This window comes from Hyla sarda, chromosome 1, assembly GCF_029499605.1.
Source record: "Hyla sarda isolate aHylSar1 chromosome 1, aHylSar1.hap1, whole genome shotgun sequence".
NCBI classification, from domain to species: Eukaryota; Metazoa; Chordata; class Amphibia; order Anura; family Hylidae; genus Hyla; species Hyla sarda.
Genome location: NC_079189.1, coordinates 567688053 through 567759119, shown reverse-complemented (window position 1 = coordinate 567759119; position 71067 = coordinate 567688053). Strand labels below are relative to the sequence as shown.

At 44.4% G+C, this 71067-nt stretch overlaps 1 long non-coding RNA gene across 1 annotated transcript; it reads right to left on the bottom strand.

Moving 5' to 3' along the window:
• Positions 1 to 27931: 27931 nt before the first annotated feature.
• On the bottom strand, positions 27932 to 43597 carry LOC130293869 (uncharacterized). Its single transcript, XR_008848321.1, has 3 exons — positions 43578 to 43597; positions 32443 to 32503; positions 27932 to 28344 (listed from the first exon to the last, which is right to left on the bottom strand). It is a non-coding gene; the product is annotated as an uncharacterized LOC130293869 (long non-coding RNA).
• Positions 43598 to 71067: the final 27470 nt, after the last annotated feature.

Sequence of the window (71067 nt, the reverse complement as noted above, 5' to 3'; positions counted from 1 at the left end):
TGACAACTTTTAGTTAAATTTGGATGTGTAGATGATTTTTTTTTTCACTAAAATGCTAGTTTTTCAACAAATTTCACATTTCTACAAGGGGTGATAGGAGAAAATGCCCACCAAAATTTTGGAAATACCCCATGTGTGGATGTCAAGTGCTCTACTGACACACTAAATTGCTCAGAAGAGAAGGAGCGACAATGAGCTTTTGGTGAGAGAATTTGGTTGGAAAAGAAGTCGGGGGCCATGTGCATTTACAAAGCCCACCGCGGTGCCAGAAAAGTGGACCCCCCAAATATAATCCCATTCTGGAAACTACACCCCTCACAGAATTTAATAAGGGGTGCAGTGAGGATTTTCACCCCACCGGCATTTGACAGATCTTTGGAACAGTGGGCTGTGCAAATGAAAAATTACAGGACGGAGCATGTTTCAAGATTCAGATACATCTGTTTCAAGATCCCGAGCTACAAGTTGGGTCCTCACTTCCTGGGTTTATTTGAGATGTTGCAAAAAATGTACCCGATCTCCTATAAGCTTCCTCTACCTTCCTCTTTACGTATTCCTAATTCCTTTCATGTGTCTCTCATCAAACCTTTTGTGATCAACTGCTTCTTTCAAACGAATTTTGTTCCCACGCCTGTCTCTGGTTCCGTGGATGTCTACGAAGTCAAGGAAATTTTGGCCACTAAAACCGGAGAGGGAGACGTTTCTTTTTGGTCGACTCGAGGGGATTTGGTCCAGAGGAGAGATCTTGGGAGCCGGAGGAGAATTTGCTGGACAGTGATTTACTCCGGAATTTTTTGAGTCCCAAAAAGATAGGGAGACCAAAGGAAGGGGTACTACTGTCACACCTAGCGCTCCGACCAGACACACTGGTCGTGAGCGCTCCCCTCCTCTGTCCTCCTCTGCCAGCAGGGCTGGGATTTGCATTGCTGGACGTGTCCACATGCGAATCTCAGCCCGTCACTCACTCACTGCTCCCTGCTGTCCCTCAGGTTCTCTTGTAGCACCAGAGCGCGTGCCCCTGCCTCCTAGGGCGCGCGCGCCGGAGCTCTAAGATATAAAGGGCCAGTGCGCCCGTAATTATCTTCATAACCTGCACCTATGCTATAAGTATCAGCACCTCCCTCTTACCTCTGCCGGATGTTTATTTGTCATTGTGCCCTAGAGAAAGTTATCTAGTGTCTTGCCTTGCTGTGTTCCTGACCCCTTTGTTCCATGACCCAACCTTGCTCCTTTGCCGCCTGCCTATTGACCTCCTGCTACGTTCCTGACTCCGCACCTGTGCCACCAGCCCCGACCTTCTGCCATCCAGACCACGACTTGCTGTATCCCTCCTGTGCTTCGTACCTCTCCAGCCACCTGTGTGGTCGACCTGGGTGCTGCCTGCCGCAGCAAGACCATCCTGTTTTGTGGCGGACTCTGGTGAAAACCAGTGGCACCTTAGACTCTGCTCCCTGGCACGGCCCATGTCATCTACCACACAGGTCCAGCGGATCCTTTACTACCCTGTGTGCTGCAGCCTACTGCCGTGAGTCTTACAGTGGGATTTGAACATCTTATATGAAAATGCCCACAAGTGAAGGCCCTCTGAGATGCAATTGTTGAAAAAAATTAAAGATCGTATAAATGGAAACCTGGAGGTTAATTTAATTATGGTCTTTTTGGGTCGTGCAACTTTTTCGGTTCTATGTGTTGCATATGTCTTTTATAAATGAATGCAACTTTTCATATATATATATATATATATATATATATATATATATGAAATGTAACAATTGTGATGTATTTATGTATAAAAAAAATAAAAATTACGTACTTCAGTAGAAAACATAATTTTTTTCCAAAATCAACTGGTGCCAGAAAGTTGAACAGATTTATAAATGACTGCTATTTAATAATTTTCTTCTTTCAGCTGCTGTATGCTTCAAAGGAAGTTGTGTAGTACTTTCCAGTCTGACCACAATGCTCTCTGCTGAGATGAGGTTAGCTATGGGGATTTGCCCATGTTTTAGACATATCCTGATGAGGCTGCAGCAAAGAGCACTGGGGTCAGTCTGGAAAGAACTACACAACTTTCTCTGTTGTACACAGCAGCTGATAATTACAGTAAGGATTAAGATTTTTAAATAGAAGTTATTCACAAATCTGTAGAACTTTCTGGCACCAGTTGATATGAAAAAAAAAAAAAATTCCCCCTCCAGAGGACCCCTTTAATAATTTTAGTAAAAATAAATACATGCATTGTTGTTCTAACAATCTAACAAGCCTAATCTAGGTTGAGCAATGGATCAAGTCTATGGTCCTCTGATGTCCTGGAGATATCATCTAATGCGGATAACCCGGTAAATATTTTGTGGAAAAAAGAATGCCTAAAGTGTCCTTATTGAACCTAGAGTTTTATAAGATCACTTCCACAGGGAATGCATTCTTCAATTTCAGAGTGCTAAAAATAAAGGCAACTTTGGAGATGGGTTTTCTTTTAGCCGCAAAAGGTCAGCCCTGTGAGAATTATAAGCTGAATGTTCTGTGGATTTTTTTTTTTGTATTATTTTTTTTATTTCCTTCCTAATATACATTGATCATATCTGCTAACTTAGGCATTGCTAATGACCCAACTTATTTCCCTTAAAAAAAATTAAAATATATTTTTTATTAAATATTATGATCGATTATTTATTTATTTATTTACTATCTGAGTACCTGGCGTTGCCCGGTTTCTCCTTCCTAATTCTTGTTGGGGAGGAAAATCAACAAAGGAGGAAGCTTTTGACTTCATATCCCATCCTTATATATTGTTGTTGTCAGGATCCGGGCTGGTAGCAGGTAGCGGAGGCTGGTGGGGGATCCGCTGTGCCAGAGAGGTGATGACCAGGGGAACGGAGTCTAAGGAGTTACTGGTTTTAACCAGAGCCCGCCGCAAAGCGGGATAGACTTGCTGTGGCAGGTAACCCCCAGGTCGTTCCTCCTAGTAGCAACTCAACCTCTCTGGCTGCTGAGATGAGGCAAGGTACAAGAGGATGAGGCAAAGGCATAGTCGGACAAAGCAAATGGTCAGGGCAGGCAGCAACGGTTCACAGGCGCTAGTCAGTAGCAACGGGTCGGCAACAGGCAGGGAACACAGGAACAAAGAACACTTTCTCTCTGGCACAAGGCAACAAAGATCCGGCAGGAGGCTGTGGGAGGAGATGGTATTCATAGGCAGTGCACAGGTGAGGCCTAATTAAGTCCAAGCAGCACTGCCTCTCACAAACCTTAACCCTTAATCAACCACATTGGACCAGGCACCAATCACCGGTGAGACGCCGGAGCGCTGCCTGGGGACACATACCGTACGCGCTCCGGTCCAGGAGCAGGGACCGGAGCGCTAGGCGTTACAGTACCCCCCCTTTGGTCTCCCCCTCTTCTTGGTACCTTGGAACATGAGGATGAGGCTGCGGTCCAAGATGTTCTCCTCCGGCTCCCAAGATCTCTCCTCAGGACCACAGCCCTCCCAGTCGACCAAAAAAAACCTGACCACTTTGGTCGCCAAAATCTCCTTGATGGAGAAAATGTCAGAGGTGCCAGATACTGGGGTAGGGATGACATCCTTGGGGGAGAAGCGATTAAAGACCGCCGGCTTGAGAAGGGAGACATGGAAGCTGTTTGGTATCCTCAGGGAGAAGGGAAGATGGAGCTGGTAACAAACCGGATTAATCCTCTTCTTGATCTTGAAAGGTCCCAAAAAGCGAGGTCCCAATTTATAGCTAGGGACTCTGAAGTGAATATACTTAGAGGAGAGCCACACTTTGTTCGGGGGGGCGAAAACTGGTGGAGCCCGACGTCTCTTATCCGCCTGGGTCTTCAAGCGGGAGGAGGCCTGTAGAAGAGAAAGACGTGACTCGCGCCAGATGGTGGCAAAGTCCTGGACAAGCTCATCTACCGCAGGCACTCCGGAAGAGGAAGACAAAGGCAAGGGTGGCAAGGGGTGACGCCCGTAGACCACATAGAAAGGAGATTTATTGGAAGCAGATGATTCCTTATGATTATACGAGAATTCCGCCCATAGAAGAAGGTCAACCCAGTTGTCATGACGAGAGGAGACAAAGTGACGGAGATAGTCTCCCAGGATTTGGTTCACACGTTCCACTTGTCTGTTGTCCAATTTGATTCTTAGTTGTCCGCAGAGGGCTCTCCAGAATTTGGAAACAAATTGTACCCCTCTATGGGACACAATATGAGAAGGGAGGCCATGCAAGCGGAAGATATGGCGCAAGAATTGCTTAGCCGACAGGGGTGCAGAAGGAAGAGACTGTAATGGAACAAAATGTGCCATTTTAGAGAAGCGGTCCACAACCACCCAGATTACGGTCTTGCCGTGGGATGGAGGCAGGTCAGTAATAAAATCCATGGCGATATGGGAACACGGAGACTCTGGAACTGGGAGAGGTTGAAGCAACCCTGCAGGCTTTTGGCGTGGGGTCTTGTCTCAAGCACAGACTGAGCAAGCCTGGACGAAGTCATCCACATCTTTCTCCAAGGAAGGCCACCAGTATCTTCTGGAGATCAGCTGAGAAGTTTTACGGACTCCTGGATGGCCAGCAACCAAGGAAGAATGTCCCCATTTAAGCACTTTCAAACGGAGACGGGGGGAGACATAAGTCTTCCCGGGAGGAAGACTACGCAGATCCGCAGGAGCCACGGTAACCATGCGTTCTGGTGGAATGATGTGCTGTGGAGTGACTTCAACCCCAGCGGCATCAGAGGAACGGGAAAGAGCATCTGCACGGACGTTCTTGCTTGCAGGTCTGAAATGAATCAAGTAGTTAAAACGGGCAAAGAATAATGACCGACGGGCTTGGCGTGGATTAAGTCTCTGTGCAGTTTGGAGGTAAGAAAGATTCTTGTGGTAGGTGTAAATGATCACCGGGTGAGCAGACCCTTCTAGAAGATGCCTCCACTCCTCTAGAGACAGTTTTATGGCCAGAAGTTCCCTGTCGCAGAAGGAATAATTTCTCCCCGCCGGGGAGAAAGTCTTGGAAAAGAAGCCACAGGAAGCAAATTTACCCTTCGGGGTCTTTTGAGTGAGCGCGGCTCCAGCACCCACAGAGGATGAGTCTACCTCCTGGGAGAAGGGCTTAGATGGATCGGGCCTGGTAAGGAGCGGAGCAGAGGCAAAGGCTGACTTGAGAGAGCGAAAGGACTCTTCGGCCTGAGGAGGCCAGGACTTAGGATTAGCCCCCTTTTTAGTCAAAGCCACGATGGGTGCCACAAGAGTAGAGTAGTGAGGGATAAATTGTCTATAGTAATTGGCGAAACCCAAGAACCTCTGTATGGCCCGTAGACCGGTAGGACGAGGCCAGTCCAGAACTGCTGAGAGTTTAGCAGGATCGATTTGAAGACCTTTAGCGGAAATTATGTACCCCAGGAAGGGCTGACTGGTTTGATCAAATACACACCTCTCAAATTTGGCATAAAGGCGATTTTCCCTCAGACGAGAAAGCACTTGGTGGACATGCGCATGGTGTTGTCCCAGATTGGGGGAGAATATAAGGATATCATCCAAATAAACCACCACACATGTGTAGAGCAGGTCTCTGAAAATGTCATTGACGAACTCCTAAAAGACGGCAGGTGCATTGCAGAGTCCGAAGGGCATTAGTAGGTACTCAAAATGCCCATCACGGGTATTGAAGGCAGTCTTCCACTAGTCACCCTCTCGAATCCGGATAAGATTATAGGCCCCTCTCAAATCCAGTTTAGTGAAAAACTTGGCGCCATGTAGGCGATCGAAGAGTTCTGAAATCAGGGGAAGAGGGTAATGGTTTTTAATGGTGATGCTGTTGAGTCCACGATAGTCGATGCACGGACGCAGAGTACCATCTTTTTTAGAAACAAAGAAGAAACCTGCACCGACACGTGAGGAAGACTTTCTGATGAACCATCTCTGCAAATTCTCCAAATTCGGACATGGCGCGAGTCTCTGGAGGAGACAGAGGGTAGATCCTTCCCCGAGGTGGTGTGGTACCAGGCAGCAAGTCAATTGGGCAATCATACGGCCTGTGTGGAGGCAAGACCTCGGGTTGTTTCTTACAAAATACATCCGCAAAGTCGACATATGGTTCAGGTAGACCTGGAGGAGGAGAAACAACTTGAGTAGACTTGGCAAGGACCGGCTTGAGGCATCTGCCGAAACAAGAAGAACCCCAACTTCGAACCTCTCCAGAGGTCCAATCCAGAATGGGATAATGGAGCTGGAGCCAGGGTAGTCCTAAAAGTAGTTCAGAGGTGCAGTGGGGAAGTACGAAGAACTCCAACTTCTCAGAATGAAGAAGCCCAATGTCCATCTGGAGGGGCTCAGTACGGAATTGCACGGTACCATCAAGACTGGTCCACCTGCATGGCTTCCTCAGCGGGAGGCCCAGTAGACAGTTGCAGTGGACGCTGGAAGACAGGAGCCAAACAAGGATTGTGCTTGGAGTGAGCACTTCCTCCTTCTTGTAGCAGTTCCTCACGTCTCTCGGTGAAACGCATATCAATCCTGGTGGCCAAGTGGATAAGGTCACTCAGGGTAGAAGGCATTTCCTGTGCGGCAAGAACATCTTTTATGTCACTGGACAGACCTTTCTTGAACGGGGCACAGAGTGCTTAATTATTCCAGGACAATTCCGAGGCCAGAGTACGAAAACGGATGGCGTATTCGCCCACAGAAGAATTTCCCTGATTCAGGGTCAACAAGGCAGTCTCTGTTGAGGCAACCCGGGCTGGTTCCTCAAAAACACTTCGGAATTCTTGGCAGATGGACTGGACAGTAGTAGTGGCTGGATCGTTGCGGTCCCAAAGCGGTGTGGCCCAAGCCAGGGCCTTCCCGGTAAGCAGACTGACTAAAAATGTCACCTTGGCACGTTCAGTAGGAAACTGGTCGGCCATCATCTCCAAGTGAAGAGAACACTGTGACAGGAACCCACGGCACTGCTTGGAGTCTCCATCAAATTTGTCCGGCATGGACAGGCGGTATCTGGAGCTGGAAATGGCAGCAGGCTGAATGGGTGGCATAGGAGCAGGCGGTGGAGATGGTTGCTGCTGAGCTGTCAGAAGTTGCTGCATCATGGCGGACATCTGGTTCAGCAGTTGACCTTGCTGTGCGATCTGCTGAGATAGCTGGGCCACAATGGTGGTAAGGTCAGCGACACTTGGCAAAGGCACCTCAGCGGGATCCATGGCCGGATCTTACTGTCAGGATCCGGGCTGGTAGCAGGTAGCAGAGGCTGGTGGTGGATCCGCTGTGCCAGAGAGGTGATGACGTGGGCCGTACCAGGGGAACGGAGTCTAAGGAGTTACTGGTTTTCACCAGAGCCCGCCGCAAAGTTAATTTAACCATCATATATTTTTATTTGACATATAAGTAACATGTGACCAGGTATTATTGAAATATCTCCAGCCGTATGGGAACATACATTTCCCATATATTTGCATGAGACTTTAAACAAAAACCCAGACCCTCACAAATGGGGATAGATAAGAGTTAAATTAACTATTCTATATTTGACATATAAGTAACATGTGACCAAGTATTATCGAAATATCTCCAGCCGTTTTGAAGTAATGCAGTAACATATATTTCCCATGGACTTGTATGGGACTTTAAACAAAAAACCCGTCCCTGGCAAATGGGGGTGAGTAAGGGTTAAATTACCTATACTATGTTTGTTGTTGACATATAAGTAACATGTGACCTAGTTTCATGTTAATTTTTTTAGCCGTTAGGACGTGATGCTGGAACATACACACACACACATTGAAGGAGATTTATTAAGCTCTGCAGTAGATTTTTTTTGCGTAAAAAAGTTGCACGTATTTGCGCACGTGCAACTTTTCTATGCAACTTTTAGATTTCTTGCTTATCCCAAATCACATTTCTAACATCTGCTCATGTAGTAAAACATTTTTGGACTTTGCAGTGGTCATGTATTTATCAAATGCGATAATCGCTATCTATGAAGAAAAAAAGTTGCATCTCCGTTTAAAAGTCGCATATGTATTCCAGGTCTAAGCTGGCTTACAGAAAGTGCAAACGTCTGCAGGAAATTAAATTAGCACCCACTTTAATTAACACTCCCTGCTGCGCTACCAAAATATATTGCCCCCCCCCTTGATCCACCACTGCCTACATGCTGTTAAGACCCCCCCCATCCAAACCTTGGATTTGCCACTGCCTACATGCTCCCCTGGATCCGCCACTGCCTACACGCTGAAAATACCCCCCCCCTGGATCTGCCACAGCCTACGTGCTGATAAGACCCCCCCCCCCCCCCGGGATCCGCCACTGCCTACACGCATTGATAAGAACCCCCCACCCTGGATCCACCACTGCCTACATGCTGATAAGACACCCTCCCCCCTCGCCGCAGCATCTCAGGGTGGGTAACGTACCAAGCCTTTTTTTTTTTTTTGGGGGGGGGGGCTTCACTATTGTTTATGTGCCCACCAACATAAAAAAAATGTGGGCTCAAAATAAAACAAAAATGTCTCCAGAGTACGGATATTCATGGTGCGGCATAGTATGTTTTTAATATTTTTTTAATTTCTGAGGGGATGGATGGATTAATGCCAGGCAGGCCTGTCAAGGTGTCCCCTGATGCGGTATGCGGCACCCCCCTCCCTGTCACTCTCTAGCAACACTACTGGTAATAGAGGGTTAATAAAGAATTTCGGCCATTATCATAAGGGAACATTTTTCTTCTTTAAAAAATGCTTTTGTAAGCGGGTTTCCCGGGTCTTGCTTACGTGTGATTTATTTATCAAGGTCATGTGACTATTTGATAAATAGGTCGCATGTAAGCAAAAGTGAGTAAGTTTAAAAAAAATTATCATATAAAAGCCATACATATTTTCCCCCATTGAAATATATATATATATATATATATATATATATATATATATATATATATATATTAAACAATATGATGAAGGAGCACCGTAACAGGGCTTCAAGCCTATAAAGTGTTAATGCGGGTGCTCAGCCAGCTCCAACCTCGACCACAGGTATGAGAACAACAGGAATCCAATAGGAAGCAAACAGCGGCACTCCAGCAGTTTCAAGAAGAAGAAAAAAATCCTTTATTCACCCATATGGTGCTACGTTTCGACTCACTCAATGGAGTCTTTATCAAGCATGCTTGACAAAGACTCCATTGAGTGAGTCGAAACGTAGCACCATATGGGTGAATAAAGGATTTTTTTCTTCTTCTTGAAACTGCTGGAGTACCGCTGTTTGCTTCCTATTGGATTCATATATATATATATATATATATATATATATATATATATATATGTATGTATTAGCTGAGTACCTGGCATTGCCCGTTTTTTCCTTCCTAATTATTGTTGGGGAGGAAAATCTACAAAGGAGGAAGCTTTTGATTTCATATCCCATCCCCATATCCAGTCCTCATATCTCAACCTCATATCCCGAACTCCTTTTCTGACCTCCTATCCTGTCCTCCTATCTCGTCCTCCTACCCAACTTCCTACCCCAAGCTCCTATCCCAACCTCCTATCCAGTCCTACTATCTCGACCTCATAGCCCGACCCCATATTCCGACCTCATATCCTGTCCCCATATCTCGTCCTCATATCCCGTTCCCATATCTCAACCTCATATCCCGTCCTCATACCCCGTCCCCATATTCCGTCCCCATATCCCATCCCCATATCCTGTCCTCAGGTCCCATCCTCATATCCTGTCATTTCCATGCATTTCCCATGATTTGCATGGGACCTTAACCTGTTGGGGACGAAGGGCGTACCTGTACACCCTTCGTTCACTCCCTTTCTATAACGCGGGGCCTCTAACAATGGCTGGGACCCGTCTAAAGTGAAAGTAAACTAATGACGGTTAGCTCAGGGGGATTTTTGGGATCGCTGCGGGGAAATCGCGGCATCCCAAACAGCTGTAGGACACAAGAAGGGTCCCCTACCTGCTTCCTGGTGTCCAATCGAGGAATGACTGATCAGTGCCTGAGATCCACGCATAATCATTGATCAATAGTTTCCTATGAGAAAAGTAAAAGATCAGTGTGTGCAGTGTTATAGCTCCCTATGAGAGCTATGACATTGCAGAAAAAAAGTGAAGAAAAAAAAAGTTAATAAAGATCATTTAACCCCTTCCCTAATAAAAGTTTGAATCAGCCCCTTTTCCCATTTAAAAACAAAAACAGTGTAAATAAAAATAAACATATGTGATATCGTTGCGTGCAGTAATGTCCGAATTAAAAAATATATATCGTTAATTAAATCGCACGGCCATTGGCGCATGCGGAAAAAAAAATCCAAATTCCAAAATAGCGAATTTTTGGTCACTTTTTATATCATAAAAAAATGAATAAAAAGTTATCAAAAAGTCTGATCAATACAAAATGGAACCACTAAAAACTTCAGATCACGGCGCAAAAAAATTAGCCCTCATACCGCTTCAGACACGGAAAAATAAAAAGTTATAGGGGTCAGAAGATGATAATTTTAAACGTATACATTTTACTGCATGTAGTTAGGATTTTTTCCAGAAATACGACAAAATCAAACCTATATAAGCAGCTGATTATTTTAATCGTATGGGCCTACAGAATAAAGAAAAGGTCTAATTTTTACTGAAAAATGTACTGCGTAGAAAAGGAAGCCCCCAAAATTTACAAAATGGCGTTTTTTCTTCAATTTTGGCGCACGATGCACATGTGCAAAATCTGACGCTGGTGCGTATTTGGGAGATCAGAGAGGCTGAGAAGGAGGAACAGTACTTAATGAAATACAAGGGTGGCACATGTGCGAGATCTGAGTGGCAGAGAAGGAGATAAGGTAATAGGACACAAGGGCAGGCCAGACGGGTGAAAGAGGCATGTACCGCTCTGATAGTCTTGGAGATAGGGAGGGCTGGGCAGACAGGGAGAGCTGACCAATCCAAGCAGGCTTTGTATACAACAACAAGCCAATCACTGGTAAGGTACCATACATTGCGGTAGAGGGGTAGTCTTATACGGCGAGTATATCCCAAACTATATTTTAACTGTAAAAGTTGGGTGTCATCTTATATGCCCAGTCATCTTATACGCCCAATCGTCTTATACGCCAGAAAATATATATAGATTATAACTGCCAGGCATGCTGGAAGATGTCAGTTTGTCTGATAGTACTTCCATTTGCTCTCTCCTGTCTGATAGCACTCCTCTGTGCACTCTCCTGTCTGATATCACTCCTCTGTGCTTTCTCTTGCCTGATAGCACTCCTCTGTGCTCTCTCATGCCTGATAGCACTCCTCTGTGCTCTCTCCTGTCTGATAGGACTCCTCTGTGCTCTCTCCTGTCTCATAGTACTCTTCTGTGCACTCGCTGGACTGATAGCACTCCTCTGTGCTCTCTCCTGACTGATAGCACTCCTCTGTGCTCTCTCCTGTCTGATAAGATTCCTCCATGCTCTCTCCTGTCTGATAGCACTCATCTGTTCTATCTCCTGTCTGATAGCACTCCTCTTAGGTCTCTCCTGTCTGATAGCACTCCTCTGTGCTCTTTCCTGTCTGATAGGACTCCTCTGTGCTCTCTCCTGTCTGATAGGACTCCTCTGTGTTCTCTCTTTTCTTATAGTACTCCTTTGTGCTCTCTCTTGTCTGATAGTACTCCTATGTGCTCTCTCCTGTCTGATATCACTCCTCTGTGCTTTCTCCTGCCTGATAGCACTCCTCTCTGCTCTCTCCTGTCTGACAGCACTCCTCTGTGCTCTCTCCTGTCTGATAAGACTCCTCCATGCTCTCTCCTGTCTGATAGCACTCATCTGTGCTGTCTCCTGTCTGATAGCACTCCTCTGTGCTCTCTCCTGTTGGATAGTACTCCTCTGTGCTCTCTCCTGTCGAAATATTACTGCTCTGTGCTCTCTCCTGTCTGATAGGCCTACTCTTTGCTCTCTCCTGTCTGATAGCACTCCTCTGTTTTCTTTCCTGTCTGATAGGACTCCTCTGTGCTCTCTTCTGTCGGATAGTACTCTTCTGTGCTCTCTCCTGTCTGATAAGACTCCTCCATGCTCTCTCCTGTCTGATAGCACTCATCTGTGCTGTCTCCTGTATGATAGCACTCCTCTGTGCTCTCTCCTGTTGTATAGTACTCCTCTGTGCTCTCTCCTGTCGAAATATTACTGCTCTGTGCTCTCTCCTGTCTGATAGGCCTACTCTTTGCTCTCTCCTGTCTGATAGTACTTCTCTGTGCTCTCTCTTGTCTGATATTACTCCTCTGTGCTCTCTTCTGTCGGATAGTACTCTTCTGTGCTCTCTCCTGTCTGACAGCACCCCTCTGTGCTTTCTTCTGTCTGATAGTACTCCTCTGTGCTCTCTCTCCTGTCTGATAGTACTCCTCTTTGATCTCTCCTGTCTGATAGCACTCCTCTGTGCTATTTCCTGTCTGATAGGACTCCTCTGTGCTTTCTCCTGTCTGATAATACTCCTCTGTGCTCTCTCCTGTTTGATAGCACTCCTCTGTGCTATCTATGTCTTATAGTTCTCTGTGCTATCTCCTGTCGGATAGTACTCCTCTGTGCTCTCTCCTGTCGGATAGTACTCCTCTGTGCTCTCTACTGTCAGATAGCACTCCTGTGTGCTCTTTCCTGTATGATATGACTCCTCTGTGCTCTCTCCTGCCTGATAGGACTACTCTATGCTCTCTCCTGTCTGATAGTACTCCTCTGTGCTCTCTCTTGTCTCATAGTACTCATCTGTGCTCTCTCCTGTCAGATAGTACTCCTCTGTGCTCTCTCCTGTCTGACAGCACCACTCTGTGCTCACTCCTGTCTGATAGCATTCCTCTGTGCTCTCTCCTGTCTGATAGCACTCCTCTGTTCTCTTTCCTGTCTGATAGGTCTCCTCTGTGCTTTCTCCTGTCTGAAAATACTCCTCTGTGCTTTCTCCTGTCTGATAGCACTCATCTGTGCTTTCTATGTCTTATAGTACTCCTCTGTGCTCTCTCCTGTCTTATAGTTCTCCTCTGTGCAGTCTCCTGTCTGATAGTACTCCTCTTTGCTTTCCCTTGTCTGATAATACTCCTCTGTGCTCTCTCCTGTCTGATAGGACTCCTATGTGTTCTCTCCTGTCTGATAGGACTCCTCTGTGCTCTCTCCTGTCTGATAGGACTCCTCTGTGCTCTCTCCTGTCTGATAATACTCCTCTGTGCTCTCTCCTGTCTGATGGCACTCCTCTGTGTTCTCTCCTGTCTGATAGGACTCCTCTGTGCTCTCTCCTGTCTGATATGACTCCTCTGTGCTCTCTCCTGTCTGATAGCACTCCTCTGTGCTCTCTCCTGTCGAATAGTACTCCTCTGTTCTCTCTCCTTTCGGATAGTTTTTCTCTGTGCTCTCTCATGTCTGATAGGACTACTCTGTGCTCTCTCCTGTCTGATAGTACTCCTCTGTGCTCTCTCTTGTCTCATAGTACTCATCTGTGCTCTCTCCTGTCTGATAGTACTCCTGCGTGCTCTCTCCTGTCTGACAGCACCCCTCTGTGCTCTCTCCTGTCGGATAGTACTCCTCTGTGCTCTCTCCTGTCTGATAGCACTCCTGTGTGCTCTTTCCTGTCTGATAGGACGCTTCTGTGCTCTTTCCTGTCTGATACTACTCCTCTGTGCTCTCTCCTGTCTGATAGCATTCCTTTGTGCTCTCTCCTGTCTGATAGCACTCCTCTGTGCTTTCTCCTGTCTGATAATACTCATCTGTGCTTTCTCCTGTCTGATAGCACTCATCTGTGCTTTCTTTGTCTTATAGTACTCCTCTGTGCTCTCTCCTGTCTTATAGTTCCCCTCTGTGCAGTCTCCTGTCTGATGGTACTCCTCTTTGCTCTCTCTTGTCTGATAATACTCCTCTGTGCTTTCTCCTGTCTGATAGCACTCCTCTGTGCTCTCTCCAGTCTGATAGCACTCCTATGTGCTCTCTCCTGTCTGATAAGACTCCTGTGTTCTCTCCTGTCTGATAGGACTCCTCTGTGAAAATAAATGATGACCAACATGAAAAATATAAGTGAAACAAATTAATATACAAGCACATCTATATTACCAAAGTGCAAGTGCTGAGGTGCAAAAATTGTACAACATATAAAAAGTGTTCGTATCTGATAGCGTAATTTATCTTTCAGCGCTCCATTAGTACAGGATGCAGAGGCTGTCTGCAATATAGGCGCGCTGATCGGACAGGAAAGAGGCAGGTCGAGACCCTCGGCCCATCCTCTCCACTGATCAGGACACCGCAATTTTTGCCGGCCATGTCCCATTCAAATTCCATTAAGCTACCAGTACTTTTTTGAGTCTACCAGCTGATTGCAGCATCTTAAGGGTTAATGTTGGAACTCACCTGATCGATATTGCACAGCATTAGCCAGTATAAAGCAAGCTTCGCTCCTGAGTTTGCTTTATAGACTCGTTGCACGTCTGCACCACATATAAACAGCGGTCAGTTGGGGAGTGGTTAGGACACCTCCTTCCAGCGCTAGGCACTGCTGGGAAGAGAAACAGGGAGACACTCGCTGGAGGGGTCGGGGAGCAGGGGAAGACTCAGCTCCCATGTTTCACCTGCTTGTCGGCTCCAGTGCTGTGCAGCCCCTCCAGCATGTGGCCCATTGTTTATTCCTCCCAGCACCATCTAACGGCGAAATCGCTATATCACAAACCGCAAAATTCCTGATTTGATTGTGACATATTGTGCACCCCTAAGAAAAATGGAGATACATATATTCCTATACATCTAAGAAGTTTAAGACTACAAAGACAAACAGGAGATTTGCATATTTTTTTAAATGATAAGACATTTATTAGAAGAACATAACAATCTGTTTTCTTCCTCCTTCTTGTTGTTATGGAGAGAGGTTGGTGCCGTTGGATTTCTTAGCTCTAGGTTTTTATCTCTAGAGTTGCCGCAGTTCTAGTTGTTCCAGTAGTTAGTTCTGGGCTGTGGCGTGAAATTCCAACTCCAACATACAGATGACAGGTTCTTATGATGTTCTGCATGGTCCTCTATACTTCAAAGGCATCGATCTTAACACTTAGGGAGATGCTGCAGGTGTTCCTGGACATGGTGAACGATAGGTGTTGCAGGATGGAATAGTAAGTCACATTCGTCACCAGGATGAGGACCAGCATTGACCACTCAATGATTTTGACAAAGGCTTCACTGATCGCTGCACATTCTCCAGCACACAGGTGGGTGTATACAATGACCCGACTTCCGATAGTAAGAAACACACAGGCAACGGCCATGGCAGAGCAGATGGCTCTAACATGGCAGATAACTCTTGATGTTCCGGGCACTGTGTACAGGAAGATGGATTGCCACATGTTGTATGTTCCAGCACAGATGAATGCAGCAAAGGCGGTGACGGCATGAATCATCGGGTAGTCTTTGGTTGAAAATACTGACATGATGACAGTCAGGACACAGGATGACCAAGCGATGACTAGTAGGGTCTTCTGGATCAAGGGCTGACGATCTTCAAAATCTTCACGATGGAACAAGATGAATCTATAATTCAGCCATGTCAGACCCAAAGAGGCTATGGCCATCCCTATAAATCCTAAACAGAATGGGATCCGTTCAGGAAAGAAAATCCCCGTATCACTGATGTATACCAGTGGGGAATCAGCATGGCCTTGGATCATGATGATGGTGTAGCTGGTGGAGATCCAGAACATACACCAGAGGACCAGGAAGAGGGGCATGAACCCCAATCCTTTAATCTCCATATCAGATGAAGAAAAGAGGCACAAAAGGCAAAAACCGCAAGGGAAATGCAAACCGCTCTGTAACAATCTACAGACTGAAGGCCTGGGCACTGTCAGAGCAATGTAATGCCTCTAGAATTCTATGACATCACATGATGTCACCAAGACTCTTTCTTTTTTTCTTGGAGTTGCCATGGTTACGTATCTGCTATGAACAGAACCTGATGTGACTCCATTTTGATCATCAGTGATAATTTGATAGTAATAAAATGTATTTATTTAATTTTATAACAATCATCAGAACAATACAACAATATTTAAGCTATAATTATTTCTTTTTTACCTAAAAGGGGGTGGATTATAGACAAATTCCATCATACATTCTGTCTATTTGAACATACAAAATAATAACTCTGCCCTCCCTATCTATTACTACTTTCCTCTCTTCACATTTTCGGTGAAAGAGAACTGAAACCCCCCTAGAAAATGTGGAATAACATGTGTGATATTGATGACCCCACCAATCTATATCCATTATCCTCCACTATTCCTGGCATAAAAGCCTTTAAAGCGTACCTGTCAGATCCAACAAATTTTGTTTTATTTTTTTAAATATATTACTCAGTACCTAATTCGGACCATGTACATCAAATTTTTATGTGTCTAGCACCTATTTTTTTATGTTTTTATTTCACTTTTATTGTTGCTCTCTTGCTTGAATTCCTCTCCAAGGGAGGGGGCGTAGCCTCACTCTGCTGGCCTCAGCCCCCTCCCTCAGTATGTTAGGACATGCTGGGAGTTGTAGTTTTGCTAATGCTAGGGGAGATGTGAGCAGGCAGATGGTTACATCTGCCCTAGCATTAGCAAAATGACAATTCCCTGCAGGACCACACTGTCAGGGCATGCTGGGAGTTGTAGTATTGCTAACCCTAGGGTAGATGTGAGCGGCATCCTCATATCTCAACCTCATATCCCGAACTCCTATCCCGACCTCCTATCCCATCCTCATATCCCGTCCTCATATCCCGTCCTCCTATCCTGTCCTCCTATCCCATCCTCCTATCTCGACCTCATAGCCCTACCCCATATTCTGACCTCATATCCCGTCCCCATATCCCGTCCTCATATCCCTTCCTCATATTCCTACCTCATATCCCATCCCCATATCCCTTCCCCTTATGCCGTCCTCATATCCCGTCCCCATATCCCGTCCTCATGTCCCTTCCTCATATCCTGTCATTTCTATACATTTCCCATAGATTTGCATGGGGCTTTAGCCTGTTGGGGACGAAGGGCGCACCTGTATGCCCTTCGTCCACTCCCTTTTATAACGCGGGGCCTCTAACAACGGCTGGGACCCGGGGCTAATAGCACACTGATCGCGGTGCCGCGTGCTATTAACCCTTTAGACACAGCGTTCAAAGTTGAACGCCCCTCTAAAGTGAAAGTAAACTAATGCCTCAGAGGGTTGTTTGGGATTGCTGCGGCGAAATTGCGTTATTCTGAACAGCTGTAGGACACAAGGAGGGTCCCCCTACCTGCTTCCTGGTGTCCAATTGAGAAATTACTGATCAGTGTCTGAGATCCTGGCACGAGCAGTCATGCGGCAGAATCATTCATCAATGGTTTCCTATGAGAAACCATTGATCAATGTAAAAGATCAGTGTGTGCAGTGTTATAGCCCCCTATGGGAGCTATAACACTGCAAAAAAAAGTGGAAAACAAACAGTTATTAAAGATCATTTAACCCCTTCCCTAATAAAAGTTTGAATCACCCCCTTTTCCCATAAAAAAAAAAAGAAAACAGTGTAACTAAAAATAAACATATGTGACATCGCCTCGTGCAGAAATATCCATATTAAAAAAACATATATTGTTAATTAAACCGCACGGTCAATGGCGTACGCACAAAAAAAAAGTTCAAAATAGCGTACTTTTGGTCACTTTTTATATCATAAAAAAATGAATAAAATGTGATCAAAAAATCCGATCAATACAAAATGATACCACTAAAAACTTCAGACGCCAAAAATGAGCCCTAATACGGCTCCATACGCAGAAAAGTAAAAAATTTATAGCGGTCAGAACAATTTTAAACGTATAAATTTTCCTGCATGTAGTTATGATTTTTTCCAGAAGTGCAACAAAATCAAACCTATATAAGTAGGGTATCATTTTAATCGTATGGGCCAACAGAATAAAGATAAGATGTCATTTTAACCGAAAAATGTACTGTGTAGAAACGGAAGCCCCCAAAATTTACAAAATGGCGCATGTGCAAAATCTGACAGGTGGTGCTGGTGTGTATTTGCGAGATCAGAGAGGCTGAGAAGGAGGTACAGTACGTTAATGAAATACAAGGGTGGCACATGTGCGAGATCTGAGTGGCAGAGAAGGAGATAAGGTAATAGGACACAAGGGCAGGCCAGACAGGTGAAAGAGGCATGTACCGCTCTGATAGTCTTGGAGACAGGGAGGGCTGGGCAGACAGGGAGAGCTGACCAATCCAAGCAGGCTTTGTATACAACAACCAGCCAATCACTGGTAAGGTACCGTACATCGCATTAGAGGGGTAGTCTTATACGGCGAGTATACCCCAAACTCTATATTTTAACTGTAAAAGTTGGGTGTTGTCTTATACGCCCAGTCGTCTTATACGCCCAGTCATCTTATACGCCGGAAAATACGGTATATAGATTATAACTGCCAGGCATGCTGGTAGATTTCAATTTGTCTGATGGTACTTCCATTTGCTCTCTCCTGTCTGATTTCACTCCTCTGGGCTTTCTCTTGCCTGATAGTACTAATCTGTGCTCTCTCATGCCTGATAGCACTCATCTGTGCTCTCTCCTGTCTGATAGCAACCCTCTGTGCTCTCTCATCTGTCTTATAGGACTCCTCTGTGCTCTCTCCTGTCTGATAGCACTCCTCTTTGGTCTCTCCTGTCTGTTAGGACTCCTCTGTGCTCTCTCCTGTCTGATAGCACACCTCTGTGCTCTCTCTTGTCTTATAGGACTCCTCTGTGCTCTCTCCTGTCTGATAGCACTCCTCTTTGGTCTCTCCTGTCTGATTGTACTCCTCTGTGCTCTCCCCTGTCTGATATGACGCCTCTGTGCTTTCTCCTGCCTGATAGCACTCCTCTGTGCTCTCTCATGCCTGATAGCACTCCTCTGTGCTCTCTCCTGTCTCATAGTACTCCTCTGTGCACCCTCATGTCTAAACTACTCCTCTGTGCTCTCTCCTGTCTGATAGTAGTGATGAGCGGCATAGGCCATATTCAAATTCGCGATATTTTGCGAATATATGGACAAATATTCGACATATATTCGCAAAATTAGCATATTCGTTATATTCGTTTTTTTGCGCATATTCACGAATATTGAGCCCTCCCTTCTTTAATGGTATAGGGAACTATGACTAGTGCATTGACTCTGTGAGTTTTTGCCCATTGAAACCAATAGGACCATTATGGTCTATGGGGATCTCACAACATGTAAAACAGTAAGCTAAGCAGAACCATCTTGGCAGCACAGTGGATGGGAGACAACCACGGGTTCAAGTCATGGGGTGGGACAGAGTTTTTCAGTGTTGTGGTTAAACTTTACTTTACTGGAAACGCTGCTGAGTTGCCCATAGCAACCAATCAGATTGCTTCTTTCATTTTTCACAAGGCCTCTGCACAATGAAAGAAGCGATCTGATTGGTTGCTATGGGCAACTCAGAAACTTTTCCTGGAAAAGTTTCTGAGTTGCCCATAGCAACCAGATTGCTTCCTTCATTTTTCAGAGGCCTTTTCAAAAATGAAGGAAGCAATCTGATTGGTTGCTATGGGCAACTGCACAACTCTTCCTCTACACTGGTTTTCCGCATATTCGCATATTTGTGAATATTGAGTCCTCCCTTCTTGGTATAGGCCAGGGGTGGGCAACCTTTTTTTTCAACTGAGCCAAATCTCGCTAAAACCACAATTGAAATTTATTTTGAGAGCCACATTTTTAAAACCGAAAATACATAGGATGGTACACTGTTTTTAGTTTCAATAAGTTTTTATTGAGGGGCACATGACAGGGGGCATTATAAGTGAGGGGCACATGTCAGGGGAGCATTATATATAAGGGGCACATGACAGGGGGGCATTATATGGGCACATTACGGGGGGGGGGGGGGGGGGGTCCTGTCATTTTCCCCCACATATAATGCCCCCCTGCCATGTGCCCCTCATATATAATGCCCCCCTGACATGTGCCCCTTATATATAATACCCCATATCCTGTGCCCCTCAGATATAATGCCCCCCTGACATGTGCCCCTCAGGGTGCATTATATGCAAGGGGCACAGGACATGGGGCATTATATCTGAGGGGCACAGGACAGAGGGCATTATATATAAGGGGCACATGACAGGGGGGGCATTATATGGGCACATGACAGGGGGGGGGGTCCTGTCATTTGTCCCCACATATAATGCCCCTCTGCCATGTGCCCCTCATATATAATGCCCCCCCCCCCTGACATGTGCCCCTCACTTATTTGCTTCCCCCCTTCTCACACCCATCATCTTTCTCACACGCTACGGGCTGCGGCTGCTCCGTTCTTGAGAAGTGTTAGTAACAGCCGCAGGGATGTGATTTCCGGGCGCCGGCGCGATAATGTGATGTCATCGCGCCTGCCTGCCGTGGATGGCGTCCCTGCGGCTGTCCCTGACACTTCAAGAATGGAGCAACTGCAGCCCGGAGCGTGTGTGAAAGGTGACGAAGTGGTGGAGCGGGACAGCTGACATCTCCAGCTCCACCATGGAGCCGCATTAAAGTGTGTGAAGAGCCGCGAGCCACAGCTTGCCGACCACTGTTATAGGGAACTATGACAGGTGCATGAACTCTGTGATTTTTTGCCCATTGAAACCAATAGGCCCATTGTGGTCTATGGGGATCTCATGGCATGTAAGATAAGCAGGACTGGTTTGGCAGCACAGTGGAATGGGAGACCACTACGGGTTCATGTCCTGGGGTGGGACAGAGTGTTACAGTTACTTTACTTTCCTAGAACAGCAGCTGAGTTGCCATAGCAACCAATCAGATTGCTTCTTTCATTTTTGAAAAGGCCTCTGAAAAATTAAGGAAGCAATCTGGTTGCTTTGGGCAACTCAGAAACTTTTCCAGGAAAAGCTGCTGAGTTGCCCATAGCAACCAATCTGATGGCTTCTTTCATTTTGCAGAGGCCTTGTGAAAAATGAAAGAAGTGATCTGATTGGTTGCTATGGGCAACTCAGAAACTTTTCCTCTGGACAGGTTTTGATTAATCTCCCTCTATGGGGGAGATTCATCAAAACCAGTGTAGAGGAAGAGTTGTGCTGTTGCCCATAGCAACCAATCAGATTGCTTCCTTCATTTTTGAAAAGGCCTCTGAAAAATGAAGGAAGCGATCTGATTGGTTGCTATGGGCAACTCAGCAGCTTTCCCAGGAAAGTAAAGTTTAACCACAACACTGTAACACCACAGGACTCAAACCCATGGTGGTCTCCCATTCCACTGTGCTGCTGAGATAGTCCTGCTTAGCACACTGTTTAACATGCTGTGAGATCCCCATAGACCCCAATGGGCCTATTGGTTCCCATGGGCAAAAAATCACAAAGTTAATGCACTGATCATAGTTCCCTATACCATTAAATGAGGGAGGACTCAATATGCGCATAGATTTTCGCATATGCGCCTAAAATTTTGCATATGCTAAAAAAATAATTTTCGTAATTATGAATATATAGTGCTATATTCGCAATATTCGCGAATTCGCAAATATGCGATATTCGCAATAAAAATTTGAATTGCGAATATTCGCGAGCAACGCTTTCTGATAGTACTCCTCTGTGCTCTCTCCTTTCTGAAAGCATTCCTCTGTATTCTCTCCTGTCTGATAGGACCCTCTGTGCTCTCTCCTGTCTGATAGCACTCCTCTGTATTCTCTCCTGTCTGATAGGACCCTCTGTGCTCTCTCCTGTCTGATAGGACTCCTCTGTGTTCTCTCTTGTCTGATAGCACTCCTCTGTGCTCTGTCCGGTCTGATAGTACTCTTCTCTGCTTTCTCCTGTCTTATAGTACTCCTTTGTGCTCTCTCCTGTCTGATAGTACTCCTCTGTGCATTCTCCTGTCTGATAGTACTCATCTGTGCTCTCTCATGTCTGATAGCACTCCTCTGTGCTCTCTCCTGTCTGATAGGACTCCTCTGTGCTCTCTCCTGTCTGATAGTACTCCTCTGTGCTCTCTCCTGTCTGATAGGACTCCTCTGTGTTCTTTTCTGTCTGACAGCACTCCTCTGTGCTCTCGCCTGTCTGATAGTACTCCTCTGTGCTCTCTCCTGTCTGATAGGACTCCTCTGTGTTCTATTCTGTCTGACAGCACTCCTCTGTGCTCTAGCCTGTCTGATAGTACTCCTCTGTTCTCTCTCCTGTCTGATAGTACTCCTCTGTGTTCTCTCCTGTCTGATAGGACTCCTCTGTTCTCTTTCCAGTCTGATATCACTCCTCTGTGCTTTCTCCCAACTGATAGCATTCCTCTCTGCTCTATCACGCCTGATAGCACTCCTCTGTGCTCTATCCTGTCTGATAGTACTCCTCTGTGTTCTCTCCTGTCTGATAGGACTCCTCTGTGTTTTCTCTTGTCTGATAGCACTCCTCTGTGCTCTGTCCGGTCTGATAGTACTCTTCTGTGATTTCTCCTGTCTTATAGTACTCCTTTGTGCTCTCTCCTGTCTTATAGTTCTCCTCTGTGCGCTCTCCTGTCTGATAGTACTCCTCTGTGCACTCTCCTGTCTGATAGTACTCCTCTGTGCTCTCTCATGTCTGATAGGACTCCTCTGTGCTCTCTCCTGTCTGATAGGACTCCTCTGTGCTCTCTCCTGTCTGATAGGACTCCTCTGTGTTCTTTTCTGTCTGAAAGCACTCCTCTGTGCTCTCTCCTCTCTGATAGTACTCCTCTGTGCTCTCTCCTGTCTGATAGGACTCCTCTGTGTTCTTTTCTGTCTGACAGCACTCCTCTGTGCTCTCTCCTGTCTGACAGTACTCCTCTGTGCTCTCTCCTGTCTGATTGTATTCCTCTGTGCTCTCTCCTGTCTGATAGTACTCCTCTGTGTTCTCTCCTGTCTGATAGGACTCCTCTGTTCTCTTTCCAGTCTGATATCACTCCTCTGTGCTTTCTCCTGACTGATAGCATTCCTCTCTGCTCTCTCATGCCTGATAGCACTCCTCTGTACTCCCTCCTGTCTCATAGTACTCCTCTGTGTTCTCTCTGGTCTAAAGTACTACTCTGTGCTCTATCCTGTCTGATAGTACTCCTCTGTGTTCTCTCCTGTCTGATAGGACTCCTCTGTGCTCTCTTTTGTCTGATAGTACTCCTCTGAGTTCTCTTCTGTCTGATAGTACTACTCTGTGCTCTCCCCTGTCTGATAGTACTCCTCTGTGCTCACTCCTGTCTGATATCACTCTTCTGTGTTTCTCCTGACTGATAGCACTCCACTCTGTTCTCTCATGCCTGATAGCACTCCTCTGTGCTCCCTCCGGTCTCATAGTACTCCTCTCTGCACTCTTTGGTCTAAAGTACTACTATGTGCTCTCTCCTGTCTGATAGCACTCCTCTGTGTTCTCTCCTGTCTGATAGGACTCCTATGTGCTTTCTCCTGTTTGATAGGACTCCTCTTTGCTCTTCTGTCTGATAGCACTCCTCTGTGCTCTCTCCTGTCTGATAGGACTCCTCTGTGCTCTCTCATGTCTGATAGTACTCCTCTGTGCTCTCTCCTGTCTGACGGTATTCCTCTTTGATCTCTACTGTCTGATAGCACTCCTCTGTGCTCTTTCCTGCTGATAGGACTCCTCTGTGCTTTCTCCTGTCTGATAGCACTCCTCTGTGCTTTCTATGTATTATAGTACTCCTCTGTGCTCTCTCCTGTCTTATAGTTCTCCTCTGTACACTCTCCTGTCTGATAGTACTCCCCTTTGCTCTCTCTCTCGTCTGATAATACTCCTCTGTGCTCTCTCTCGTCTGATAATACTCCTCTGTGCTTTCTCCTGTCTGATAGCACTCCTCTGTGCTTTCTCCAGTGTGATAGCACTCCTATGTGCTCTGTCCTGTCTGATAGGACCCCTTTGTGTTCTCTCCTGTCTGATAGGACTCCTCTGTGCTCTCTAGTGTCTAATTGGACTCCTCTGTGCTCTCTCCAGTCTGATAATACTCCTCTGTGCTCTCTCCTGTCTGATAGGACTCTTCTGTTTTCTCTCCTGTCTGGGAGTACTACTCTGTACTCTCTCCTATCGTATCAGACACAGAGGAGTACTAGCCCACCCTCGCTTACAGTCCATGCCTGTGCTTTAGCTTGGAGAAAGCCATGATTTTATAAGCCATGATTTCTATAAAAAGGAAATCAAATTTTCTTCTAAGTATATTAGGAAGGTTAAGTTTAGCCAAGATGTACAACATTACCACCAACATAAAGAAGGGATACATCCAATGTAATCCAAATGATAAGGTCCTGTGGTGCTTAAAACCACTGAATTAAGTAACCTATCAACCTCAAAGACCACTCAAAAACGGACCATTTATAAAAATAGGTAATCTTTATTATGACAATAATACAAAAAATTGGTTAATAGTAAGAGGCATGGACACCGAAAAAGGTGGGGACTAGGGAAAGGAGGGGCACAGAGTCAAATATGATAATGGCTATGTAGCACTAATAAGACGTCATGGCCAGCTATACAAAACAAAAACAATAATACAATAGTCCCACACAGATGTATATGGTAGGACTAGTTAGAAATATAGATAAGTGACAAATAAATACTTATTAATACATAGGAATGGTGTCCTAAAGCAGTGCCAAGCACAATAAGAGATAGCAAGTATCTGGGAACCAGAAAAAGCGGTCCAAGACGGCTAGTGAACAGATATACAGAGACCCCCAATCATGCACCACACCTCCAAAATGTTTCACCCTGGGGGCTTTTTCAAGGAGTGGTGGGCAACTGGGGCAGGGTACATTTTATAATCATATTGGGCCAATTGCAATAGAATTACACACCTGTTGAAGCTGAAATAATAGTGTTGCTAACGCGTGTGGGAGGGACGCCAGATGGAGGCGGCCAGAAATGGCATATGTCATATAATACAGAAAATGCTATGGCAAGATAGCCAACTGCAAACACTAGAGGCCAAACTGAATGTGTGCTACAAAAACATGTCTGCCACACATGTACAGATCAATACTTTAGATGGCCAATGCAAAATGGCCCCAGAAATATGGCCGCCGGGACACAGACAGCCAAGGAGGCTGCAACAATATGGCCACCACACATATGCAGATGTTTAAGCCATATATATATTAATTCATGAAGCTATCAAAAACAGAATGGGCCAGTGGCATATAAGGTAATAAGAGAATAATTTATAAAACAAAGAAGATAATGTCCCACAACAACACACATGAGGCTGCACAATGTACAGGGCAACACATATAGCATAAAAATAGATAAATAAATATATGAAAGAATATGCTACATATATTGATAAAGATAATAATTGGGAGGGGGTTATTATATATGATGTTGAAATGGCACAATATATAAGTGTATAATAAACAAAAGTGAATATATATATATATATATATATATATATATATATATATATAAATATATGTGGTGTCCCAGTACAGGTACATTGTGTCAAGGTATTTTAGGCCCTGTCAGATTGAGACCTCCAGTGTCCTGGGGGCTCCCCTGCAGGGACTCAACCATTTCTAATGTGTATTTGCACTGTTATAACTTAGCAATCCATTATTAGGTGTCTGTAGCTTTAAGTATGTTACCTAGCAACCTCATGCTTAGTCAGGGTATTTGAGAGTGGAGGACTGAGGGCTAGACTAAACTTTTGTGTAAGGTGTTATATTATGTTATTACTTGTATGTAACTTTATTGTAAATCCTAAAGGGGATACAGACAACTCTATGATCCACATCTGCCTGGCCAATGGGCTTTAGTTTAGCCTTCCCTTATAAGGGTTGGCATTTCCTGTGTAAAGGAGAGTAGGAGAGTGGAGGAGGAGAGGAGTAAAGGAGTTGAGTTCAGAGTTCAGAGTGAAGAATCCGCAGAGGAGTGAGAGCAAAGATGAGAGAGAGATAAGAAAAGCATGAAGTAACCCCAACTAATAGCAAGCCTTTACTTCAGCCTTGATCAGAGAATTCCTAAAGGACAATTCATTATCTTCTGGCGAGAAGCCACAAATCTACCGACACTTCAGTAAGTGACTTTAATCTCAAGCCTAATATAGCGCAGACCTAAAACTCCTAGTCCGGCCGTAAGAGCCAAGCATATATGCAATATCAAGTCCAGGCACTGCAAGCTGTGGGGTCCTCTAGAGACTGTCTGTTTAACCTTTGGGAGAATTTGGTTGAGCGCTGTGGAGATTGTACCACCTATCTTCAAGTTAGTAAAGCCTCCGCTAAACTTCAACCTAGTGTGGAGTCAATTCTTTCCTTGCTAGCCTCTGGGGAGACGGAGTTCCCCGGACCTGTAGTACCCCGGGAGATACCAAGACTACAGTGGCGTCACGTGACATTAAGGGTTAATACCATCCGACCCTGGGTTCATGACCCCCCCAAGAACCAAGTAGCTAACCCCAGCGTAGTAGGCGGTCACGGGTTTCACTCGTGGTTACCACATTATATATATATATATATATAGATATATGAAGGGGAAATTGAGTGCTTAGAGGAATATATAATAGATTAAAAAAAAAAGATGAAAAATATATGAAAAATATATTAATATTATTAGTGACTGTACTAGATGATACCCTATGAGGGGACCAAAGTGAATAAATATATATATATACGTGAAAAATACATACGTTGAAATGTAATAAATAATAAAAAGGGAAATTCATGAAATATCAAAAATAAATGACGACAAACATGAAAAATATAAGTGAAACAAATTAATATATAAGCACATCTATATTACCAAAGTGCAAGTGCTGAGGTGCAAAAATTGTACAACATATAAAAAGTTTTTGTATCTGATAGGGTAATTTACCGTATTTATCGGGGTATACCACGTACCAGCCTATAACATATTTACCCAAATATCCTTGGTAAAATGAGGGTGCGTGTGTGTGCATGCGTATACCCCGATACACCCCCAGGAAAGGCAGGGGGAGAGAGGCCGTCGCTGCCCACTTCTCTCCCCCTACCTTTCCTGGGGTCTAGAGCCCTGCTGCCGCCGCTTCTCTCCCCCTGGCTGTCTGCGCCCCTGCCCGTTCTCTCCCCCTGACTATCGGTGCCGGTGCCCCATTGACGGCGCCGATAGCCAGGGGGAGAGAAGGGGCAGCGGCACCCATTGCAGGCGCCGCTGCCCCGTTGCCTCCCCCATCCCCGGTTGTTTAATTACCTGTTGCCGGGGTCAGGTCCGCGCTGCTTCAGGCCTCCGGTGTGCGTCCCATGCGTCGTTGCTATGCACTGCACGGCGTGACGCAATGACTAGTGACGTGATTGCATCTCGCAGCGCATAGCAACGATGCAGGGGACGCACAACGGAGGCCTGAAGCAGCCCCCTGTCTGTCGGCGCCGCTGCCCCATTGCCGGCGCCGCTTCTCTCCCCCTGGCTATCGGTGCTGGCAATGGGGCAGCGGCACCGATAGCCAGGGGGAGAGAACGGGCAGCGGCACCGATAACCAGGGGGAGAGAAGGGCCGTCAGAATAAGTGCAGCTCCCAATTAATACACTAATCCGAGGTTAAATTGGATAGGCACCTATACCCTAGGTGCAAGAGGAAAAAGTTCAGTAGCAAAAATATTTACCCAAAACCTCAAGGAGAGTGTATATAATATTAATATTTATAATGAATGGAACAGACCGTGCTTCAATTGACAGTAATATTTATTATAATATCACATCAATTATAAAAATTAGATTAAGATGATCCCCTCACAGGGCCCTATGGGATCAGAAAATAAAGTAAAATACACTAAAATAATTCCTGATGCCTCTAATGTGCGTTCATATAGCAGATAACATATAAAGATATCTAGCAATAAATGGTTCCCTGTAAGAGTGTGAGTGTAATAGATCACAAAACTGTTCTTTCAATAAAGATGAATGGCAATTAATATGAATAGCAGTTGTTATGGAACAATGTTGCAATATTGTCCTTCTGATATGAAAGTGTATCAGGATTACAGTATTCACTGAAAGCAGAGATATTAAAAGTTCCAGCAGAGTAAGATGTAATAGAAAGTCTGTGGACTAAACTGCCGATATTTGCCTGCGCTGGCAGGCGCTGACTAGAGATATTGCCGGTTATAATAGCAGCTGGTCCGAACTGCACCGGACCCGTTATTTAGGCTGCCCGTCTGTATGCACAAGATTATAGAAGCGCTTTAAGAGTAGAAGTTATGCGCTCACCGGTATCCGATGTTAGGCAGTCCACGTTAGTATCCGATCTGGGACAAAAGCTGTTTGCTAGTTCTCTGATGCACTCCAGTAGTCGGCCTCGTGGAGTTGGCGTGTGACGTCACTGGGAGCTCTGCTGGAACGACGGCCTCACCGGAGTGAAGATGGAATAGGAGCCGTAGATGTTGACCGCATAGATCCTCTGCAAGGTATATTGAATTAAAACTGCAACTGCCAAGTGAAAAGCCGCACATATAGATGCCATCTGCTTCCTGGACGCGTTTCAGGGTACTGGAATATCGACCCTTTCTTCAGTAGGAATAACTGGCATCACTGTCCATTAGCTGCTGGCGCACACTGCAGGTGTGCCGTCAGCACCCAGAAACATCACAGTATCAACTGTAAGGGCATCAACTAGCAATATAAGACTAGCTCCGGAGGGAGCAGTCATATAAAAAATACATATACTGCTATACTGTAAGCAAGACAGTGGTTACAAACAGTGGATGGTGCTGTGCTTTTAAACTTTGATACTCCTTATAATTTAATTACAATAAAAGTTAAGTTTTAGAGGGAAGGATAGAGGGATTAGTGCCCTCTGGGCACAATTTTTGTTGGTGTTGTATTAGTGTACCCCACCTTCCCTTAGGGGCAATTGATTAGTTGGTTGGTTTGATTGGCGCTATATGCGTCTTTTGGACCCTATTCCCTCCTTGATTAAAAGAAGGAAGGGTTAATAGAGTATGGAAGGTTTGTTATCACAGTGGCAAAACCTTGAAAACCTTCAGTCTGAAGCCTCTCAGGTGTTCTCAAGAGAGAATTTACCCATCCATCATATTGATATTAATTCTGCATTTAAACAACTATCAAGGACTTTCAGATCCCACACTAGGTCGTGGTGGGAGATAGCCAGCTTGGACGCCTATGTCCAAAAACGTATTGTGTATAGAGGGTTAAGGATTCATATCAATCCCCATTCACACACTGAAGATGCAGAATTCATAAGGGGATGGGAACAGCTTCTAACTGAAAACTCCCTGAGGATGATGACATAGCTTCTTGATTATGAAAAAAAGTATTATAATAAGATTACTGAACAACTAGAAAAGGAAATCTCTGAAATCAAGACTTTTGCATTAGTGCCTGATTTTGTGAGGTTGGAGACCAACCTCCAAAAGAACATTGAAAGTTATAAGAAAGAACTTAAGGAGAAAAAACACAGGAAGTTTATTAGAGATAGCACTGACTTTGAAACAGGCAGGATATATAATCTCAAAACTATTAATAGACCACCTAGAAGAACTGCTAATTTTGGTGTATCTGATAGTGACACCTCAGAGACTGACAGTTCTGTGGGGGGTGGTAGTACTTCCTCACGTACAGGCACTAAGCGAAAAAACGCTCCTAGGAGGAACTTTAACCCCAGGAAGACACCTGCACCGCGAGCGGGACCAGGGCTTGATACAATATGTCATCAAGCCCAAGTAAATTAAAATCAAAGATCTGGAGGGTCTGCAATGACACCCAGTCAGAGTGGAATGAATCTAAATTTTGCATCTACTACCTTCTCCTCAGTACCCTCCTTTACATTGGGGTCAGAGACCAATACAGTAGCAAGTACTGGCCAGAGTGGAATATCAGGTGTCCATATAAGCCAGAATGCAGCAGTGGGCCCTCCCCAGATGATAACACCAGGATTTACACCAGCACCATCATTATGTGGCCCTCCATCAGCTGTGGGTTTTTTAGGCATGCGGAGGCAGACATGATTCTGCCTTTGGGGACAGAGATTACTGACCATAAAGAAGATGAATTACAAATCATCAATTTATCTGATACCCTGCTTACTGATAATCAAAAGAGGGTTTTGGCTAAGGGCCTCTCCTTTTCCCCAACTCCATCCTTTGACCTGTTTACGCGGGTAAAGGATGTTAATTTATTTGCAAGGAAATTAGCACTACACAAATATCATGCAAATATGGTAGATAGTGAGATGAATACCCGTTAATCAGTGGCTTTGGAATTACTGATAGGTTTATTGGAGGAAAATGAGGTGGGCCCCAGTAATCCAACTGCACCACTATCCTCTCTCAAGTTAAAAAGTAAGAATACGCCACCATTCTCCCAATACAACTGTATTGAGAGCTTTGTTAAACTTGTTACCCAGGATTTAATTAAGATTAAATCTAGGAAAGGGAGAAAAAACCCTAAATTTAACTAAATCAGAGTGGGAAGCCCTTAAGACCTTGCAGACAAATGGTGAAATAAAAATTAAACAATCTGACAAGGGCGGTAACGTTGTAGTATTGAACAAAAAGGATTATGTTGCAATGGTTAATAGATTACTAGAGGATAAGTACACCTATGAGGTGCTCCCGAGGAACCCCACGCGAGAATATCTTATTGAACTTCAAGAATTACTGAGAGATGTCTTACAAAAAGGCTTTATTACTGAGGAGGAATATAAGGTACTGTATAATCCAAACCCTGTAACAGCAACCTTCTATGAACTCCCGAAGGTGCATAAGCAGGTCACTCCCATACCAGGTAGACCCATCGTATCGGGTAACGACAACTTGACCCAGGAATGTAGTAGATATGTGAATGAGTTACTTACTCCCTTTGTGAGTGCCCTTCCCTCATTCTTAAAAGATACTAAGGACACAGTATGTAAACTAAATAACACTGTGGTGTCCAATCACACTTTTTTGGCTAGCCTGGACGTGGAGGCCCTATATAGAAACATTAAACACGATCTAGGTCTTAAAGCGGTGGCACATTTCTTAAAAGTTAAAGGTATACACTTTCACCCACATAATGGATTTGTACTGTCACTTCTTGAGTTTGTCCTCACACACAATTTTTTTACTTTCAATGGCAAATTTTTTCACCAAATTAAAGGTTCGGCTATGGGCACGGTGTGTGCACCTACATATGCTAATCTTTTTCTTGGTTGGTGGGAGGACACAATAGTATTCACGGAGGACAATGATAAATTCACTAAACACATTTCTTTTTGGGGCCCTTTTATTGATGATATTTTAATTTTATGGGAGGGTGATGGTAATCTTTTTCACGATTTTGTTTCTTCACTTAATAGGAATGAGGTAGGGATGCACTTCACTTATGAGCTACACGAAGACAAAATAAACTTACTGGATTTAACCATACAAAAGGATGGAAGGGGTGGCCTGCATACTTGCACATTCAGGAAAACAACTGCCACTAATAGCCTGCTCCATTGGAACAGCTGGCACCCCCTACCTTTAAAAAGAGGGATGCCTACTGGCCAGTTCCTCCGCATGCGGAGGAACTGCTCTGAAGAGGGTACCTTCGAGCTAGAAAGCCAGAAATTAAGTAAACGTTTTGCGGATGGATACAAAGGGCATATAGACGGGCAAAGGACAGTTCTCGACAAGATCTTCTGAGAAATAGTAGGATGGAGGGAGGAGTGACAGGACGTAGAAAAGAAATGAGATGTATCGGAACATTTGATGATAGGTCCGTAGAAGTAAATAAGGTGTTAAAGAAGTATTGGCCAATTTTGTTGGCTGACAAGGATCTAAGTGAAGTATTAAAAGAACATCCGAGTGTTACATATAGGCGAGGTCAGAACCTCAGAGAAAAATTGGTTCATAGTCATTTTACAGCAGAACCAAAAAAGACCTGGTTACAGAACCCCAATTCTGGGACTTGTCCATGTGGAAACTGTTCCTTTTGTGTCTATCTAAAAAGGAGGAAGGAATTCATAAAACCAGCTGATGATAGGAAGTACCAACTGTTTGATTTCATTAACTGCCGAAGCCAATAATCTATGGGGCATTATGTTCTTGCCCCCTCCTGTATATCGGTAAAACGATACAGGAGCTAAGACGCCGAATATCGAAACATGTGAGTTGCATTAACACCCGGGCAGAGACTCCTCTTGCCAGACATATTTGGCTTAAACATAAAGGAAATCCGAGGGACCTACAATTTTTCGGCCTACGACAGATTAAACTGGGACCAAGAGGAGGGAGTTTAGATAAGATATTGATGAAGGAAGAAGCTAAATGGATTTTTTGCCTAAACACCTTGAATCCTGGAGGCCTAAATGAAGGTTTTACACTTACACCATTTATTTAGTATTATTTTGTACATACTGTATATATATGTTTAGCCGCAATTAGATATTGGAACCAATTAACAATCACATGTTAACAATATTTATAATGAAAGAGAGTTATTACTGAGCAATTGACTAATGAGATAACCACCTGTAAAAAATGAAATAAAAAGAGAGAATATATGGAATACTTACCTATAATTTGATTGGTGGGATTGCCCTTGACACCTATGGGACATGGGGTGCATCCATGGACCTGGAACACAAATATTAATCAGTCATCAGGATTCAATATAAGTATATAGAAAGTAGATAGATAGCATCACTTGAATGGTGCACCTGTAATCTAGGACCTAAAAGAAGTATGGACACTTATAAATGACCATAAATAAAGCCATAAGATAACACAGTGGATTACGTAGAATGAGGAGATAGGTGATCCTGTATAAGAATAATATATCTGACGGATAGTGTTATGATAATGAAGATTCTGAGAAATTGATTGAAGTGGTGGCATAGATACCTGTATATGAGTTTCCTGCTTCAAGTTTGAGCTGCGGCAAATTTTCCGCTGCAGCGCAAACTCCTAGCGGGAAACTCATCGTAAAACAGCCCATGTGAATGTCCCCTAAAAACACTACACTAACACATAATAAAGGGTGAAACACTACATATACACCCCCTTACACTGCCCCCCCCCCAATAAAAATGTTAAACGTATCATACGGCAGTGTTTCCAAAATGGAGCCTCCAGCTGTTGCAAAACAACAAGTCCCAGCATTTCTGGACAGCCACTGACTGTCCAGGCATGCTGAGAGTTTAGCAACAGCTGGAGGCACCCTGTTTGGGAATCACAGGCATAGAATACCCCTATGTCCACCCCTATGCAATCCCTTTAGAGCCCTGTTGTATTTCAAGGCAACAGTTTAGGGCCACATATGGTTTATTTCCGTACTTGGGAGAAATTGCATTGCATATTTTGAGGGGCTCTTTCTCCTTTTACCCCTTTTGAAAAGGAAAAGTTGGGGTCTACACCAGCCTGTTAGTGTAAAAAAAAAATTACACTAACATGCTGGTGTTGCCTCATACTTTAAAAAAAAAAAAAAAAGGAAAAAAAGGCCCTTCAAAATTTGTAGTGCAATTTCTCCTGAGTACAGAAATACCCCATATGTGGGCGTAAAATGCTCTGCAGATGCACAACAAGGCTCAGGAGTGAGAGCGCACTATGTACATTTGAGGCCTAAATTGGTGATTTGCACAGGGGTGGCTGATTTTTCAGCGGTTCTGACATAAACGCAAAAAATGAATACCCACGTGTTATCCCCATTTTGGAAACTACACCCCTCACGGAACATAACAAGGGGTATAGTGAATCTTAACACCCCACAGGTGTTTGACAAATTTTCGTTAAAGTTGGATTGGAAAAGGAAAAAAAATTTTTTTTCACTAAAATGCTGGTGTTACCCTACATTTTCCATTTTCACAAAGGAAAATAGGAAAAAAGCCCCCCAAAATTTGTAACCCCATTTCTTATGAGTGAGAACATACCTCATATGTGGATGTAAAGTGCTCTGCGGGCTAACTACAATGTTCAGAAGAGAAGGAGTGCTATTGGGCTTTTGGATAGAAAATTTGTCCGGAATTGAAGGCCACGTGTGTTAACAAAGTCCCCATAGGAAACTACACACCTCCCGGAATTTAATAAGGGGTGCACTGAGCATTTATGCCCCACAGATGTCTGACAGATTTTTGGAACAGTGGTCTGTGAAAATGAAAAATGTAATCCACTGTTCTGACACCACGGGGGGCTTTGTAAACGCATATGGCCCCCAAATTACATTCCAGACAAATTCTCTCTCCAAAAGCTCAATGGCGCTCCTCCTCTTCTGAGCACTGTAGTTTGCCAGCAGTGCACTTGATATCCACAAATGGGGTATTTCCATACGCAGAAGAAATGGGGTTACACATTTTGGGGCATTTTCTCCTATTACCCCCTGTAAAAATGTAAAATTTGGGGAAAACCCAGCATTTTAGTGAAAATATATATATTTTTTCATTTACACATCTGACTTTAACAAAAAGTCGTCAAACACCTGTGGGGTGTCAAGGCTCACTGTACCCCTTGTTACGTTCCTTGAGGGGTATAGTTTCCAAAATAGTATGTCATGTGGGCTTTTTTTTTGCTGTTCTGGCACCATAGGGGCTTCCTAAATGTGACATGCCCCACAAAAACCATTTCAGCAAAATTTGCTTTCCAAAACACAAATGTGACTCCTTCTATTCTGAGCATTGTAGTTCGCCCGCAGAGCATTTTTACATCCTAACCTTGGGTATTTCCATACTCAGAGGAGATGGGGTTACAAATTTTGGGGGGCATTTTCTCCCATTACCCTTTATAAAAATGGTAAATTTTGGAAAAAAACTGCACTTTAGTGAAAAAATCTCTTTTTTCATTTACCATCCGAATTTAACGAAAAGTTGTCAAACACCTGTGGGGTATTAAGGCTCCCTGGACCCCTTGTTACGTGCCTTGAGGGGTGCAGTTTCCAAAATAATATGCCATGTGGATTTTTTTCTGCCGTTCTGGCACCATAGTGGCTTCCTAAATGTGACATGCCCCCCAAAAACCATTTCAGAAAAACTCACTCTCCAAAATCCCATTGTCACTCGTTCCCTTCTGAGCCCTCTACTACACCTGTCGAACACTTGACATACACATATGAGGTATTTCCTTACTCGAGAGAAATTGGGTTACAAATTTTGTGGGGCTTTTTCTCCTATGACTTGTAAAAAAAAAAAACTGGGTCTCCAAGAACATACGAGTGTAAAAAATGAAGATTTTGAATTTTCTCCTTCACTTTGCTGCTATTCCTGTGAAACATCTAAAGGGTTAACACACTTACTGAATATAATTTTGAATACTTTGAGGGGGCAGTTTTTATAATGGGGTCATTTGTGGGGTATTTCTAATATGAAGGCCCTTCAAATCCACTTCAAAACTGAACTGGTCCCTGAAAATTTCCGATTTTGAAAATGTTGTTAAAAATTGGAAAATTGCTGCTGAGCTTTGAAGCCCTCTGATGTCTTCCAAAAGTAAAAACATGTCAACTTTATGATGCAAACATAAAGTAGACATATTGTATATGTAAATCAAAATATAATTTATTTGGTCTGTCTATTTTCCTTACAAGCAGAGAGCTTCAAAGTTAGAAAAATGCAAAATTTTCAAATTTTTCATGAAATTTGGGAATTTTTCACCAAGAAATGATGTAAGTATAGACGAAAATATACCATTAACATAAAGTAGGATATGTCACAACAAAACAATCTCGGAATCAGAATGAAAAGTAAAAGCATCCCAGGGTTATTAATGCTTAAAATGACAGTGGTCAGATGTGCAAAAAACGCTCTGGTCCTAAAAGGAGAAAATGGGCTTGGTCCTTAAGGGGTTAAGTAATAGAGCCATGTGCCATCAATTTATGAGAATTAAGCATTAGGCTAGGTTCACTGTGAAGAATTTCTGGCTGGAAAAATTTGGGTCTGAGATTCCGAGTGAGCCCAGCACTGACTGAATCAGTTGGCACTAGGACCACACAGACATTGTCGTTCCCATGGATGGCATTGAATTTTGTGCGAATTACCCATGGAAACTCCACTGCTTAAATTCGGTAGTGTCGACTGGTAGCAGAATCCTATTGACAGCTAGTAATTTATAAGCGAACCTAGCTTTACCGTTTCTTCATTCAAGGAAAAAGCTGGTAATTTAAAACTACAATTTACATACCATAGAGGAAAGAAAATAATGCTGCTATGAGGCCCAAAGAGAAATGGCTGAGCCAATCCCCTTGCTCCTGGGAGGCAAGAATCTTCACAAGACTCGACTCCCTAGAGGAACTAGCAAATGGGGGAATTGGCCAAAGGGTCATAGAAAAGCCATGAATCCTCACAAGACCCCCCTTCTTAGAGGGACTGTATTATGAGCAAATATGGGGGAAATTGTCTAAAGTGTTATATAAAAACCACGCAGAAAGAAACAAATGCTAGATTGTTTTATTCTGTTATAATGATCAATAGTTACAAAGATAATCCTGGGAAATGTAACTCCCGCCTCTAGCACAACCCTCAGGTCTCCTAGGAACATCCCCAAATTGCCTGGGAACACGTGAAAAAAAAAGAAATGCCAAAATCTGCCCATCTGTGACAGTCTGCCCACTATGCAGAACCCCCATCATATTATGGGTCCCATTGTGGATCCCATGAATCCGAAAAACTGCTGATGTAAGTGTGTTGCTGTTGATTCAGTAAAAGTGGTATTAAAGGACATTTGTACTGCATGCATTTTACATATTCCTTTGCCCGAGCTGCAAAAAACAAAACAAAATAAACTTTGACTCATCTTCCTACGTTCCCCCGTTGCTCTGGTACCGGCCTCACGGTTCTCCGTGGAAGACCTCTTGCTGCTTCCTGGGGACGGTGACGTCCCAGAGCCGTCAGTGTTTCACCGTCCGCAGTGATGTCCCGCCTCGGCCAGTTATAGGCTGAGCGCACTGTCATGTAAGGAGCCGTGCAGAGCCTATCACGGCCAAGGTGGGACATCGCTGCGGCCGGTGATTGGCTGATGGCTTTGTGACGTCGCCATCCCCAGGAAGCAGCAAGAGGGCCGCAGCAGAAACCCGTGAGGCCGGTATCGGAGCAACGAGGGAACGTAGGAAGGTGAGTCAAAGTTTAGTTTGTTTATTTTTGCACCCCAGTCACAGAAATATGTAAAATGCATCAGTACAAAGGTCCTTTAAGGAAGGAATGGTGAGCGCTGCATCTATATTCTATTGACATTGCGTTTATATTAATGTATTACAGCCACAAATTTTGGCCTGACTGTGGGTCAGATGACAAAAACTGACAACTGTGAGTTCAGATCATCAGAAAGCCATGGTTAGGCTGGGACTTGGGGCCATAATACAGACCCATAAATGCATCCGTATTATGCAAATGTGTATGTAGTGTAATGGTCATGTATTCTCAAAAGCCTATATATACAATTGGGAGAAAGTGTCCAACATTGTTTGGAGCACATTGCTTGGTGAAATTGTTGTTACTCTTCAAGATCACACAACCATTTCCAAAAACATATTGGGGGGATTTCTTCAAGACACCCCCAACAATCCTTCTATACTGTAAAAAAATGTAGGTGGCAGCATTGTTTGTTCTTCAGATGAACACAATTTTGGTGGACATTGGAAATCATCAAATCCTTCAACGTACTGGAAACTATCAATAGTCTGGAAAATACCCACGTCCGACTGTTACGGGAAATTTTCTAATTTCAGACACTAAAACTGACAAAGAATAGTTAGAAATTGGATCCCAAAACCGCTTTACAAACTTTCAATGCTAGAAGTTGAAGGCAATTTGTCACTAGGGAGGAAGCCATGGAACAGGAATTTACCTCTCATAATGTTATTGCAGATCACAAACATTATGATTGATGGAAGTGGGTTGAATAATGGAAATTTAAACTGTGTTTAGACAATATAGAAAAGAAGATGGGTAAAACTGTTGAGGATGGCTGTGAGAGTGCGGGGTCCACAAAGTTGGCAATAAGGGTAAACTACTCATTCAAGAGACCTGAGGGTTCACATAAAGTTTATTTGAAGAGTCTGTTTAAGAAGCATTTGAATAGTTTCCACATCTAAATTCCACATGGAAATCTGTGCATTTTTTTTTAACATCTAAACGACACAGGGCATTTATGTATATCCTGGTTGCGGTCCGGCGTGTACGAAGGGCGTTCACAGCTGAGCACACTTCATACCCAGTAAGTACTGTCTGCTATCAACATCAGGGGCTTACTACTAATGCTGGCCATCAGCATTGCTGCCAATAGCTGGCATTAAATGTACAGATGCCGATATCAAAGTTGATTGTAGCATGTTAAAATGTTATCCCCTATCCAAAGGATAGGGGATAACATGTCTGATCTCGAGGGGGTCCGGCTCAGGGACCACCGCGATCTCCGGGCTGGAGCTGCAGCGTTACGGTCAAAGAAGTTTGGGGCTTCCCTGATCAGGATTTCACGCCACGCCCCCTCCATTCAGGTCTAGGGGAGGGGTGTACACGGCCATCACGCATCCTCCCATAAACATGAATGGAGGGGCCTTGGTGACTGTGTTTACCATTCACCTGGCACGGAGCGGAATTCGCTCCGTGCACCTGATTACATGGGTCCCACTGCGACCATTTAATAAATTCAGTGCTCCTACACATTACCAGCACACAAAAAAAAAAAGTGTAAAAAAGGCTTCACTTACAGCTACAATGATAAATGCCCCCAAATGTTCCTGCATTCTTCTGCTCGGTTGGGATCCCAACAGTTTAACTCTATCGATCATGTTTTTATCCCTTACTCTGTGGAGGATGATTTCCCTCTCTTACTCTGTGGAGGATGATTTTTGGTCCTCTATCTGTCTTACTGCGGAAACCCACTGAACAATAGTAGTCTACCCAATGACTACTGCACGTCACAGAACATTCATATGAACAACACTCTCCCAAAGAAGTCAATGAGTTGTTTGATGAGTTTGTAGTAAAGCCCTGCTGTACATAAAATCTGGACAGCTCAGGTAAGATACTGTCTACTACTCACCCCTACAATCACACGAAGAAACTCTATAAAAAAAATTATACAATCAGAAACTAAAAACAGATGCGAAAAAAATCTGCATATGTTTTTACTCTCTTTTAAGATATTCTTGTAAACATGAATCACAGCGGATTTACCCAAGCATGACTTCACATAGCTATTAAAAAATATTTTTGCATCTTTAAATTTTAGGATACAGTGAAGATGCAAAAATAAAATAAAAAATAAAATAAAAATACAGGTGCACTTTAATGGCTTCTTCCAAAGTTCCCTATGATGTGAGGCTGCAAACATTTAATAGCTCACTTCATGTTGAGTCGTATTTTACTGACGATTTCCCATATCTTTATAGCAGCAGTAAGTTCGGGGCTCTGGGGAGCACTGTAAATTGATTTGTCTAGGTCATATATAGTGTCTAGAATGGTACATTACTTCTGCATTTGTACTATATTACAGTCCTTGGCAAAAAGCAAAGCCCCCATGAGGCGCGTTGGTGGAACAAAGCCTATAGAATTTACAAGAGGTCTCCGGATGTGCATTGTAACACAAAGTCTATTATTATAAGTGATAAAATATGACCTAATATGCGTCCGCACGGATCTGCACCAAGCTCCATATACATTAACTATCACTGACAGAATGCAGGCGGAAGCAGGAGGGAAATTCTTTGTAGCTAGACCGCTAACCGACACGTGATTAATACCGCAGACTGAAGTGTGTGTGGTTTTCATTTTATCATTAAACCAGTGTAAAAAGGAATGGAAAATACAATTCTCGATCCATAATTGGGTTACGGGCTTTAAATAATCAAGTATTACGTACTAAAATGGGAGGAAATTGCCTTTTTGAATTTAATAAACACATTTCTGTGCTAAATTCGGAGCTGTGTGCGGTAAGTTTATGAAGTCAAGGTTAAAGCCAATGAAGTGTAAATTAATTCACTTCATTGAAGGAGTTGTTCTGTATCCTCTATTAGAGATTACTTAGAAGAGGGTCCTCCTCACAAGAACAACCCTCCTATGATCCAAATTGGAGAGCTGCTATCAAAGGGGGGCAGTGGTGGACACAGGCAGCAGAGGGTCCCTGTGCAAAGTACCGTATTTTTCGCCCTATAGGACGCACCGGCATATAAGACGCACCCAATTTTAAAGGTGCAAAATCTAGAAAAAAAACATTCTACACCCAACAGTGATCTTCAACCTGCGGACCTCCTGATGTTGCAAAACTACCACTTCCAGCATGCCCGGACAGCCGTTGGCATCTGGAGGTCTGCAGGTTGAAGACCACTGGATAGGAGGTAATACTCACGTGTGTCCGCCGCTCCGGGCTCGTCACCGCTACCCTGGATGTCGCTCCATCGCTGTCGCTGCGTCCCCGGGGTGTCCCCGACGCTCCGGACGTCTTCTTCCCCGGGATCCACGCTCTCCGTTGCCGTCATCACGTCGTCGTCATCACGCCGCTACGCACGCCGCTCCTATTGGATGACGGGACGGCGTGCGCGACGACATGATGACGTCGAAGGAGGGCGCCGCCATGTAGGGGATGCCGGCACGGAGCAGACACCGAGGAGGCAGGTAAGGGCCCTCCCGGTGTCCTGTAGGCTGTTCGGGACGACAAAATTTCACCGCGGCGGTCCCGAACAGCCCGACTGAGCAGCCGGGTTACTGTCACTTTTGCTTCAGACGCAGCGGTCAGCTTTGATCGCCGCGTCTGAAGGGTTAATACAGGGCATCACCGCAATTGGTGATGCCCTGTGTTAGCCACGGGTCCCGCCAGTTGATGGCCGCAGGGACCTACCCTACAGGTGTGTATTCGCCATATAAGACGCACCAACTTTCCCCCCCCAGTTTTGGGGAAGAAAAAGTGCGTCTTATACGGCGAAAAATACGATATGTGCTTGGGCCCCCTATAACCTAACCACACCTTCACCCTGAAATATATAAAACTATACTAATCCCTTGCATATAGAGTCATTATATCCATATAATGCCCATACAGCTATCCTGCAAGGACTCCTTTCTGCAGAATCTGCCAGACAACCCTCATAAACTCCATGCTTTTCAGCATCTTTCTCACGTGCACAGAAAAAACCTTGACAATGCCCCAAATAATAATAATGGGGGAGATTTACCAAAACCTGTCCTGAGGAAAAGTTGCCCATAATAACCAATCAGATCGCTTCTTTCATTTTGCAGAGGCTTTGTTAAAAATGAAAGAAGCAATCTGATTGGTTGCTATGGGCAACTGGGCAACTTTTCCTCTGGAGAGGTTTTGATAAATCTCCCCTAATGTATCCCCTTGATGTCCTGCACTGTAATTTTCCCACCTTTTTCACCCTACCCAATAAGAGTAGGTAGTGGAGTTAGGTGTGTGTAGTTAAGTAGGTAGCCAACACCCCCCCCCCCCCTCATTAAGTAGATAGGTTAGAGTGAGGGGGGAGGGAAGACAGTGTGGGGGTAGGGGATGTGCATGGCAGTGCTGCTGCAGTGAGGAGTGCAATGAGGACAAGTAGCCTATCACTCATGGGGCTTCAGGAGGCACTTTGTACATCAATTGGGAAGACTGGGAAAGCTGGGTGGCATGCAATGTCCTCTAGTGTTCTCCCATAGGGTACTCCATGCATGAATCAATTGGGAAGACTGAGAAGGCTAAGCGGCATGCAATGTCCTCCAGTGTTCTCCTAAAGGGTATTCTATTCTGTGCATCAACTGGGAAGACTGGGAAAGCTGGGTGGCACACAATGTCTTTTAGTGTTTATCCATAGGGAATTTTCAAGACGTACGTATTCAAGGTCATTAAATGGGAACCTTAATCATTTACTTTCAAAAGACAACATTTTTGTCTCGGTCATGTCACTTCCAAAATATCCCTGTTTCCTCCTCCTGCACATAAACCGCAGACGAAAGACACTTAAGCAGCTAGAATCTCACACATCATTACCCTTTCCAGCTTTCGAATTTTAGTTTACTTTTGTTTTTGTTACCTGTGTTTATCAATTTCATCTTGTTTTCTTCTTTTTTCCTGCGCAACATGCAAATGGCCGTCAAGGGAAATTATCTTAGTGATCTGTCCAACTGTGCTGCTATGGCAACAAAGAAATGACTTTGTGGCCTTACTCATAAACTGTTTATCTGCGAGCCTCAGGGAACTATGTATTATAAAGCTGGCAAATGCCTTCTTAGCGCCACTAATTTTTCCTTCCATTTGCTAGACTGTTTATCTCCAGAGTTCCAGTGTTGCATTTCGGAGACCTGCATTCAATTACTGTCCCTGTATATTTTATAGGGCTTTAGTCTTAACTTTTCTCCCCAACAACGTGTTGTGATAGACAATCCGTACAGGCCAGACTCAATGTCAACAAGACTTTACATCAGCAAATCTGTTTTTTATTACTTTATTCTATAACTCATGTTTAATGTTCTTAAGTTTAGACTTTATCTTTGTATGAAGAAACTAAATAAAACTGTTATCATCAAAACAGAAATAGTGCCCTTTAAAGAGTAAGTTTATAAAAGGGCATTTACTTTCTTCCGCAAACAGCGCCACTCTTGGCTATAAGCTGTTCCTTGTGATGCAGCCCAAGCTGGTTTAGATGACATTAACCGGGATGCTGCTAATTCTATAAGAAAAGAGCCAACCACTTTAACCCTAAAGGACATATAATGTACAGTAGGTGTAGTTGTTATTTACAGCTGACACCCACCAAAATCAGTTTTGAGAAAACTCTGATCCTGGACATTTGACTTCCTAGATACTATAGTCAATGGTGACTGTAGCAAGAAAGCGGTTACACAGAGGGGTGGCATGATCTGTAACTCAACTGCCCTACTGCAAAGCGTTTTGGTTACATAGTTACAGAGTACGTTTGAAAAAACACTATGGGGGAGATTTATCAAAAGCAGTGCAAAGGAAAAGTTGCCCAGTTGCCCATAGCAACCAATCAGATTGCTTCTTTCATTTTGCAGAGGCCTTGTTAAAAATGAAAGAAGTGCGCTGATTGGTTGCTATGGGCAACTGGCCAACTTTTCCTCTGTCCCCCTATGTCCACCAAAATCAACCAATGAGGTGAAGGGAATGGGTATGGGTGGATGAAGGGGAGGGGTATGGGTGGATAAAGGAAAGGGGTATAGGTTATTGAAGGGAAGGAGTATGAGTGGATGAAGGAAAAAGGTATAGGTTAATGAAGGGGAGGAGTATGAGTGGATGAAGGGGAGGAGTATGAGTGGAGAAGAGGAGGAATATTAGTGGATAGAGGGGAAAGGTATGGGTGGATGAAGTGAAGGGGTATGGGTTCATGGAGGGCAATGGGTGGATGAAGGAGAAGGGCAATGGGTGGATAAAGGGAAGGGGTATGGGAGGATGAAGGGAAGGGGTATGGGCAGATAAAGGGAAGGGATATGGGAGGATGAAGGGGTATGGGTGGATGGAGGGGAAGGTGTATGGGTGGATGGAGGGGAAGGTGTATGTGTAGATAGTGGGGAAAGATTTGGATTGATGGAGGGGAGGGGTATGGGTTGATGGAGGGTTCTATAGTAGTTAATATGAAAAATCAAAAACATTTAAATTTCCTGTTACTTAACCCCTTAACAACTGTGGGTACAAATCATTGTGCCATTAAGGGTGTATGGCGTGGGCTCGCATCAAGAGCTATAAACCCTTCAAAACTGACAGCGGTGACATTTAAATGTACCCTGGTGGTCTCTGTTCCTGTACCGGTCACAGCTCTGGGATTGATAGAGCCTGTCTTCAGCAGGCTCTATCAATTGAGTGCAGAGCACACAGATCAATGAAGTTAAATGGAACTACATTGATCTGTATGAGGAATCTAATGGTCTAGTGGTTTAACCCACATACATTAACCCCTTCCATATCAAACGTTTACCCCAATTTCCATATAAACAATATGTAAACATATTAAAAATAAATACATTCGGTATCGCTGTGTAATTGCCCAAACTATTAAAAATATAACATTATTCATCCTGCAGGGTGAACCTTGTAAACGTAAAAAAAATACCAAACCCCCGAATAGTTTTTTCTCATCATACCCCAGAAAAAAATGAAGTAAAAAGCGATCAAGAGTCTTATCAATACCAATATGATACCAATTAATCTACAGATCGTGGCGCCAAAAATGAACCTGGAAGACAAAAAAACTAAAAATAGGTCCTGGCAAACAAAAAAACAAAAAATGTATAGTGGTAAGAAAATGGCAATAATTTTTTTTCTTTCCTAAAAAGTTTCGGATTTAGGATAGGTTTAGAATATAAAAATGAGTAAAACATGATGCAAACTATACAAAATGGATATTTTTTAATCATGCTACCTAAAGTATTAAGATGACATGTTAGTTTGACCCCACAGTGAATTATGTAAAAAAAGAAACCTCCCCAAAAATTGCTCTTGTTTTTTTCAGTTTCACCTTACAAATATTTTTTAAGAGTTATGGCTATTAAAGGGCGAGAAGGAAAAAACGAAAGTGCAACAATGACAGCACGCAAATTGGCCTGGTCCTTAAAGGGGTATTCCAGGCCAAAACTTTTTTTTATATATATAAACTGGCTTTGGAAATGTAAACAGATTTGTAAATTACTTCTATTAAAAAATCTTAATCCTTACAATAGTTATTAGCTTCTGAAGTTGAGTTGCTGTTTTCTGTCTAGCTGCTTTCTGATGATTCACATCCCTGGAGCTGTGCAGCTCCTATGGGGATATTTTTCCATCATGCACAGCTCCCGAGATGTGACATCATCATTGAGCAGTTAGACAGAAAACTTCAGAAGCTAATAACTATTGGAAGGATTAAGATTTTTTAATAGAAGTAATTTACAAATCTGTTTACGTTTCCGGAGCCAGTTGATATATAAAAAAAAGTTTTTGCCTGGAATACCCCTTTGAGGGGAAAAGTAAATGTGTCATCACATAATTACCTGTTACTTATTGTTTAAGTTTTTATGTTAACCAAGTTTAAAAAAAAAATGCAGATTTTTCCCTAATTTTCCATTACACTGCTTATATTTTAAAACAATCCTGAAATCCATTGTGACCACTAGACCTAAAACTTAGCTAAGACTTCATGTTCTGTACACATCATTTCACAGTAAAGCTTTTCTTCTCAACACAGACAGGAGTACAGTGAAATGTGACACTGTGAAAAAGATAACACTAGATCCACCACCATTCACAGCAGAGCTCAGCTTCCCTTCTATGTAGAATGACCTCTGAAAAGGTCACAAAGACAGCAATGTTTTCAATTCATGTTAATGGCACAGACCATGTCTATTGTTCTCTGGGTCCATGGGTAAAGTATATCTCTAAATGCTGTTAAAACAGGTCCCATTCACTTTGAAAGGGGTCTGTTAGGGTTCTGCTAGATGCTTGTTATTTTTCATGATTTTAGCAGAGAAAAAAAACTGACATGCAGAATTGTCTCCTCAACAAATACAGCTGACAGATTGATCCCTGAACTTTTACTAGGGCTTTGTACATATTACAGTCGTGCTGCTTCTATGGCCTGAGTTTACAGTAATGTTGCTAGGGCATTTGCATTACTCACCATGAGCTAATGAGCTATGTCATTTGTGTGTGTATATATCTCAGTAACGCCTATTGTTATGTGTTACTGCTTTCTAATGTCAAGTAGCAGTGTGAAAGAGAAGGCTGCATCTTTGAGTAGTTATGACAAGTTGATTTCATTCTTACTATGTATGTGATAATCCAGGGCCAGGGGTTCAATATAGTGTAAAGAATGTATGTTTATATTTCCTTTTGCTATGACCTAAGAATCCAGAACTCGAAGGTTATTACTAAGATGTGATTACTAATGACAAAGAAAATATCCGTATATGAATCCAAAATTTTATTAAAAGAAATGTACACATACAGTACATTCAAAAACATGGAAAATATCAGATACTGTCCTCCAAAGACACTTCTCCAATGGAGAATGGAGCTAAGGAGGGAAGGCTCAAATTATAAAAATATGGATACATAAGGACAAGTAAACATTCAAAAAGTGCAAAAATGCATCAATATCACAGTACAGCATAGTCACCAACAGAGACCCAATGTCTCTCCAATCAATATTAAGAGTCATATTACCAAGTGGTATGAGAAGTGTCAGGAGCGGGCGCGTGGCTTGGCAGCCGACTGAGATGGCCGCATAGCTCCATAGCTCCGGTGCCCAGCGACAAGAAAAGTGCCTAACGGGCATTAACCTGCCTCATCTGTCACATACCGGCAGTGTAATCCCTCCTGACCGCGATGTCGTCCAGATGGAGGAATAAACCGACGGGGAGACCCAAGAAACTCACCGATTTCTATTACTCTCTGAGGAGCAGCGCAGTCCAAGATGGCGCCGGAAGGCCGCAGCTCAACTCCTCTCCACCTTCTCCCGCTGGCGGAAGTCAGCGCTCATCCCGGAGAGACGGCTCCACTGCAGTGAGGACTCGCAGCTACTCCTTCTCAGCGGTGGAGATCCGGAGTGAACAGGAACCCGACATTCCCCTCATGGTGCAGGACGCTGGGATCGCAGCCGCGACACAGGTGCGTTCCTCCAACAGGGCCTCACCTACTCCCTCACTTTCAGGCAGCCCAGCTAAACAACGCCCCAGGCTCTCCCCGTCTTCACAAGAAGCAGGGACGGCTGCAGACCACCGTGGGGGTGACAATATAGGGGACCCCTTTTTACACTTACCGGCAACTGAAGCACCGGTCACAGAATGTTCACTTAAGCAGATGCTGCAGGCTCTTCATTACTCGATCCACAGCAGCCTCCTGGTCACCTTACAACCTTTGCAAACCTCTGTTGCTAAGCTCGAGACAAGGGTAGATCACGTAGAGACTAAAATGGCAGAGCTTGCCGGCTCTCATAATTCCCTCATAGATGCTCACTATGATTTGGAGGATGAGGTGCACTTCATGAGAGCAAAGCTAGCGGATATTGAAGATCGCTCACGTAGAAACAACATTAAACTCCGGGGGGTCCCCGAGGATGTCCATACCAAGGAACTGATTCCTTATATTCAGGACCTTATTAAATCTATCGTTCCTGACTGTTCACCGCGAGACTTGCTAATTGATCGATCTCACAGGGTTCCCAAACCCAAGCATCTACCTGAAAGTGTGCCCAGAGACGTATTGGCCCGCATTAATTTCTATCCCATCAAAGATGCCTTCATGTTGCGAGCAAGAAACAAAGAGACGCTCCCAGCGAAATTCATTGGGATCTCAATTTATGCAGACTTATCTGCAGCCACGCTGAAACTTAGACACAGTCTACTTCCTATTACTCAAGCATAAAGAGCCAACACTGTTCCCTACAAATGTGGCTACCCCACTCGCCTTTTAATCCAATTTCATGATGGGACCCACTCCATTAGATCCCTGGATGAAGGAATGAAATTACTACTTAAATGGAACATCCAAGTTAAGAACACCATCCTCCCAAGCACCAAAGGTTCCTCCTGATTGGCAGATTGCCGACTCCGCACGCAGAGGGCACCGGTGAAGACATATTATGGCACCTCCTGAGATGGTTTTGCTCTCTACTACATCCTGATTGATTCACCCTCTTGGTTGGCAGATGAGGAACTGTTCTTCCCCCCACAGAGGATGACCACAATGTGTCATCCATTTTCTTCTTGTTCCGGGCTCCTGATACCCAGTGGTGCTCTTTTTCTGTTTTTCTCTGTTTGTTCGTTCTGTTTGTCTGTGTTTTATTTCAGGTCTCTTGCAGTATATGCGGATCTGGATCTTCATCGTCGTCTTAGCTGGACTTTCTCTTCTGGGCTGTGCCGGGACGAATCTCCACATTACCGCATTTTAAGTGACTTTCTATGACTATTAAGGTGCTATCTCTCAATTCTAACAGCCTCAATACCCCTCAAAAGAGGGCTCACCTCTGGTCTGAGGTGGGTAGGGTGGGGTGCGACATCCTTACTGTACAGGCGACACATCTATTGGCAGCTGATGCACACCATGTGCGCAGTCCGTCCTTCCCACTTATCTATCATTCGCATCATGTGGCGAAATCTAGGGGTGTCCTTTTGGCTGTTAATAGTTCCGTAGCTTTTCAGGAATTGTCCGTCACGTTGGACAGAAATGGGAGATATGTAGTACCAGTGTGCCTGTGTAATAATATAGAATATACTATTGTGTCCATTTATACTCCCAACAAAGGACAAATGCGTTTTTTACATAAAATACTCTGCATTGTTAACAAGTGTAAAAAAGGTCATGTTATACCATGTGGAGACTTTAATGCTGTCTTAGACCCCCAGTTAGACTCCACCTCAACTAGTCTTTATACACCGGTGTCTCTCTCCACGCTGCTTCATAGAGAAAAATTGTACGACACATGGCGTATTATGCATGCATCTGAGCGAGATTATACATGTTACTCCCCTACCCATAATACTTATTCGCGTATTGATATCTTTATAGTAAGTGAACCTCTTGAAGTCCACCAAATTTATGGATGCCACATGGTCAGACCATTCACTGATTCTAATGGAATTGCATGAAGTGGAATCCTCATCGCAGACATATCTGTGGCGCAGCAACCCTTTTTTAATGCATCACTCTCAATATGGGGGTAAACTGGAGAGAGACTTGGTGTCTTACTTTGCTACTAATGTCACACCTGATGTAAACCCTACCATTATCTGGAACACCCATAAGGCGTTCATAAGGGGCACTTTCATAAAGTTGGGTCATGCTTACAAAAAACAACAATTTGCTTTGCTTGACGGTCTTTTGGCTGAACAACAAAACATGGTGCATCCGTCACAGGCCTTAGCAGAAAAATTATGAATAGTATGCGCCACCATAAGGGAGGCGTTAATAGGTCAATATGCCAAATCTCTTTTAAAAACTCAATCCAAATACTAGTTTTGAGTGAACCAAACCTATAGAACCCGAGTTCGGTCAGAACTTTGCTAAAAGTTTGGTTCTGCACAAACTTGAACTCTGGGTGGTTTGGTTCAGCAGAACCTGCTAGAATAACATCAGCCACATGGCAGAAAGGAGAATGAAAGATCACATGACCCCAGGGTAGCCCATAATGCCTTTCAAAAAGCTCTCCATCCAATCAGAAGGCAGTATAGGGGTGATGTCATAGCCACTGCTAAAGCCTATGCACAAAGCTTCACCAGCCATTAAGAGATAGTAGGTGTTAGGAGAGGATTTCTGTGAGAGACACAAAGCAGTAACCAAAACCGATAGGAGTAGAAGCCACATATAAAATAACTAGCTGAGTACCCGGCGTTGCCCTGTTTTCCCTTTCTAATCCTTGTTGGGAAGGAAAATCAACAAAGGAGGAAGCTTTTGACTTCATATCCCATCCTCACATATTTTTGTCATATCCCAACCCTATATCCCGTCCCCATATCCCTTCCTCATATCTCAACCTCATATCCCGTCCTCATATCTCAACCTCCTATCCCGACCTCCTATCCCAACCTCCTATGCAGACCTCCTATCCCGACCCCCTATCCTGTCCTCCTATCACGACCTCCTATCCTGTCACCCTCTCTTGACCTCATTTGCCATCCTCCTATCCCGACCTCCTATCTTGACCTCCTATACCGTCCTCATATCACAACCTCCTATCCCGTCCTCCTATCTCAACCTCATATCCCGTCCTCATATCCTGACCTCATATCCCGTCCCCATATCCCATCTCCATATCCCGTACCCATATCCCGACCTCATATCCCATCCTCATATCTCGACCTCCTATCCCTTCCTCATATCCTGTCCTCATATCCCGTCCACCTATTCCAACCTCCTATCCTGACCTCCTATCTCAACCTCATATCCCGTCTTCATATCCCGTTCTCTTATCTCGACCTCTTTTCCCATCCTCCTACCCTGTCCTCCTACCCTGTCCTCCTATCCTGACCTCCTATCCCGACCTCCTATCCCGACCTCCTATCTTGTCCTCATATCCCTTCCTCATATCCCGTCCTCATATTCTGACCTTATATCCTGACCTCATATCCTGTCCTCATATCCTGACCTCCTATCCCGACCTCCTATCCCGACCTCATATCCCGTCCTCCTATCTCGTCCTCCTATCCCGTCCTCCTCTCCTGAACTCATATACCTTCCTCATATCCTGTCCTTATATCCTATCCTCATATCCGGACCTCATATCCGGTCCTCATATTCCGTCTTCATATGCTGTCCTTATGTCCCATCCTCATATCCTGTCCTCTACATACATTTCCTGTAGATTTGCATGGTACTTTAAACAAAAATCCTGACCCTCACAAATGGGGATAGTTAAGGGTTAAATTAACTATCCTATATTTTAAGTGGACAAATAAGTAACATGTGACCAAGTATTATCAAAATATCTCCAGCCGTTTGGAAGTTATGCAATAACTAGTAAGTAATATTTCCCATAGACTTGTATGGGACTTTAAACAAAAAACCCTTTTCACCCCCTTAAGGGTTGAATTTCGAAAAATTCTTTCTTTGTCCTCCTCCAAATCTTAAAAACAACACCTGTGAAAAAATGTAGCTTTCTAGGTCCAAGGGTTTAGGCTGGGCGTTGATGAGTCAGTGAGTCAGGCCTTCTCTTCATATATATATATATATATATATATATATACATATATATATACAGCAACAGAAGGCTACCTTATCGTGGTGGGACGGTCCAAGCTATTTGACCGCCGGCGGAGACAAATTTGCGAGCTAAGTGCCTCACTATTTCATAGTTTCACATTTGCATCTATTACACCATAGCTGTATAGCTCTCCATGTTTTAACTGCATATTCATGTTGCACCTATATCCTTGTGCTGGCAGTGTGCTGCTGCATTCTTCTGTTGCTGTATATCTAGCCTAGTAGCGTGCACCTGTAGGCCAGGTCCATATAATAGTTTGGTATCAACTAAAGTGCTGGCTGACTTATTCTTTGTCTGTATTACATATATATATATATATATATATATATATATATATATATATACTAGATGAGTACCCGGCATTGCCCGGTTTTCCCTTCCTAATCCTTGTTGGGGAGGAAAATAAACAAAGGAGGAAGCTTTTGACTTCATATACCGTCCTCATATATTGTTGTCATATCCAAACCCCATATGCCGTCCTCATATCCTGACCTCCTATCCTGACCTCCTATCCCGTCATCATATCTTGACCTTCTATCCCGACCTCCTATCATGGTACTCTATCCTGTCCTCATATCCCGTCCTCATATCTTGACCTCCTATCCCGTCCTCCTATGCCGACCTCCTATCCTGTCCTCATATCCCATCCTCATATTTCGACCTCATATCTCAACCTCCTATCTCGATCTCCTATCACGACCTCCTATCCCGACCTCCTATCCTGTCCTCCTATCTTGACCTCCTATCTCGACCTCCTATCCCGACCTCCTATCCCGACCTCCTATCCAGTCCATCTATCCCGACCTCCTATCCCGACCTCCTATCCCGTCCTCCTATCTCGACTTCCTATTCCGACCTCCTATCCTGTCCTGCTATTTCGACCTCCTATCTTGACCTCCTATCCCGACCTCCTATCCCGACCTCCTATCCCATCCTCCTATCCTGTCCTCCTATCCCATCCTCCTATCCCATCCTCCTATCTCGACCTCATATCCCGTCCCCCTATCCAGTCCATCTATTCCAACCTCCTATCCCATCCTCCTATCCTGTCCTCCTATCCCGTCCTCCTATCCCGACCTCCTATCTCGACCTCCTATCTCGACCTCCTATCTCGACCTCCTATCTCGACCTCATATCCCGTCCCCCTATCCAGTCCATCTATTCCGACCTCCTATCCCGTCCTCCTATCCCGTCCTCCTATTTCGACCTCCGATCCCGTCCTCCTAATTCGACCTCCTATCCCGTCCTCCTATCCCGTCCTCCTATCTCGACCTCCTATCCCGACCTCCTATCCCGAACCCGTAATATGTGTACCAGGTATCGAAATATCTCCAGCCATACGGAAGTTATGTGGGAACATACATTTCCCATTGATTTGCATTGGACTTTAAACATAACCCCCCCCTGGCAAATGGGGGTGAGTAAGGGTTAAATCACCTATACTATGTTTGTTGTTGACATATAAGTAACATGTGTGCCAAGTTTCATGTTAATATCTTTAGCCATTTGGACGTGATGCTGGAACATACACACACACACATACATACATACATACACACACATTGGCCCTAATTTATCAATCTGTCTGAGACAGAAACTGAAGTGATTTTCCCAAGCAACCAATCACAGCTCAGCTTTCATTTTACCAGAGCTCCCTAAAATATTAAACATGAACTGTGATTGGTTGCTTGGGAAAATTACTCCAGTTTCTGTCTCAGACAGATTGATAAATCAGGGCCATTGAGATATATACATATATATATATATATATATATATATATATATATATATATATAGTAGAGCAGCAGAGAGTGTTCTGTATCTGTACTATCAGTGAAAAATAAATTTTTAATCAAAAATAAGTGCGTCAGTTTATTTTTGCTTACACTAATGGTGAAAAAGCTGCATACAGACTTGTGTGTCACTTTGGTGAACTTTCTAGAAGACCATTGCTGTAGCTACACTCCAAAATTGTTTATTTTTTGTCAACATGTAAAAAGTCATTGCTTCTTCTGATACCTCTGTGTGCATATAAACACCGGCAGGCACCACCCGTGTTTCTATAGCTAAACATGTTGCCATAACTTTAATATCAAATGTAAAGTAAAAGTAAAAACTGTTCAAAATTACTTAAATACCCTCCTAGGTAACCTAGCAGTATTATACAAGGCTTTTTGGACTTTTAGACAGTAATACATACAGGTTTTTGGGCTATTGGTGAATTACAGGTTTGGACAGAACTAGTTCAGTCAGAATCAAACTTTTTGCCAAAGTTTGTCTAATAAAGAGCACCGGAGCTCTTACGCTTAAAGGGGTACTCCGGTGAAAACCTTTTTTCTTTTAAATCAACTGGTGCCAGAAAGTTAGACATATTTGTAAATTACTTCTATTAAAAAATCTTAATCCTTCCTGTACTTATTAGCTGCTGAATACTACAGAGGAAATTATTTTCTTTTTGGAATTCTCTTTGATGACATCACGAGCACATTGCTCTTTGCTGACGTCATTATAATAATAATAACTCTTTATTTAGTGTTGTCCTTAGTGGGATTTGAACCCAAGGCCCCAGCACTGCAAGAGAGCAGTACTAACCACTGAGCCACCATGCTGCCCTTAGCATACATCTGCTATGCACGGTTGCTAAAATGGACAGAGATGTCAGCAGAGAGCACTGTGCTCGTGATGTCATCAGTGTTCCATAAATGAAAGGAATTTCCTCTGTAGCATTCAGCAGCTAATAAGTACTGGAAGGATTAAGATTTTTTAATAGAAGTAATTTACAAATATGTTTAACTTTCTGGCACCAGTTGATTTAAAAAAAAGGTTTTCACCGGAGTACCCCTTTAAAGGGCCAGTGCTCTTTTAATCAAGTGTCTACACCTGCACCCTGTCCTTAAATATCAGCTCCTCCCTTGGTTCCCGGACGGATATTTGGTTACCTTGTGCCATAGTAAAAAGCCCTGTGTTCCTGTTACCGTATACCTGTTCCTTGCTACCTTACCTACCCTGCACCTGTGTTTCCTACCCTGACCTTCTTCTATCTTGCCACATATTGCCAGTCTCCTTCAGTGCCACACCTCCTCCCAGCTACCTGTGTGGACGGGTCGTGCCGGGGTGTAGTGACCTGGGTGCCACCTGCTGCAGCAAGACCATCCTGCTTTGCGGTGGTCTCTGGTGAAAACCGGTGGCACCTTAGACTCCGCTCGATGGCACGGCTCATGTCATCATCCACATAGGCCCAGAGGATCCAACACCTGGTGTGACCCGTTACACTCACTCTTTTTGACTGGGATATAATGTAACAAAAAAGGCAAATCTATCTATCTACCTACCTATCTATCTATCGATAGCACAGTACCACCAGCCACAGAGGCCTAGCAAAGACATCAAAAGAATAGTGAGGATGGCACTGTGGAATAAGGGCGGGTGCCAGGGACAGGGAAAATCCAATAGAAGTAAAGAAGATCCCGGCACACCAACTTCTTGCTGAAGGTAAAGCTTTTATTCAAGCATGCATCACATAGGTGAACGCAGCACGCGTTACGGCCATTCCAGCCTTTATCAACTGCATAGTAATAATACAGACTAACGTGCTATATATGCGCCAAACACACACTCAATATGTTATCAAATGGTCCCAGACTGCCACACTCCCAAATTTATGAATGGAGACAAGTCCATAGTATCGGGGGTGGTGCTTCAGACCGGATGTTGCAACTATGGAAAGAAAACAGATACGTAAGTGGCTATATATGATATTATTAAATATAGAAGACTAGATAGTTCATAGTCCCGGTTCAGACCACGAGGCTCCAATGCATCCAATTTATGGATCCTATAAGCCTCTTTGCGGGCTAAAAGTTTTTTTAATGTCACCGCCCCTTCGTGGGGGAATTACTTTGTCAATTACCTGGTATTGTAGCTGGGAAATGTTATACTTTTTGGGTACATTCCCACACGGCGTATTTGCTGCGTATTTGCTGCTGCGTATTTTATTTTCTCTGTTGAAGTCAATGGGTAGGAAAATACGCAGCACCAAATACGCAGCAAATACGCAGCAAAATACGCCGTGTGGGAACGTACCCTTATGAATGAAAATGGTTCGGTATTGGCAGCAGTAAATTTTTGCATCTGATGCTGGATTTGTGCCTTTCGATGCGGTCCCCTACACGCTGGGTGGTCTCCCCAACGTATAGGAGACCGCACGGGCATTTAATAAGGTGAACTACATTCTTAGATTGACATGTGAAGACACCTTTTATTGGAAAGGATTTGCCGGAGTATGGGTGAGTAATTTGATTCTGCTTCATAACATTGCTGCATTGAGCACAACTTAAACAAGGATATGTGCATTTTTTCTGGGTTCTCAAAAAAGACTGACATGTTTTTTTCATACTTCCAACGTCTGCTTTGATCAATTCATCCTTAATGTTAGGAGCCCTCTTATTACAGATTAGTGGAGCATTAATAAATTCTTCCACATCTGGATATGATCTACCAAGAATCTGCCAGTGTTCTTTAACAATTTTGTCAATCCTATGACACAGTGAGTGAAAAGTTCTGACAAAGGGGATACATTTTTTACTTCTTTTGGTTGATTACCATCCTCATTTATGATATGGGGGATCCCATTCAGAATTTTCTCCGGGTAGCCCCGTTGTCTGAACTTTTCATTCAGTTCTTGTAGACGCTGCTCTCTTATAATGGGGTCCTTCACTATCCTGGTAACTCTTTGTTTCTGGGACAGTGGAATAGATTTTTTCATTGCTGGAGGGTGAGAGCTAGAAAAATGAAGCAGACTGTTTTTATCTGTGGGTTTACGGTAGAGGTCAGTACACAGTCCCCCTTTGCCGTCCTTATGGAGCATAGTATCCAGAAAACTGACCTTCTCTTTATCCTGTGTCAATGAAAATTTCAGTTCCGATCTTACACTGTTCAAAAATTCAAAAAACTCGATCAATGACGAATGTGGCCCCTCCCATATACATATGATATCGTCTATATAACGACGCCAAACTTTGGCATATTGCTGAAATAAGGGATTAGAGTAGACGTACTGTTCTTCAAAAAACGCCATATAGGCATTAGCATACGGGGGCCACATTCGCCCGCATCGCCGATCCTCGCTGCTGCTGAAAAAATGAATCCTCATAAAGAAAGACATTTTCTCTTAAAACAATATTTAACATTTCCTCCAGAAATTCTTTTTGTGATGTAGTGTATTCACTTCGTTGAAGTAGCCACATGGCTGCTTCAATCCCCTTGCTGTGATCAATTGACGTATATAATGATACAACATCTATAGTTACCAATATAGTATCATGATCATCTGTGATCCCTGTTACTGTCTCAATTGTTCTAAAAAAATCACCTCTCTCCATTGTTTTAGAAAAATCGTTGACACCATGGGTTAAAACAACCCCAGCATTTCTTTCGGATACCAATGATTTTTTGATGACCACACACTTGATGACCACACATTTTATCTTATTGGTTTTAACTTTTTCTTTTTGTATCCTAATGTTTTTAACCCCTTAAGGACGCATGGCGTAAATGTACGTCCTGGTGTGGTGGTACTTAACGCACCAGGACGTACATTTACGTCCTGTCGGCAATGGCCGACGCCCGCGATCTCGCAGGCGTCCGCCATTAACCCCTCAGGTGCCGGGATCAATACAGATCCCGGCATCTGCGGCAGTGCGCGATTTGAATGAATGATCGGATCACCCGCAGCGCTGCTGCGGGGATCCGATCATTCAGAACGCCGCACGGAGGTCCCCTCACCTTCCTCCGTCCGGTTCCTGGCGTCTCCTGCTCTGGTCTGTGATCGAGCAGACCAGAGCAGAAGATAGCCGATAACACTGATCTGTTCTATGTCCTATACATAGAACAGATCAGTATTAGCAATCATGGTATTGTAAGTGTAAAAAAAAATGTAAAAAAATGTAAAAGTTAAAGTAAAAAAAAGTGAAAAATCCCCTCCCCCAATAAAAAAGTAAAACGTCAGTTTTTTCCTATTTTACCCCCAAAAAGCGTAATTTTTTTTTTATAGACATATTTGGTATCGCCGCGTGCGTAAATGTCCAAACTATTAAAATAAAATGTTAATGATCCCGTACGGTGAACGGCGTGAACGAAAAAAAAAAAGTAAAAAATTCCTACTTTTTTAATACATTTTATTAAAAAAAATTATAAAAAATTTATTAAAAGTTTTTTATATGCAAATGTGGTATCAAAAAAAAGTACAGATCATGGCGCAAAAAATGAGCCCCCATACCGCCGCTTATACGGAAAAATAAAAAAGTTAGAGGTCATCAAAATAAAGGGATTATAAACGTACTAATTTGGTTAAAAAGTTTGTGATTTTTTTAAGCGCAATAATAATAGAAAAGTATGTAATAATGGGTATCATTTTAATCGTATTGACCCTCAGAATAAAGAACACATGTCATTTTTACCATAAATTGTACGGTGTGAAAACAAAACCTTCCAAAATTAGCAAAATTGCGTTTTTTGTTTTAATTTCCCCACAAAAATAGTGTTTTTGGTTGCGCCATACATTTTATGATATAATGAGTTATGTCATTACAAAGGACAACTGGTCGCGCAAAAAACAAGCCCTCATACTAGTCTGTGGATGAAAATATAAAAGAGTTATGATTTTTAGAAGGCGAGGAGGAAAAAATGAAAACGTAAAAATTTAATTGTCTGAGTCCTTAAGGCCAAAATGGGCTGAGTCCTTAAGGGTTTAATGGTTATGGTACATAGCACTGTGTTTCTCAGTTTCCATGGCAACCTACACCTGTTAGGATAAGAAGAGGGCCATTACCTGTGAGGGACGTACCAGAGCCCGAAGAAGCGTCCATCACGTGACGCGAAACTAGTCTCTCCCACAGGTGTGTCCCGCGTCAGGAGGGTCGGTTGACTCTCGCTCCCCGCCATGAACTTTTGTTTGTTCACTTCCAAATATATGCAATAAAAGCTACCACTTTGCTGAAGACTCGGGTGAGCGCGACTTTATTTCTGACTTCTTCGTATGTGATATTATATATACCGCTTGGACATTCATAAGTCAGCACCCCCATGTACAGCACCTCATCGGAGATAGACTTGAGTTGGCCGCACGGTGTGAATTGCATCTAGAGACTTTGATCATTGTCTGATCCTTTTATGCCCATAGTGCAGTGCCTGGATTTTCTACTTCACAATTGTCTAGATTTGTAAATTACTTCTATTAAAACATCTTAATCCATACAGTACTTTTTAGCAGCTGTATGCTACAGAGGAAAATCTTTTATTTTAATTTTTTTTAATTTCTCTTTTGCGTTGTCCACAGTGCTCTCTGCTGACACCTGATGCCTGTATCAGGAACTGTCCAGGATAAAATCCCCATAGCAAACCTATGCTGCTCTGGACAGTTTCTGACACGGACAGAGGGGTCAGCAGAGAGCACTGTGGACAACACAAAAAAGAAATTCAAAAAGTAAAGAATTTCGTCTGTAGCATACAGCTGCTAAAAAGTACTGGAAGGATTAAAAATTTTTTTTATAGAAGTAATTAAAAAATCTTTTTAACTTTCTGGCACCAGTTTATTTAAAAAAAAAAGTTTTCCACCGGAGTACCCCTTTATGTCTTGGTGCAAATCTAGGGGAGACAGGGACAAAACATGAGTCACTATGATAAGAAAGGGAAAACAAAGAGAATTTTTCTTGCGCAACTATTAGAATCACTAAGTAGAAGCTACACAGTATTGCGGTGCAATCTTTACTCTGATCTAATCCTGGTCAAATGAATTCTGCTGAGTCATAAGAGAAGGCTCTCATCCCGGGAATAGTCTTGTTTCGTTACAGCAATAATGCTATTTTTATTACATGCCGATGTAATGGAGCTGTCTATAAAAGCATTTCAGCCACTTTAATAAACCTTATTGATTGTTTTAGTAATGATAGTGCTACCTGGGAGCCAAAGTAATGTAATGCGGAGGACAAAGGAAGTGCAACCTAAAGGAACATTTGCTCCACTAAGTTATACAAGTTTTCCTTCTTCTTTCTTAGGGGTACGTTCACATGGACTGATTACAATGCGGATTTTCCGCTGCTTATCTACAGTGGAAAATCCGCAGAGGATTCTGCTACTATCGACTTCAATGGGTCCGATGGGCGTGGTCACTAAGAAAGGGGGTGTGGCTGTCAAAACTGGGCATGTCTAAGGGTATGTTCACACTGAGGAATTGGGGAGGAATTTCCACGAGTAATTCTGCTTGCTTTTTCCTTTCCAAATCATTCAGCAGTGAAAACCCCATAGAGTTGTACAGAATTTCTGCCCCTCAGTTCACACAGAGGAATTTCCTCAAGCAGAATTCTGACGAGGAAGTCTGTTCCGCTTGAAGAAAGAACATGTTCTTTCTTTCAGGCGGAATCAGCGTCGTTCTCCCATAGAGATCAATGTTATTTTTTTTTTGGGAGTCAGAAGCATTTCAACGTGGAATCCGCACGGACTCCACGTGGAATTGGCGCGGAATTTGCGTGGAATTCGTGCGGAATTTCCGCATGGAAAAAAAAAATTATGAATAGAAATACTTGATACTCCTCCTCCGCATGAAACCTGCAATCCGCACGATTTCGGTCGCCAATTCCGCGCGAAATTCCACGCAAAATCTCTGTGAGTTGTGGAAAAGTAACAATATTTTAAGGCAGAAAATTTCTGTTTGATTTCCGCCCCAATTCCTCAGTGTGAACATACCCTAAGGTTTCCACAGAAAATTTGGTGGATTTGAACTCTTAAAAACCCCACAGATTAGAACAGTTGTAAAAATAAAAAAAAGCAAAACGCAGGGAAAAGTACAAAACGTGGGTAAACATTGGTAAAAAAAATACTTGTAGGAAATTAAAAACCACAAAGAAAACTACACTCATCTCTTAGTAAATCAGGGCTTATGTTTTTTTAATTTTTTTTAAAGAAATCTCTTAAAAATGCTATGTGGTTTTAGCATTGGCATTTCTACTGTTGTTTTTTTTCTTCTTGCATTTCTTCAATAGAAATCCTTGAGACACATGATAAAAAAAATAACATGACTTGCCATAAGAAAAACGCAGGGGAAAAAATTACAGGGCTGTTTGTCTATACAATAGAAATTTGGTTTGGCTTGAACTCGAGTAGTTTGGTTTTGCAGAACCTGCTAAAATAACATCAGCCACATGGAAGAAACGGAGAGAAGTAAAGGATAACATGATCTCAGGGAATCCCATAATGCCTTTGAAACCGCTCAGAAGGTAGTATAGGTAGTATAGGGATGATGTCAAAGCCACTATAAAAGCATATGCACATAGTTTCAGCAGCCAGTGTTAGGTGAAGATCTCTGTGAGGGACCGCACATATCATATTTGTGGTAAAGCAGCAAAGTATGTTCTGCATCTGTTCTGTCAGCACAAAATCTGCTTTCATTGGAAGGTGCATTTTTTTAAATTATACTAATTGTAAAAATGCCACATAGAGAGTTTTGTGTAACTTTTGTTAATTATGCCAATCCTATTCCTACACTTCAAAATGGGAACCATTTTTCACAGTTTCTAAAAAGCAATTGCTTCTTCACTTTCCAAGCACAAATCATGTTGCTTCTTCCATAAAAAAAAAAAATAATAATGATTTTCAGGCCACTTGGAAAAAGCTATTGCTTCTTCCGATACCTCTGTGTGTATATAAACAGTGGCAGACATATACCTCCAAAAAAGGATAATTTTTGGACAATCATTTTAAGAAGCATTTAAAAATGTTTTATTCAACTTGTTAGTTATCACCAGGTACCATCTGTATACACACAGTCATACATGTTGACTAGGGATGAGCAAATTGAATCTGACGAATCTAAATTCGTTGCAAATTTCAATAAAAATTTGCTTCACAATTAATCTGTATATTGCCGTGATTTGATCGCACAAATTGTTTAATTAAGCTGCATTTAGTGCGGTCCAGGCTCCAGGGCATCTAAGATGGCGGCTACACATGTCAGAACATGGGGCAAGGAACGCTGGTAAGGCGGGAAGAAGGGTAGGCAGGATGACCCTGAATCACGTGCAGCATGCAGTCTATCAGCAGCCAGTCACCCCGGTGATGTCACAGCCCTATATAATCGGTAGCCATCTTGCGGCCAGTCACTTAAGTGTTCTATTGCAGAGAGAGAGGGAGAGAGTGCAGAGTGTGTTGCACAGGAAAGCATTTTTACAGCAGCGATTCACCTCAAGCCCAAATCCAGCCTAGAAGCACTGATAGGGAAGGGAGAGAGCTTGAGAGAGAGAGAGAGAGAGAGAGAGAGAGAGAGAGTGCAATTTTGAGTGTATTACAGCAGCAATTCACTTTAAGGCCAAATCCAGCCTAGAAGCACTAATAGGGAAGGGAGAGAGTTAGAGAGAAAGTGCAATTTTGGGTGTATTACAGCAGCGATTCACCTCAAGCCCAAGCGTATTATCCTCTATTAAGTGTAACCTGTTCGTACATAGGTGGTGTACCATTTTGTTCCTGTTAAAGTCTTAAGGGCCTAGATGCTGTGAAAGGCCAGTCAAAGTACACACCTGCTGTTCTAGATAAATACTTTTTTAAGCGTACTGGAGCGCTTTGTACTCCCCTCATAAGTGTATATGTACATCTACATTGTGTACCAATTTGTTCCTGTTAAAGTCTTAAGGGCCTAGTTACTGTGAAAGGCCAGGCAAAAGCACACACCTGCTGGTGTTGTAGACAACACCAGCAGGTGTGTGCTTGACTGGCCTTTCACAGCATATTGTACTCCCCTCATAAGTGCATACCACGTGCATACATCTAAGTGGTGTACCATTTTTTTCTGTAAAAGTCTTAAGGGCCTAGTTACTGTAATAGGCCAGCCAAAAGTACACACCTGCTGGTGTTGTAGACAAATACTGTTTTAAGTGTAGTGGAGCATATTGTAATCTCCTCATAAGTGCATACCAAGTACGTACATCTAAGTGTTGTACCATTTTGTTCCTGTTAAAGTCTTAACCCCTTAAGGACAAAGGGCCGCGGTGAAATTGTGGCATCCCGAACAGCTGTAGGACAGCAGGAGGGTCCCCTTCCCTGCCTCCTGTTGTCCGATTGCCGAATGACTGCTCAGTACCTGAGATCCAGGCATGAGTAGTCAAGCGGCAGAATCATTGTAACAGATCAGTGTGTGCAGTGTTAAAGCCCCCTATGTGAGCTATAACATTGCAAAAAAAGTAAAAAAAATCGTCAATAAAGATCATTTAACCCCTTCCTTAATAAAAGTTTGAATCACCCCCCTTTTTCCATTTACAAAAAAAAACAGTGTAACTAAAAATAAACGTGGTATCACCGCATGCGGAAATGTCCGATTTATTAAAATATATCGTTAATTAAACCACACAGTCAATGGCGTATGAGCAAAAAAATCCCAAAGTCCAAAATAGCGTATTTTTGGTCACTTTTTATGTCATAAAAAAATATAAAAAGCGATCACTAAGTCCGATCAATGCAATAATGTAAAAAAAAAATGAGCCCTCATGCCAAATGACATTTTTAAAGGTATACATTTTCCTGCATGTAGTTATGATTTCTTTTTTCAGAAATAAGACAAAATCAAACCTACATAAGTAGGGTATTATTTTAATCGTATGGATGGACCTACAGAATAAAGAGAAGGTGTCATTTTTATGGAAAAATTTACTGTGTAGAAACAGAAGCCCCCAAAAGTTATAAAATGGCCTTTTTTCTTCAATTTTGACGTACAATGATTTTTTTTTTAAAGTAATTTCTTTTATTTTATTGAAATAATTCAGCATAACAATGAAAAGAGTCAGCATAAACAATGAGCCCGAACAGATAGCAGCTGAGGGCAATAAGACTGTTACGCCGAGCGCTCCGGGTCCCCGCTCCTCCCCGGAGCGCTCGCTTCACTCTCCCCGCGGCAGCGCTCCGGTCACGTCCTCTGACCCGGGGCGCTGCGATTCCGCTGCCAACCGGGGTGCGATTCGCGATGCGGGTAGCGCCCGCTCGCGATGCGCACCCCGGCTCCCCTACCTGACTCGCTCTCCGTCTGTTCTGTCCCGGCGCGCGCGGCCCCGCTCCCTAGGGCGCGCGCGCGCCGGGTCTCTGCGATTTAAAGGGCCACTGCGCCGCTGATTGGCGCAGTGGTTCCAATTAGTGTGTTCACCTGTGCACTTCCCTATATCACCTCACTTCCCCTGCACTCCCTTGCCGGATCTTGTTGCCTTAGTGCCAGTGAAAGCGTTCCTTGTGTGTTCCTTGCCTGTGTTTCCAGACCTTCTGCCGTTGCCCCTGACTACGATCCTTGCTGCCTGCCCCGACCTTCTGCTACGTCCGACCTTGCTTTTGCCTACTCCCTTGTACCGCGCCTATCTTCAGCAGCCAGAGAGGTGAGCCGTTGCTAGTGGATACGACCTGGTCACTACCGCCGCAGCAAGACCATCCCGCTTTGCGGCGGGCTCTGGTGAAAACCAGTAGTGGCTTAGAACCGGTCCACTAGCACGGTCCACGCCAATCCCTCTCTGGCACAGAGGATCCACTACCTGCCAGCCGGCATCGTGACAGTAGATCCGGCCATGGATCCCGCTGAAGTTCCTCTGCCAGTTGTCGCTGACCTCACCACGGTGGTCGCCCAGCAGTCACAACAGATAGCGCAACAAGGCCAACAGCTGTCTCAACTGACCGTTATGCTACAACAGTTACTACCACAGCTTCAGCAGTCATCTCCTCCGCCAGCTCCTGCACCTCCTCCGCAGCGAGTGGCCGCTCCTGGGATACGCTTATCCTTGCCGGATAAATTTGATGGGGACTCTAAGTTTTGCCGTGGCTTTCTTTCCCAATGTTCCCTGCATCTGGAGATGATGTCGGACCTGTTTCCCACTGAAAGGTCTAAGGTGGCTTTCGTAGTCAGCCTTCTGTCCGGAAAAGCCCTGTCATGGGCCACACCGCTCTGGGACCGCAATGACCCCGTCACTGCCTCTGTACACTCCTTCTTCTCGGAAATCCGAAGTGTCTTTGAGGAACCTGCCCGAGCCTCTTCTGCTGAGACTGCCCTGTTGAACCTGGTCCAGGGTAATTCTTCCGTTGGCGAGTATGCCGTACAATTCCGTACTCTTGCTTCAGAATTGTCCTGGAATAATGAGGCCCTCTGCGCGACCTTCAAAAAAGGCCTATCCAGCAACATTAAAGATGTTCTGGCCGCACGAGAAATTCCTGCTAATCTACATGAACTTATTCACTTAGCCACTCGCATTGACATGCGTTTTTCCGAAAGGCGTCAGGAACTCCGCCAAGATATGGACTCTGTTCGCACGAGGCGTTTCTTCTCCTCGGCTCCTCTCTCCTCTGGTCCCCTGCAATCTGTTCCTGTGCCTCCCGCCGTGGAGGCTATGCAGGTCGACCGGTCTCGCCTGACACCTCAAGAGAGGACACGACGCCATATGGAGAACCTCTGCCTGTACTGTGCTAGTACCGAACACTTCCTGAGAGATTGTCCTATCCGTCCTCCCCGCCTGGAAAGACGTACGCTGACTCCGCACAAAGGTGAGACAGTCCTTGATGTCTACTCTGCTTCTCCACGTCTTACTGTGCCTGTGCGGATGTCTGCCTCTGCCTTCTCCTTCTCTACAGTGGCCTTCTTGGACTCTGGATCTGCAGGAAATTTTATTTTGGCCTCTCTCGTCAACAGGTTCAACATCCCGGTGACCAGTCTCGCCAGACCCCTCTACATCAATTGTGTAAATAATGAAAGATTGGACTGTACCATACGTTTCCGCACGGAGCCCCTTCTTATGAGCATCGGATCTCATCATGAGAGGATTGAACTTTTGGTCCTCCCCAATTGCACCTCGGAAATTCTCCTTGGACTTCCCTGGCTTCAACTTCATTCCCCTACCCTGGATTGGTCCACTGGGGAGATCAAGAGTTGGGGGTCCTCTTGTTCCAAGAACTGTCTAAAACCGGTTCCCAGTAACCCTTGCCGTAACTCTGTGGTTCCTCCAGTAACCGGTCTCCCTAAGGCCTATATGGACTTCGCGGATGTTTTCTGCAAAAAACAAGCTGAGACTCTACCTCCTCACAGGCCTTATGATTGCCCTATCGACCTCCTCCCGGGCACTACTCCACCCCGGGGCAGAATTTATCCTCTCTCTGCCCCAGAGACTCTTGCCATGTCCGAATACGTCCAGGAGAATCTAAAAAAGGGCTTTATCCGTAAATCCTCCTCTCCTGCCGGAGCCGGATTTTTCTTTGTGTCAAAAAAAGATGGCTCCCTACGTCCTTGCATTGACTACCGCGGTCTTAATAAAATCACGGTTAAGAACCGCTACCCCTTACCCCTCATCTCTGAACTCTTTGATCGCCTCCAAGGTGCCCACATCTTCACTAAATTGGACTTAAGAGGCGCCTATAACCTCATCCGCATCAGAGAGGGGGACGAGTGGAAAACGGCATTTAACACCAGAGATGGACACTTTGAGTATCTGGTCATGCCCTTTGGACTGTGCAACGCCCCTGCCGTCTTCCAAGACTTTGTCAATGAAATTTTTCGTGATCTGTTATACTCCTGTGTTGTTGTATATCTGGACGATATCCTAATTTTTTCTGCCAATCTAGAAGAACACCGCCAGCATGTCCGTATGGTTCTTCAGAGACTTCGTGACAACCAACTCTATGCCAAAATTGAGAAATGTCTGTTTGAATGCCAATCTCTTCCTTTTCTAGGATATTTGGTCTCTGGCCAGGGACTACAGATGGATCCAGACAAACTCTCTGCCGTCTTAGATTGGCCACGCCCCTCCGGACTCCGTGCTATCCAACGCTTTTTGGGGTTCGCCAATTATTACAGGCAATTTATTCCACATTTTTCTACCATTGTGGCTCCTATCGTGGCTTTAACCAAAAAAAATGCTGATCCCAAGTCCTGGCCTCCTCAAGCAGAAGACGCCTTTAAACGACTCAAGTCTGCCTTTTCTTCGGCTCCCGTCCTCTCCAGACCTGACCCTTCCAAACCCTTCCTATTGGAGGTTGATGCCTCCTCAGTGGGAGCTGGAGCTGTTCTTCTACAAAAAAATTCTTCCGGGCATGCTGTCACTTGTGGTTTTTTCTCTAGGACCTTCTCTCCAGCGGAGAGGAACTACTCCATCGGGGATCGAGAGCTTCTAGCCATTAAATTAGCACTTGAGGAATGGAGGCATCTGCTGGAGGGATCAAGTTCTCCTGTTATTATCTACACCGACCACAAGAACCTCTCCTACCTCCAGTCTGCCCAACGGCTGAATCCTCGCCAGGCCCGGTGGTCTCTGTTCTTTGCCCGATTTAATTTTGAGATTCACTTTCGTCCTGCCGATAAGAACATTAGGGCCGATGCTCTCTCTCGTTCCTCGGATGCCTCAGAAGTTGAACTCTCTCCGCAACACATCATTCCACCTGACTGCCTGATCTCCACTTCTCCTGCCTCCATCAGGCAGACTCCTCCAGGAAAGACCTTTGTTTCTCCTCGCCAACGCCTCGGAATCCTCAAATGGGGTCACTCCTCCCATCTCGCAGGTCATGCGGGTATCAAGAAATCTGTGCAACTCATCTCCCGCTTCTATTGGTGGCCGACTCTGGAGACGGATGTTGTGGACTTTGTGCGAGCCTGCACTATCTGTGCCCGGGATAAGACTCCTCGCCAGAAGCCCGCTGGTTTTCTTCATCCTCTGCCTGTCCCCGAACAGCCTTGGTCTCTGATTGGTATGGATTTTATTACTGATTTACCCCCTTCCCGTGGCAACACTGTTATTTGGGTGGTCGTTGATCGATTCTCCAAAATGGCACATTTCATCCCTCTTCCTGGTCTTCCTTCTGCGCCTCAGTTGGCTAAACAATTTTTTGTACACATTTTTCGTCTTCACGGGTTGCCTACGCAGATTGTCTCGGATAGAGGCGTCCAATTCGTGTCTAAATTCTGGAGGGCTCTCTGTAAACAACTCAAGATTAAATTAAATTTTTCTTCTGCATATCATCCCCAGTCCAATGGACAAGTAGAAAGGATTAACCAGATCTTGGGTGATTATTTGCGACATTTTGTTTCCTCCCGCCAGGATGACTGGGCAGATCTCCTCCCATGGGCCGAATTCTCGTATAACTTCAGGGTCTCTGAGTCTTCCTCCAAATCCCCATTTTTCGTGGTGTACGGCCGTCACCCTCTTCCCCCCCTCCCTACTCCCTTGCCCTCTGGTCTGCCCGCTGTGGATGAAATTTCTCGTGACCTTTCCATCATATGGAGAGAGACCCAAAATTCTCTCTTACAGGCTTCATCACGCATGAAGAAGTTCGCGGATAAGAAAAGAAGAGCTCCCCCCGTTTTTTCCCCTGGAGACAAGGTATGGCTCTCCGCTAAATATGTCCGCTTCCGTGTCCCTAGCTACAAGTTGGGACCACGCTATCTTGGTCCTTTCAAAATTTTGTGTCAAATTAATCCTGTCTCTTATAAACTTCTTCTTCCTCCCTCTCTTCGTATCCCTAATGCCTTTCACGTCTCTCTTCTCAAACCACTCATCCTCAACCGTTTTTCTCCCAAATCTGTTCCTCCCACTCCTGTTTCCGGCTCCTCGGACATCTTCTCGGTCAAAGAAATTTTAGCTGCCAAAAAGGTCAGAGGGAAAAATTTTTTTTTAGTGGACTGGGAGGGTTGTGGTCCTGAAGAGAGATCCTGGGAACCTGAGGACAACATCCTAGACAAAAGTCTGCTCCTCAGGTTCTCAGGCTCTAAGAAGAGGGGGAGACCCAAGGGGGGGGGGTACTGTTACGCCGAGCGCTCCGGGTCCCCGCTCCTCCCCGGAGCGCTCGCTTCACTCTCCCCGCGGCAGCGCTCCGGTCACGTCCTCTGACCCGGGGCGCTGCGATTCCGCTGCCAACCGGGGTGCGATTCGCGATGCGGGTAGCGCCCGCTCGCGATGCGCACCCCGGCTCCCCTACCTGACTCGCTCTCCGTCTGTTCTGTCCCGGCGCACGCGGCCCCGCTCCCTAGGGCGCGCGCGCGCCGGGTCTCTGCGATTTAAAGGGCCACTGCGCCGCTGATTGGCGCAGTGGTTCCAATTAGTGTGTTCACCTGTGCACTTCCCTATATCACCTCACTTCCCCTGCACTCCCTTGCCGGATCTTGTTGCCTTAGTGCCAGTGAAAGCGTTCCTTGTGTGTTCCTTGCCTGTGTTTCCAGACCTTCTGCCGTTGCCCCTGACTACGATCCTTGCTGCCTGCCCCGACCTTCTGCTACGTCCGACCTTGCTTTTGCCTACTCCCTTGTACCGCGCCTATCTTCAGCAGCCAGAGAGGTGAGCCGTTGCTAGTGGATACGACCTGGTCACTACCGCCGCAGCAAGACCATCCCGCTTTGCGGCGGGCTCTGGTGAAAACCAGTAGTGGCTTAGAACCGGTCCACTAGCACGGTCCACGCCAATCCCTCTCTGGCACAGAGGATCCACTACCTGCCAGCCGGCATCGTGACAAAGACAAGTGCACTTGTGAAACAGAGCGATATCAAGGAGAAGAAAAATGGTCAAACATGAATTAGCAAGGGACATGTTCACATGGTATGAGGGTGATCCGCGTGTCTCAGGACATACTCATTGTTTACTCAATCAGCACTCTGCCATTTCTGTTTCAGAGGATCTAAAAAAAAGCCTAGGGAAAGAAGGGGCAGTAGAGAGAGAAGGGAGAGGTAGGAGGAAATAAGAGAGAGTCAAGAGGGTGGAGGAAGTAATAGAGGGTAGGTAGGACAGAATGACATCAGGTATGGTAGATCTGGTACAGGCGTGATACAGGTCAGTCTCTCAGTGCGGCACACAGGCAAGGTCCCCAGCACGTGGCAGGCCGGCAAGGAAAGACTATCAACACGTCCGAGTTGCTCATGAAGTTTGTGGATCAGAGGGCTGCAGGTGGAGCGTCCTATAGGTGTCAGTGGATAGGAAGGTAATCCGTAGGCCCCAAATGAGGTGGTGCTTATCTATCTGTCATCTAGAGTCAGCCAATAGCTCCTCCATCCTGTGCAGGTGGGAGAGTTCTTGGAACCAGGAAGAGAGTGTAGGTGGGGAGGTGGACTTCCAACTCCTGAGAATGACTGTTCTCGTTGCCAGGACCATAAATCCTGTGAGGCGAGCTTTCCACTTAGGTAGGGGGGACGGGAACATGGAGAATAATAGGGGTCCAGGTCATTTGGGAAGGTGGATGGACGTCAGTGTGTGGATAGTATCTAGTACGTGACACCAGAAGAAGTTCAGACTCGCACAGGTCAGCTAGATGTGTGTCATGGTGCCTCCAGGTTCACCACATCTCCAGCAAGTGTTGGGCATTTCTGTGTAGTATTTGGACAAGAGGGAGGGGACCCTATACCACCTAGTTAATAATTTGTAGTTCGCTACCTGGGCCTTACAGGAAATGGAGGTTTTGTGGCAGAGGCGTGTCGTCTTCCCCCAGTCCTCATCAGAAAAGCGTGTCTAGTTCTCTCTCCCAGCCACATCTATAAGGCAGCTGGTCGGTTAGAAGAGAGTCCAGGAGAAGAGCATATAGAGAGCTTATCGGACGGATTGTCCGAGAAGGAGCAACAAATAGCTTTTCAAATGGGGAAAGGGGGCAATGTAGGTTCAGTTCAGTTTTGGAAGCTTTTTAGAAGTGACTCAGCTGGAAGTATTGAAAGGCTTGTGTGAGGGAGGCAGGGGAGCCTTCTCAGAGGTCACTGAGCGGTTTCAGGGAGGTAGGTGTGAGGAGGTTTGAGAAAGTGGGAGAGTCAGCTCTGGACATTCCCAGAAAGTGAGAGGTAGCTGACACTGTAGAAAAGAAGGGGTTGCCGAACACAGGTGTCAGTGGCCAATCAGGAGTGTAGATAGCTAGGGAAGGTAGGTAAGAGTGCCTTATCTGGGCCATTGTGGACATCACTGGAGGTAGTTCAGCTGTAAGGCGTGGGGTGAGCGCCTTGCTAGGCAACCACAAGAGGGTCTTGGGGTCTAGGGAGGTAGTATCTTGTTCCAGGCCCACCCATTGCTTGTCAGGGGTGGGATAGTGGCAATCCAGTACCCTTGCCAGGACCACTGTGAGGTGATAGAACAGGCAGTTCGGGAGGCTGAGACCTCCGTTGGTTTTGCGTCTGGTCAGGATCTCCCTTCTCAGTCTTGGGCGTTTATGGGCCCAGACAATGCCAGTGAGGAGCGCAGAGACCCCCCTGAAAAAGGAATGGGAGAGGATGGTGGAGAACAGATATAACAGCCGAGGCAAAATGTTCATTTTCAAGATGTTAATCCGCCCTATCCAGGAGAAGTCCCTGCACTCCCACCTGGCCAAGTCCGACTCCAGCATTTTTAACAAAGGAGGAAAGTTTAGGGTATATGTATCTGTCAGAGAGTTGGGCACCTGTATCCCTAGGTATTTGAGCGACCTATCGCACCACTTGAAGGGGAACATAATACGGAGGTGATGGACGGTTCTGGAGGGGAGGGCCTCACTCTTAGTCGGGTTCAATTTATAATTACTGTAGAGGGAGAATTTACGGATGGTAGAAAGAAGAGAGGGGAGAGATATAAGAGGGGCAGATAGAAAGAGCAGCAGATCGTCCGCAAATGCTGCACAAGGGGGTCTAGAGCCCCTTGATATCTGGGTTCTGTCATATGGCATTAAGTAGGTGTTCCAACAGGACACATAGGAGCGAGGATAGGCAGCCTTGCCTCGTGCCATTGCGAATGTCGAACAGGCATACAATGATTTTTTTTCCAGTTTCGCGGTAGATTTTTTTTGTAAAAGGACTGATGTCATTACAAAATAGAATTGGTGGTGCAAAAAATAAGCCATCAGATGGATTTTTAGATGCAATGTTGAAAGAATTATGATTTTTTTTAAAGGTAAGGAGGAAAAAACTAAAGTGCAAAAACGGAAAAACCCCAGGTCCTTAAAGGGGTACTCTGCCCCTAGACATCTTATCCCCTATCCAAAGGATAGGGGATAAGATGTCAGATCGCCACTGCTGGGGACCCCTGGGATCGCCGCTGCGGCATTGCATCATTACTACACAGAGTGAGTTTGCTCTACACGTAATGACGAGCAATACAGGGGCCAGAGCATCGGCTCACGGCTCCGCCCCTTGTGACGTCACCGCCCGCCACCCTCAATACAAGTCTATGGGAGGGGGCGTGGTGGTCGCCACGCCCCCTGCCATAGACTTGCATTAAGGGGACGGGCCGTGATGTCACGAGGGGCGGAGCCATGACGTCAAGCTGCTCCGTCCCCTGCATTGCCCGTCATTATGCACAGAGCGAACTTGCTCTATGCAGCAATGATAGTGCAGTGCCGCAGCGGCGATCCCGGGGGTCCCCAACAGCGGGACCGCGGCGATCTGACATCTTATCCCCTATCCTTTGGATAGGGGATAAAATCTCTAGGGGCGGAATACCCCTTTAAGGGGTTAAACAGAGTTGTAAATTAAATATAAAGTATAGTCAGAAGCACTGGATGTTGATATATTTAAAAGGCCCAATCTGCTGCTTCACTAGTGTACGCTTCT